Source organism: Pristiophorus japonicus, chromosome 11 (assembly GCF_044704955.1).
Source record: "Pristiophorus japonicus isolate sPriJap1 chromosome 11, sPriJap1.hap1, whole genome shotgun sequence".
Classification (NCBI taxonomy): Eukaryota; Metazoa; Chordata; class Chondrichthyes; family Pristiophoridae; genus Pristiophorus; species Pristiophorus japonicus.
Window position 1 is genome coordinate 216,291,774 of NC_091987.1, and position 72,089 is coordinate 216,363,862.

General features: G+C 47.0%; 1 protein-coding gene across 4 annotated transcripts; it reads left to right on the top strand.

The window, feature by feature from the left end:
* The first annotated feature begins 13,388 nt into the window (after positions 1-13,388).
* ten1 (TEN1 subunit of CST complex) lies at positions 13,389-46,397 on the top strand. Of its 4 annotated transcripts, XM_070893173.1 has the most exons (6): positions 18,695-18,838; positions 30,471-30,638; positions 30,956-31,280; positions 33,904-34,014; positions 35,452-35,609; positions 45,737-46,397. In XM_070893173.1, the coding sequence occupies exons 3-6, from the start codon at positions 31,180-31,182 to the stop codon at positions 45,892-45,894; spliced, it is 528 nt and encodes a 175-aa protein (XP_070749274.1). In that variant the 5' UTR covers positions 18,695-18,838; positions 30,471-30,638; positions 30,956-31,179; the 3' UTR covers positions 45,895-46,397. The 4 variants fall into 4 exon arrangements, with proteins under 4 accessions (XP_070749275.1, XP_070749274.1, XP_070749273.1 ...); XM_070893174.1 differs by lacking the exons at positions 18,695-18,838; positions 30,471-30,638 and adding an exon at positions 13,389-13,554; XM_070893172.1 differs by lacking the exon at positions 30,471-30,638.
* Positions 46,398-72,089: the final 25,692 nt, after the last annotated feature.

Genomic DNA, 72,089 nt, shown 5'->3' on the forward strand with positions numbered 1-72,089 from the left:
CTTAGGATAAGGGGTAGGCCATTTAGGACTGAGATGAGGAGAAACTTCTTCACCCAGAGAGTTGTGAACCTGTGGAATTTCCTGCCCCAGAGAGTTGTTGATGGCAGTTCATTGGATATATTCAAGAGGGAGTTAGATATGGCCCTTATGGCTAAAGGGATCAAGGGGTATGGAGAGAAAGCAGGAAAGGGGTACTGAGGGAATGATCAGCCATGATCTTATTGAATGGTGGTGCAGGCTCGAAGGGCCTACTCCTGCACCTATTTTCTATGTTTCGCACTTGGGTGAATCAAACTGCGGTACCATCATTGCCCACTTGAGGGCAGCTGCCCCCAAACTCGAATGTGGCTTGACTGTTAAAGCCAACAGCAGCCTACAGGAGGGGAATATGTCCCTTTGAGGTTCTAACGGACGATTTGTGTTGACACCGTTGAGTTCCATTACTGAGCCAGGCCAGCTCGTCAATAATGAGTGGCCCCTTTGTCGCATCAGAGAAGCCAGATAATATTCCCAGTCCGCTGCATCCAGCCTGAAGCTCAATTGGACCGCTCTCCTTCCCCAAGGTGCCTGCCTCCCCTCCTTCCCATCCAATCCCGGAGTCAACCTCACCTCTCCTCTCCCCTCCACCAGGAGTCCCCTCTCCCCAGGAATCCCATTCCCCTCTCCCCCCCCAGGAATTCCCCATCCCTTTGGAGAAATTGGATAAGTAAAAGGACTTGCATTTATATAGCCCCTTTCACGACCACCGAACGCCAATGAAGTACTTTTGGAGTGTAGTCACTGTTGTAACGTGGGGAACGCGGCAGCCAAATTGTGCACAGCAAGCTCCCACAAACAGCAGTGTGATAATGACCAGATAATCTGCTTTTGATATGTTGATTGGCCAGGACACCGGGGATAACTCCTCTGCTCGTCTTTGGAATAGTGCCATGGGATCTTTTACGTCCACCTGACAGCGTAGACTTGAAGGAGAAACAATTGCAGGGATCTGGGGAAAGAGCGGGTGGAGTGGGACTAACTGGATTGTCCTTCGAAAGAGCCGGCACAGACTCGATGGGCCAAATGGCCTGCTTCTGTGCCGTACTGTTCAATGATTCCCTCATCCTGTATTTATTTCTACTACATTTGCATAATTACTCACATTTGCCGGGTACGTGTGCTGCTTCTAAGTTCACTGCAATGAAGTTTCTTATCCGACTTAATTTGTCTTCAAACATCATGACTCCTCCATCTTACCCTGCACCTTGCTGTCAGCTGCGACTCGGGTCTGCGCTCGTGGCTCACAGCTGCCCTCAAGTGGGCAATGACGGAACAGCAATATAAAAGCAAAATACTGCGGATGCTGCAAACAGAGAATGCAGGAAATACTCAGCGGGTCGGGCAGCGTCTGTAGAGAGAGGAATAGAGTTAATGTTTCAGGTCGATGGCCTTCCGTTAAAACTGGGAAAAAAAATTCGAGATGTAACAGGTTTTAAGCAAGTGCAGGGGCAGGGAAAGGGGATGAAAGAACAAAAGGGAAGGTCTGTGATCGGGTGGAAGGCGGGAGAGATTAAATGACAAAAGGGATGGTGGTGCGAGGCAAAAGGAGATGGTAATGGGACAAGTAAAGAAACAAAAGATGAGTCTAGATAGGATGTAAATGTGAATGGCAGAACCATTAACATCTGCCATCTGAAAAAATATGGCCAGAGGTTATGCTCTGAAATTGTTGAACTCGATGTTGAGTCCAGAAGGCTGTAAACAAAAGATGAGGTGCTGTTCCTCGAGCTTACGTTGAGCTTCATTGGAACAGTGTAGGCGAGGTCAGAGAGTGGGAGTGGAGCGGGGAATTAAAGTGACAGGCGACTGGAAGCTCGGGGTCACACTTACGGACTGACTGGAGGTGTTCCACAAAGCGGTCACCCGATCTGCGTTTGGTCTCCCCGATGTAGAGGAGACTGCATCGTGAGCAGCGAATACAGTACATTGCATTGCAAGAAGTGCAAGTAAATTGCTATTTCACCTGGAAGGAGTATTTGGGGCCCTGGACAGTGGGAAGGGAGGGGGTAAAAGGGCAGGTGTTGCATCTCCTGCACTTGCACGGGAAGATGCCGTGGGAAGGGAGTGTTGGGGGGGAATTGATGAGTGGACCAGGGTGTCGTGGAGAAAGCCATCCCTTCGGAATGATGGTGCAGGCTTGATTCACCCAAGTGCGAGTCCTGCTTAACCATTTTAAAACCACTTACCATAAATTTCCCGAAATAGCCAACCGAGATGGTATTAAAAGCTAAAGACTACAAATGCTGGAAGTCTGCAGAAGAACCTGGCAGCAGGTCAGTCCCTAGCTGTGGGGTGAAGAGATCAGTTAGTCTCTCGGTTACAGACAGGACCAAACCTGAAGAGGTAGATGGCCATGTGCTAAATGAGCCAGAAGGTTGTGGGTTCAAGTCCCGCTCCAGAGACTTGAGCACAAAAACCAGGCTGACACTCCCAGTGCAGTGCTGAGGGAATGCCGCACTGTTGGAGGTGCCATCTTTCGGAGATGTTACACCGAGGCTCCTTCTGCTCTCTCAAGAGAGCCCACGGCACTTTTCGAAGAGCAGGGGAGTTCTACCCGGTAACCTGGGCCAATATTTATCATCAAACAACATTACTACAAAATATTATCTGTTTATTATCTCATTGCTGTGTGTGGGACCTTGCTGTGCACAAATTGGCTGCCGCGTTTCCCATGTTACAACAAATATTTCAAAAAGCACTTAATGGGCTATTACAGCACTTTGGGACGTTCTGAGGCTGTGAAAGGCGCTATATAAATGCAGGCCATTTCACTATAACCTGAGGCTCACAGTATCTGTACTTTTCTCAAATTACACTTTGTCCATCTGCACTAAGCATACTGACTCACTAGTTAGGAATAAGCAGTCTGTGATCATAAACTGCACTCATTTGAATAACATGTAGCTTTTGCACAATCTCAAAGGTCGAGTTGTGCCCGGCATTTCGATGTGACGCCTGTAACCACAGATACCTTCTCCCTGTTGCTCACCACATTTAGCAACTCCACTCATCAAAAAGGCACAAACCCTCACTGCCAACCAGTTTATCTCTTCAATAACCTTCTCCCTGAATCTCAATTCTAAGACAAAAACAAATAAAAATTTACAATTCTATAGCGTCTTTCACAACCTCAGGATGTCCTAAATTGTTCTATCCAAACTTATATTTTCTAATTTCCTCCTTCATAGAATCATAGAAATTTACGGCACAGAGGGAGGCCATTCAGCCCATTGTGTCCGCGCCGGGCGACAAAGAGCTACCCAGCCTAATCCCACTTTCCAGCTCTTTGTCCATAACCCTGCAGGTTACGGCACTTCAGGTGCACATCCAAATACTTTTTAAATGCGGTGAGGGTTTCTGCCTCTACCACCCTTTCAGGCAGTGAGTTCCAGACCCCCACCACCCTCTGGGTGAAATTTTTTCTGCTCAATTCCTCCTAATCCTTCTACTTTTACCCTAATCTGTGTCAGCACTCTCGCCTCTGAGTCAGAAGGTTGTGGGTTCAAGTCCCACTCCAGGGATTTGAGCACATAAATCTAGGCTGACACTCCAGGAGGTGCTGTCTTTCAGATGAGACGTTAAACCGAGGCCCTGTCTGCTGTCTCAGGTGGATGTAAAAGATCCCATGGAACTATTTTGAAGAAGAGCAGGGGAGTTATCCCCGGTGTCCTGGCCAATATTTATCCCTCAATCAACATAACGACAAAACAGATTATCTGGTTATTATCACATTGCTGTTGTGGGAGCTTGCTGTGTGCACATTGGCTGTTGCGGTTTCCACATTACAACAGTGACTACACTCCAAAAGTACCTCATTGACGGTAAAGCACTTTGAGACGTCCGGTGGTCATGAAAGGCACTCTGTAAATGCAAGTCTTTCTTTTACCAATGAGTTTAAATCTATGCCCCCTGGTTATTGACCCCTCTGCTAAGGGGAATAGGTCCTTCCTATCCACTCTATCTAGGCCCCTCATAATTTTCTACACCTCTATTAAGTTTCCCCTCAGCCTCCTCTGTTTCAAAGAAAACAACCAGTAAGCCAGTAAGTTTGGGAAAAGCTGTTTTTAGCATTGCTGCCTCACTAGTTGATAAGTCTTGTTCCCGTGCCCTTTTTAAAAGGGCTAGCAAGCACTTTTACAGACCCCCTATCCGACTCCCACTAGCTAGAGAACGCTTCCACTCACCACCTCCTCGAACAACTCCATCCCTATCTCACAGTTTCTCCGTCTCTGCTCCATGTGCTCGGACCAATCCTCTTGCTGCGATAGAGTTTCTAAAATGTCTTCCTTTATCCTCAGCTGAGATTGCTCACCACTGTTCTACTGCTTCATTTCCTCACTTGAGCCAAGGGTGGGGGAAGAGCTCGTCAGGCGCTACACGGTTGTCGAAGATCATAAATACATGACTCATAAATACATGCACGCGCACACTTCCAACAGGAGATACAGTGTTACAGTGTCCTGGGGCTGACCATTACATTGTCCTGGGGCTGTCTAGGGACTGACCATTACATTGCCCAGGGACTGACCATTACATTGCCCAGGGACTGACCACTACATTGCCCAGGGACTGACCATTACATTGCCCTGGGGCTGACCACTACATTGCCCAGGGACTGACCATTACATTGCCCTGGGGCTGACCACTACATTGCCCTGGGGCTGACCACTACATTGCCCAGGGGCTGACCACTACATTGCCCAGGGACTGACCATTACATTGCCCAGGGACTGACCATTACATTGCCCAGGGACTGACCATTACATTGCCCTGGGGCTGACCACTACATTGCCCAGGGACTGACCACTACATTGCCCAGGGACTGACCATTACATTGTCCAGGGGCTGCCTGGGGATTAACCATTACATTGTCCAGGGACTGACCATTACATTGTCCTGAGGCTGTCCAGGGACTGATCATTACATTGTCCCAGGGCTGCCCATTACATTGTCCAGGGACTGACCATTACATTGGTTGTGATTGTACCTGTGAGAGTTGGTCTTCTGTGGAATGCCGCAGACTCCCTCGACTTAATGAGCACTGGAAACAAAGTGAAGATTAAATAAATTCTACTTTAACTAAATATTCCTTAGCCTCCAGTCTTGGTAGCTTGCTAATGATGTTCAGCGTAGTCTGGCCGTGGTTGACTGCAGTTGTCTTGTTTGGGATTAACTGTCCATGATGGTGGTGCTCCAATCCTGGATAAATATTCTTCTCCAGTGCAAACAACAGCCGCTGAATCAAACCAGCCTCCCCTCCCCCGAGTTACTCTCTTTAAATCTCACTGCTGCTTCAAGACTTTAGTGCAGAGACTAGAGTCAGCTATCAAAGCAAAGAACCCCAAGAGTTTGCCAGTGTTAAAGTGAACCTCTGTGTTTAGAATTGTGTCCATCAGATATAATTACACACACTGTTCATCTTGCATCAAATGAGTACAACTGACCCCCCGCCACCCCCACCCCCACCCCCATCCCCAGCGCTGACCCTGGGACGCTGGCAGTGGGGCAGCCGCCATCGACCCTCTCCGCATCATCCTTCAGAACGGCCCTTCCCATCCCCGAGCTTATCGAGGATGATGGCATCGACATGATGGCCCTGACTAAAACCTGGCTGAGGAGCGATGACACCTTACCCTAAACGAAACCTTCCCGCCTGGCTACACCTTCCACCACTTGCCCTGCTCAGACCGCCGTGGCTCTCACCTCTCACCAAATCACACCTTGGTCTGTCCCCCTATTCCTCCAGCACTGTCTCCTCCTTTCAGCATCTCACCCTATTCCACCCCTTTCATTTAAAATTCTCGTTCTCTACTGCCCACGCAAATATCATCAAATTTTTATTACCGATATAGCTTCACTGCTTTCCACCCGCTGCCTCTGCACCGAACGACTTCTCAGCCTCAGGTGATTTCAACCTCCATCTCAATTCATCATGCTCTCTCTCCTGAGTTTACTACCCTCCTATCCTCCCTTAATCTCTTCCTCCATGTAAACTGCCCAACCCATATTCACGGCCACCTTGCCATCTCTCGTGGTCTCGCTATTCCCATCGTGTCAATCACAAATAAGGCCATCTCTGACCGCTTCCTCGTATCCCTCTCCACCCACATCCCATTTCCACCAACCCGCCCAGCCCTCCTCCCACAACCATAACTTCTTCTGTGTCTGGCCCTGGAAAAAAACTCTCTCACGACTCTCTTACAACTGCACTGTGATCTCGCAACTGTCCAGCTTTTGGCCCTCCATTCACCACGATATTTCTGTAGCTACCGATCTGTTCAATCACACCCTCACCACCACTTTTGATGCCCTAGTCCCTATTAAAACCAATATTCTCTCTTACCCTGGCTGTTGCCCCTGGTACGGCCCTGATCTTCGCTCCCTTAAGTCCAAGGGATGCAGACTTGAACTGATATGGCAGACAACTGGTTTAGCCATTCACCACCAGATCTGGCGGGACCACGAAAAGCACCATCAGGTCCTGCTCGTCTGCCAAAACTGCTCACTGTTCCAGAATCATTCTGGAATGCAAAGATAAATCCTGGCTTCCATTCTCCACTACTAACCATCTTCTTAAACCCCTCTCCCCTGTCTCCAGCCTCGCCGGCAACAATAAGTGTGAGGAGCTCATGTACTTCTTTGTCTCTAAGATTGAGACCATCCGTTCAGCTGTCTTCTCTAAGGATCCCCCCTGTCCTAGCCCTTGACCTCACATCTTTCTCTAGTTTCTCTCCAATCTCCCCTCATGACTTCTCCATGCTCATCTTGTCCACTTCCGGGGCTTCCTCAACCCTATTCCCACCATCATCATCATCACACGCAGTTCCTCAAATTCGAAGACTTGCTTCCACTCTAAAAGTGAGTTCTCAGGTGGCTGAACAGTCCAATACAGGAATTACAGTCTCTGTCACAGATGGGAGGAAAGGGTGGGTGGGGAGCCTGGTTTGCCGCACGCTCCTTCCGCTGCCTGCGTTTGTTTTCTGCATGCTCTCGGCGACGGGACTCAAGGTGCTCAGCGCCCTCCCGGATGCTCTTCCTCCACTTAGGGTGGTCTTGGGCCAGGGACTCCCAGGTGCCGATGGGGATGTTGCACCTTATCAGGGAGACTTTGAGGATGTCCCACCAAACTGCTGACCACCCAACTTCCTTTTGTTTCCCGTGTCAGCCGACATTGTTAACGGTTCTCTCCTAGGGTACTGTCCCCCTCTCCCACAAATCTGCCGTCATCACCTCTTTCCTCAAAAAAAAACCATTAACCCCTCCGTCCTTGCAAACTACCGCCCCATCTCCAACCTCCCTTTCCTCTCCAAAGTCCTTGAACGTGTCGTTGCCTCCCAAATCCATGCCCATCTTTCCCGCAACACCTTGTTTGAATCCCTCCAATCAGGTTTCCGCCCCTGCCACAGCACCGAAACGGATATCGTCAAAGTCACAAATGACATTCTTTATGCCTGTGACAAAGTCAAACTCTCCCTCCTCGTCCTTCTCGACCTGTCTGCAGCCTTTGACACGGTTGACCACTCCATCCTTCTCCAACACCTCTCCACCGTTGTCCAGCTGGGTGGGACTGCACTCACCTGGTTCCATTCTTATCCATCTAATCGTAGTCAGAGAATCACCTGCAACAGCTTCTCTTCCCGCCCCCCCCCCCACATCGTTACCTCTGGTGTCCCCCAAGGATCCATCCTTGGCCCCCTATTTCTCATTTACATGTTGCCCCGACATCATCCGAAAACAGAGTCAGTTTCCATAGAAACATAGAAAATAGGTGCAGGAGCAGGCCATTCGGCCCTTCGAGCCTGCACCGCCATTCAATGAGTTCATGGCTGAACATGCAACTTCAGTACCCCATTCCTGCTTTCTCGCCATACCCCTTGATCCCCCTAGTAGTAAGGACTACATCTAACTCCTTTTTGAATATACATGGACAAAAGCAAAATACTGCAGATGCTGGAATCTGAAATAAAAAGAGAGAATGCAGCATCTGTGGAGCGAAAAACAGAGTTAACATTTTGGGTCGATGACCCTTCGTCAGAACACATGTGCGCTGATGACACCCAGCTCTACCTCACCACCACTTCTCTCGACCCCTCCTCGGTCTCTAACTTGTCAGACTGCTTGTCCAACATCCAGTTCCAGATGAGCAGAAATTTTCTCCAATTAAATATTGGGAAAACCGAAGCCATTGTTTTCAGTCCCCGCCACAAACACCATTCCCTAGCCACCGACTCCAACCCTGACCCCAACCTCTGTCTGAGGTTAAACCAGACTGTTCGCAACCTTGGTGTCATATTTGACCCTGAAATGAGACTTCAACCACATATCCACAGTATAACTAAAGCCGCCTACTTCCACCTCCATAACATCGCCCGTCTCCGCCCCTGCCTCAGCTCATCCGCTGCTGAAGCCCTCATCCATGTCCTTGTTACCTCTAGGCTTGATTATTGCATCGTATTCCTGGTTGGCCTCCCACATTCTACCCTACGTAAACTACAGGTGATCCAAAACTCAGTTGCCCCGTGTCCTAACTAGCACCGAGTCCCGCTCACCCATCACCCATGTGCTCACTGACCTACACTGGCTCCCGGTTACGCAACGCTTCGATTTCAAAATTCTTATCCTTGTTTTCAAATCCCTCCATGGCCTCGTCCCTCCCTATCTCTGTAATATCCTCCAGCCCCACAACTCCCCCCTCCCCCACCCCACCCCCCTGAGATGTCTGCGCTCCTCTAATTCTGCCCTTTTCAGCATCCCTGATTATAATTGCTCAACCATTGGTGGCCATGCCTTCTGTTGCCTAGGCCCTAACTCTGAAATTCCCTGCCTAAACCTCTCTTTCCTCCTTTAAGACGCTCCTTAAACTTTCATCTTTGACCAAGCTGTTGGTCACCTGCCGTAATTTCTCCTTATGTGACTCAGTATCAAATTTTTTCTCTCATAATACTCCTGTGTAGCGCCTTGGGACTTTTACTACATTAAAGGCGCTATATAAATACAAGTTGTTGTTGTTATGAGGAATGACAGGTTGCCTGGTTTCTCATAGCAGTAACAAATGAGACGAGGAATGATTGCTGGAGACATCATTGTCACAGGCAGTCCCTCGGGGTCGAGGATGACTTGTTTCCACACTAAAAATGAGTACTCGGGTGACTCATTTTAAATGGTGGAAGATGCCCGTGCTTGAATTCTTTAAATGTGGGGTGGCCGTTGCACACCAGTCACCAAACGGGTTTGACGGAGCAAGGTCTTGGTCCAGTGGCAAGCTCCACTGCATGGGCCTAGTACATACACACATATACATGTATTTATACGGCGTCTTTAACGTAGTAAAACCTCCCAACGCGCTTCACGGGGGCGTTACAAAATGAAATTTGGCACCGGTATAAACCAAGCATATTCTCATAAGGAGGAAAGATGAAGCTCCCTGGACGACAAAGGATATGGAGGTTAAAATAAAACAGGAAAAGAAGGTTTATGACAAATGTCAGATACATAAGAATATAGGAAAAAGAGAGTAGCCAAGGGTCACAAGGGCTTATCGAAGCTGCCCTCCCCCAAAACAACAAATGCATAATTCCAATATCGACAGAGAATAACTTGCAGGTATACACATCTCTTAACTGGTGCTTCAGAAACAGTGAGATACTTTAAAGTACTGTAACTATTACAAATGAAAAGCGACAGCTGATTCCAGCAACATCCAATCACCCGCCACTGAACCGCAAATTATTTGGCTTAACAAAAACTATTTTATTTCTAGAGGAAGAGAAGTGAAAGGCAGAGAAGTTATGTTAACATTGTATAGAACCTTTTTGGTGAGACCACACTTGGATACTGTGCACAATTCTGGTCTCCATATTATAAGAAAATAGAGACACTGGAGAAGGTGCAAAAACGATTTACAAGGATGATACCAGAACTGAGAGGGTATAACTGTCAGGAAAGGATAAACAGGCTGGGTCTCTTTTCTCGTGAAAAAAGAATGCTGAGGGATGACCTAAGCGGTCTTTAAAATTATGAAGGGGATTGATATACGTAGAGATGATGTTTCAACTTGTGGGGGAGTCTAAAACTAGGGGTCAGAAATAGAAAACACTCACTAATAAATCGAATAAGGAATTCAAGAGAAACTTTACCCAGAGAGGGGTGAGAATGTGGAACTCGCTGACACAGGGAGGGGTTGAGGCAAATAGTATCGATGTATTTAAGGGGAAGCTGGATAAACACATGAGGGAGAAAGGAATAGAAGGTTATGTCGATGGAGTGAGATGAAGAGGGGTGGGAGGGGGCTGGTGTGGAGCATAAACCCCGGCACGGACCTGTTGGGCTGAATGGCCTGTTTCTGTGCTGTACACTCCACGTAAATTATCAGGAAAGGAAAAGTAGAAAATGGCAAGATATGATTTCCATTTTGCTAAAGTTCAGACAGATCTTTGCGGATAAGTTCAGAATCAGCCAATCAGTAACAGGCCAGGACCTGGCTGGGTGTGAATGATCTCCTTGCAGTTAATGATTGCGAGTGTTCAGTAAAATTCTGACTGCAACTGTTTTCTGTGCTTTTATTTCACAGGCGGTTGATCACCTGCGACGTTTCCTGGACGGTACACGGGAGGTCTCCGCGTGAGCCAGCTACTCCTGCAGGACAGCTCCTGCTGCATTCACTCAGGCCTGTGATGCGAGCGAGGTCGCAGGACTGTAGGAGAGGCGGGATAACCCGCACTGGGATCGACGATCATCTCCAATCAACGATCATTGATCCCAGATCTATACCAGCATTGATCTCTGCAACTTACGATCAATTTTATCAATGAAATATACCAGGATTGATCTTACTTTATATGGCGTTCCCCCCTTCCTGTCTGTAACCCCTTCCAGCCCCACAATTCAACCCTCGCCGCCACAGAGATGTCTGCACTCCTCTAATACGGCCTCTTGAGCATCCCTGATTATAAATCGCTCAACCATTGGTGGCCCTTCCTTTTGTTGCCCCAAGCTCTGGAACTCCCTGCCTAAACCTCTCTTTCCCCATTCAAGACGCTCCTTAAAACATACCTCTTTGACCAAGCTTTTGGTCGCCTGCGTTAATTTCTACTTATGCAGCTCGGTGTCAAATTTTTATCTCATAATACTCCTGTGAAGCACCTTTGGACATTTCACTGCGTTAAAGGCGCTATATAAATACAGGTTGTTGTTGTAGGTGTTCAGCAAGTTATTATTTAAATGGAGAAAGATTGCAAAGTGCTGCAGTACGGCGGGACCTGGGGGTCCTTGTACATGAAACACAAAAGGATAGTATGCAGGTACAGCAAGTGATCAGGAAGGCCAATGGTATCTTGGCCTTTATTGCAAAGGGGATGGAGTATAAAAGCAGGGAAGTCTTGCTACAGCTATACAAAGTATTGGTGAGGCCACACCTGGAATACTGCGTGCAGTTTTCGTTTCCATAATTTACAAAAGGATATACTTTCAGAGAAGGCTCACTCGGTTGATTCCAGGGATGAGGGGGTTGACTTATGAGGAAAGGTTGAGTAGGTTGGGCCTCTACTCATTGGAATTCAGAAGAATGAGAAGTGATCTTATCGAAGCGTATAAGATTATGAGGGCGCTTGACAAGGTGGATGCTGAGAGGATGTTTCCACTGATAGGGGAGGCTAGAACTAGAGGGCATAATCTTAGAATAAGGGGCCGCTCATTTAAAACTGAGATGAGGAGGAATTTCTTCTCTCAGAGGGTTGTAAATCTGTGGAAGCTGGGACATTGAATAAATTTAAGACAGAAAGACAATTTCTTAAACGATAAGGGGATAAGGAGCTATGGGGAGTGGGCAGGGAAGTGGAGCTGAGTCCATGATCAGATTAGCCATGATCTTATTGAATGGCAGAGTAGGCTCGAGTATGGCCTACTCTTGTTCCTATTTCTTATGTTCTTATGATAGGATTGATTATTGCATCGATCTCTCGAACTGAAATTTACACAGCACAATCTCATGTGTTCACAACCGTACAATGCTACTGCTTAAACTACACACCTCACCGCGTTACTTGTACATGGTGTAATTGTGACAAAAATGACAACTCTCTCTCCATTCATATACAATGTTTATGAAACACAATTATATCAACATGACGCATGGTTTAAAGGACACCTAACAGCAGTTAAAAAAACGTAACAATTGCAACAAATAAATCCTCATAAATCTGCTGCACTCTCAATATTGCATCACATTGCTTTTTTGATGTATATTATGGACCTGGACTTGGGTATACAGGGCATCATTTCAAAGTTTGCAGATGATGCAAAACTCGGAAATGTAGTGGACAATGAGGTGGATAGTAACAGACTTCACGAGGGCACAGACAGACTGGTTACCACATTTTAGGAAGGATGTCAAGGCCTTATACGGTTATGAACAAATGAGATCGTACTGTGTAAATTTCAGTTTGAGAGATTGATGCAATAATCAATTCTATCAATCAATGCTAATCATAGATCCTAGTGATCAATACAGAACACTAACAACTTGCAATTATTCAGCTTTAAAATGGTAAATGTCCCAAGGCGCTTCACAGGAGCATGATGAAGACTGAGCTATATAAAAATATATTAGGACAGGTAACCAAAGGCTTTGTCAAAGAGGTAGGTTTTAAGGAGGAGAGAGAAGCAGGAAGGTGTAGGGAGGGAATTCCAGATGATAGGGCCTCGGCAGCTGAAGATATGGCCGTCAATTGTGGAGTGATGAAAATCGGGGATGCAGAAGAGGCCAGAATTGGAGGAGCGCAGAGATCTCGGAAGGTTGTGGGAATGGAGGAGGTTACAGAGATAGAGAGGGGCAAGGCCATGGAGGGATTCGAAAATAAAGGTAAGAATTTTAAAATTGAGGTTTTGCCGGACCGAGAGCCAATGTATGTCAGCAAGCACGGGGTGATGGGTGACCGGGAATTGCGGTGAGTTTGGATATGGGCAGCAGAATTTTGGATGAGCTCAAGTTTATGGAGGGTGGAAGGTGGGAGTCCGGCCAGGAGTGGGTTTGAATAGTCGAGTCTAGAGGTAACAAAGGCGTAACTCCAACTACCCGCCTTGGTTTCGTAACCCTTCATCAGATCCTGGTCCTCTGTGCAAGAAGCTCCTGTGTTTTTGGTGCATTCTTGTTGACTGTGGATTGCATTGTTTTCTCGGAGTGTTTATATTGTGTTCAACTTGCATTAGTGCTGCTCTTATATTAAAGTTCTCCATGTAATAACATGGAGTGCCTGCCTTCATTAATCTCGGCCTCCGCAAGAAGCTATGCAATTTCACTTTACTCCCACTGGCTATGAACTCACGGTTTAGTAACTTTATCTTTACTGGATTTTACAGGACTCAATAAATCATTTACTCTCACACAGAAATCTTTCCAATTGGCACCAGGCAACGATGTCCAGCTCCAGTGCGGCTGATGAACACACAGAAAGCCCAGTTAATGAAACGGAACAATTTGTGTTCAAATCTGCAGAGCCTTTGTACAATAGACACCAGGTTTGTTTATCTCCATTCATTCACTTTTCTTTCTCACCATCTCTCGGATATGTCACACTGTTCGCCCTGTGTACACCAACAGTTGTTGTAAAACATGTATTTCCATTCCAGAATATTGTCCCAGTTAGATTATGCCAGTACTTGCCACAAAACCCTATGGTTACAGGGCAGAGTGCAGGTTATGTTGAGTATAAGGTATGGTAGCATGGTTATTTTACTGGATTGTAATCCAGAGGCCTTGTCTAAAAATCCAGAAAATGCAAGTTCAAATCACCATGGCAGTTTCAGAATTTGAATTAAATTTTCTTTTCAATCTGGAAATAAAAAGTTGGATCAGTAAAAGTGACCAAGAAGCTGTCATATTTTCATTAAAACAAACAATTGGTCCTTTGGTGAAGGAAATCTTCCGTCCTTACCTGGTCTGGCCTATATGAGCCCAGTCCCACACCAATGCGGCTGACTCTACTGCCCTCTGAAGTGGTCTCGAAAGCCAAACAGTTGTATTGGGAACATAGGAACAGGAGGAACAGGATTTAGCCCCTCGAGCCTGTTCTGCCATTCACTTGGATCATGGCCAATCTGTATCTTAACTCCATCTACCCATCTTGGTTCCGTAACCCTTAATATCATTGCTGAACAAAATTCCATCAAATTTTCCATAAATGCCAGCCTCGTCAGTGACACCCATATTCCGAGAATTTTTAAAAAATGTATTCGTTGGAAGGAGAGTATATTCAGATTGGGGAGAAGGCAGCATAATGAAAGTCACATTTTCCTTATCCCAAATCTCCCAGTGATTCTATAACCTGTTCACACTTCCAATCGCCTGCTTTTTCAAAGCATTATTTGGGTTGGCTCTATTGGAATTAATGGGAAGGGACCATCTCGACTGGGATAATAGGGAATAGCCAGATCAATGGGAATAGGGAGACCATCTCTACCCAGATTAATGGGACAGGGTTGGCTCAACTGTATTAAATGACTAATTGAACAGATAAGAGTGGGACAGGGCTGCTCTATGGGGATTAAAGGGCAGGGTCAGCTCAGTGGGACTAATGGGATGAAGATGGTTTTATTGGGATTAATAGTAAAATGGTGGGACGTGCACAGTAGTGAAATGGTTTATGGCATTAGAATAGCAGAACCTTGAGCTCAAATCCCACCGGGGCAAGTTGCGAAATGGTAATTTGTGGCTAGCTCCAGAGAATATTACCACAAAGATTGCCGGATTGGTGCAAGAATCCAAATAGTTCACGAAGGCCCTCAGGGAAACAAACTGCCCACCCCTACCTGGTCTGGCCTACACGTCATTCCAGCCTCACACGATGTCGTTGACTCTTAATGGGCCAAAAGTTGCGGTCGGAGGCCTCCCGCGGGCAGACTCCTCTGACCAAATTTGTTTTAACGAAAGTAACTGGAGGTCCTGGAGGAACGAACGCTAACGGTCCGAAGTCTCGATGTGCAGCCCAGTGCAGAGGCCCACGCATCTCAGGAACATAAGCGTTACCTTCACGGCCAGGGTTTTCAATATAAAAATATGTAATAACATTTATTTTTTCTATCTTTTAAAAGTCTTACGCTGGTAAAAGCAAGTCTAATGCCTGCTTTTACAAGGCATAAGAGTTTGAAGGGCATTTGCTGGGCAAGAGTTGGGCAAATAGCCCAAATCTCTGCCCGCGAAGGCCCTTCTCCCGGGGAGGCACACGAGCTGTCAAAAATCTTGACAGCTCGCAAGTGCTGGGTTTAGGCACATGCGTTTCACTCACCTAAACCCGGCACTTGTGGGGCCTCTTCGGGTGCGTGCGCACATTGTATGCACCTGGAAAGGCCGCAATTTACGGCCTAATGTCATGGTGCACCGAGGAATGGGCAATAATTACTGCCTTGTCAGCGTCACCCACATCCCAGACGCAAATATGTTAAAAAAAAAAAGGATTAATGGGAAAGGGTTGGCTCTTCTGCATGTCAGCTTTCGCCTCGGGGTTAGAAGGTTCAAGCCCCATTCCAGCAACTTGGGCACATAATCTCGACTGACGCTCCAATGTAGGACACTGGAGGATACTGCACCATTGGAGGTGCTGCACTTTCAGATGAGACGTTAAACTGTGGCTCCATTTGGATTGAAAAGATCCCACAGAACTATTCGAAGAAGAGCAGGGGAGGTCGCCAAGTAACCTCGCCAATATTTATCCTTTAACCAACATCAGTAAAAAAAATAGATATATGGTCATTAATCTCATTGATGTTTGCGTGACCTTGTCGAGAGAAAATTGGCTGCCACGTTTCCTACATTACAACAGTGACTACACTTCAAAAGCACCTCATTGGCTGTGTAGAGCTTTGGCGTCCTGAAGTTGTGAAAGGCGCAATGTAAAAACACAAGTCGTTCTTTCCTTCCTTCCTGGAATTAGTTGGACAGGATCAACTCAACAAGATTAATAACTCCATGAGCTGTTTTCACTGGGATTAATAAGGCCATGGCTATGTGAATGGCCTTAGTGAGAAAATATGGCTCTGAAATCTGGTATTACGGGTGAAGGCTGCCTGCTACATATAAAAAAATGTACAGCAGGTCAATGAACATCTGTAAAGAGAAAAAGTTTTTATATTTTGAGTGCACACTCATGCACTATTACGAATGAAATTTATTACATAGGATATACAGCACAAAAATAGGCTATTTGGCCCAACCAGGCCATGCCAATGTTTATGCTCCACTTCAGCCTCCTTCTGTCTTTCCTCATCTAATTCTATCAGCATATCCTTCTATTCCTTTCTCTCTCATGCAACTATCTAGCTTCCCCTTAAATGCATCTATGCTATTCGCTTCAACCACTCCCTGTGGAGCGAGTTCCACATTCTCACCACTCTCTGGATAAAGAAGTTTCTTATGAATTCCCCATGGGATTCTGCCCCATTAATCCCAGTGGAAACAACCCATAAAGTTATTATATAGATGATAAAATTGGAGAATGACAGATTGCAAACTAACTTCAACTTGGAAAACATGATCACCTCCAAACTCAGGCTTGGACAGACATTTCCATTCCCTCATGGTTGCCGGGCCAATCTGTGGGAGCACCATCAGCGCGGTGACTGCAGCGCTTCAAGGAGCAGGCTGCCGCCACCTTCTCAGGGTGAACAGGGATGGGTGATAAATGCAGCTTTAACAGTGTCGCCCACATCGTGAGCTGAAATTAAACGACGGTCGTGAACACTGACAACGCGGCGGGGCATCATCAATGGTGACGTCCCACCCTGGCGCTATTGACACCGCGCTATTTAGTTTAGGATAGACATTTATATAATCCCCTTTCACTGTCCCAGGATGTCCCAAAGTGCAATACAGCCAGTGAAGTACTATTGGAGTGTAGTCACTGTTGTAATGTGGGAAACGCGGGAGCCAATTTATGCACAGCAAGCTCCCACTCACAGCAATGTGATAGTGACCGGATAATCTGTTTATAATTATGTGGATTGATAGATAAATATTGGCCAGGACACCAGGGATAACTCCCCTGCTCTTCTTCAAAATAGTGCCATGGGATCTTTTACATCCACCTGACAGAGCAGACGGGGCCTCGGTTTAACGTCTCATCTGAAAGACAGCACCTCCAACAGTGCGGCACTCCCTCAGTACTGCCCCTCCGACAGTGCAGCACTCCCTCAGTACTGCCCCTCCGACAGTGCAGCACTCCCTCAGCACTGCCCCTCCGACAGTGCGGCACTCCCTCAGTACTGCCCCTCCGACAGTGCAGCACTCCCTCAGCACTGCCCCTCCGACAGTGCGGCACTCCCTCAGTACTGCCCCTCCGACAGTGCGGCACTCCCTCAGTACTGCCCCTCCAACAGTGCGGCACTCCCTCAGTACTGCCCCTCCGACAGTGCGTCTCCCTCAGTACTGCCCCTCCGACAGTACGTCTCCCTCAGTACTGCCCCTCCGGCAGTGCGGCTCTCCCTCAGTACTGTCCCTCCGACAGTGCGGCTCTCCCTCAGTACTACCCCTCCGGCAGTGCGGCACTCCCTCAGTACTGCCCCTCCGGCAGTACGTCTCCCTCAGTACTGCCCCTCCGACAGTACGTCTCCCTCAGTACTGCCCCTCCGACAGTGCGGCACTCCCTCAGTACTGCCCCTCCGACAGTGCAGCACTCCCTCAGTACTGCCCCTCCGACAGTGCAGCACTCCCTCAGCACTGCCCCTCCGACAGTGCGGCACTCCCTCAGTACTGCCCCTCCGACAGTGCAGCACTCCCTCAGCACTGCCCCTCCGACAGTGCGGCACTCCCTCAGTACTGCCCCTCCGACAGTGCGGCACTCCCTCAGTACTGCCCCTCCAACAGTGCGGCACTCCCTCAGTACTGCCCCTCCGACAGTGCGTCTCCCTCAGTACTGCCCCTCCGACAGTACGTCTCCCTCAGTACTGCCCCTCCGGCAGTGCGGCTCTCCCTCAGTACTGTCCCTCCGACAGTGCGGCTCTCCCTCAGTACTACCCCTCCGGCAGTGCGGCACTCCCTCAGTACTGCCCCTCCGGCAGTACGTCTCCCTCAGTACTGCCCCTCCGACAGTACGTCTCCCTCAGTACTGCCCCTCCGACAGTGCAGCACTCCCTCAGTACTGTCCCTCAGACAGTACGGCGCTCCCTCAGTACTGCCCCTCCGACAGTGCAGCGCTCTCTCAGTACTGCCCCTCCGACAGTGCAGCACTCCCTCAGTACTGCCCCTCCGACAGTGCGGGGCTCCCTCAGTACTGCCCCTCCGACAGTGCGGCGCTCCCTCAGTACTGCCCCTCCGACAGTGCAGCGCTCTCTCAGTACTGCCCCTCCGACAGTGCAGCACTCCCTCAGTACTGCCCCTCCGACAGTGCGGGGCTCCCTCAGTACTGCCCCTCCGACAGTGCGGCGCTCCCTCAGTACTGCCCCTCCGACAGTGCAGCACTCCCTCAGTACTGCCCCTCCGACAGTGCAGCACTCCCTCAGTACTGCCCCTCCGACAGTGCAGCACTCCCTCAGCACTGCCCCTCCGCGGGCACGGGCGGGTGGGCGGGGCGCGTGCTGCTGTGGGCCTCAGGACCGCCCCCGGTCGCCATGGTGACGGTCAGCTGACCCAGCGGCGCCAGTTCAAACCCCCAACCGTCAGTGGGCGGGGCCGGCACAGGCCGCAGGCTCGGCGCGTTCCAGCTCCAGCTCCGCTCTGTTGCCGCCAGGCTCCCACCCGCGGCTCGGTGAGGGGATCCCCGCCCGGCCCCGGCCCCGGCCCCGGCCCCGCCCCGGATACTGAGCGGGAGCTGTACGTTATTTTTAAAATTAAAATTTCGGTGGTTTCATTTGCCTGAGGGTGCGGAGACTGGTGGGGGCGTGGTTTAGGGAAGGAGGAGGGGCGTGGTTTAGGGTGAGGGGTGTGGTTTAGGGGAGGAGGAGGGGTGTGGGTTAGGGGTGTGGTTTAGGGGAGGAGGAGGGGCGTGGTTTAGGAGAGGAGAAGGGGTGTGGTTTAGGGTGAGGGGTGTGGTTTAGGGGAGGAGGAGGGGTGTGGTTTAGGGTGAGGGGTGTGGTTTAGGGGAGGAGGAGGGGTGTGGTTTAGGGTTAGGGGTGTGGTTTAGGGGAGGAGGAGGGGCGTGGTTTAGGGGAGGAGGAGGGGCGTGGTTTAGGGTGAGGGGTGTGGTTTAGGGGAGGAGGAGGGCGTGGTTTAGGATGAGGGATGGGGTTTGGGGAAGGAGAGGTTTGAGGTGAGGGGTGTGGTTTAGAATGAGGGATGGGGTTTGGGGAAGGAGGGGTTTGAGGTGAGGGGTGTGGTTTAGAATGAGGGATGAGGTTTGGGGAAGGAGGGGTTTGAAGGGCGGGGTGTGGTTTAGGATGGGGTTTGGGGAAGGAGGGGTTTGAGGTGAGGGGTGTGGTTTAGGATGAGGGATGGAGTTTGGGGAAGGAGGGGTTTGAGGTGAGGGGCGTGGTTTAGGATGGGGTTTGGGGAAGGAGGGGTTTGAGGTGAGGGGTGTGGTTTAGGGTGAGGTTTGGGGAAGGAGGGGTTTGAGGGGCGGGTGTGGTTTAGGATGGGGTTTGGGGAAGGAGGGGTTTGAGGTGAGGGGTGTGGTTTAGGATGAGGGATGGGGTTTGGGGAAGGAGGGGTTTGAAGGGCGGGGTGTGGTTTAGGATGGGGTTTGGGGAAGGAGGGGTTTGAGGTGAGGGGTGTGGTTTAGGATGAGGGATGGAGTTTGGGGATGGAGAGGTTTGAGGTGAGGGGTGTGGTATAGGGTGAGGGATGGGGTTTAGGGTGAGGGATGGGGTTTGGGGAAGGAGGTGTTTGAGGGGCGGGGTGTGGTTTAGGATGGGGTTTGGGGAAGGAGGGGTTTGAGGTGAGGGGTGTGGTTTTGGGTGAGGGATGGGGTTTGGGGAAGGAGAGGTTTGAGGTGAGGGGTGTGGTTTAGGGTGAGGGATGGGGTTTGGGGAAGGAGGGGTTTGAGGGGCGGGGTGTGGTTTAGGATGAGGGATGGGGTTTGGGGAAGGAGGGGTTTGAGGTGAGGGGTTTGGTTTAGGGTGAGGGATGGGGTTTGGGGAAGGAGGGGTTTGGGGAATGAGGGGTGTGGTTTAGGATGAGGGATGGGGTTTGGGGAAGGAGAGGTTTGAGGTGAGGGGTGTGGTTTAGGGTGAGGGGTGTGGTTTGGGAAAGGAGGGGTTTGAGGGGTGGGGTGTGGTTCAGAATGAGGGATGGGGTTTGGGGAAGGAGAGGTTTGAGGTGAGGGGTGTGGTTTAGGATGGGGTTTGGGGAAGGAGGGGTTTGAGGGGTGGGGTGTGGTTTAGGGTGAGGGGTGTGGTTTGGGGAAGATGGGGTTTGAGGGGTGGGGTGTGGTTCAGGATGAGGGATGGGGTTTGGGGAAGGAGAGGTTTGAGGTGAGGGGTGTGGTTTAGGGTGAGGGGTGTGGTTTGGGAAAGGAGGGGTTTGAGGGGTGGGGTGTGGTTTAGGGTGAGGAGTGTGGTTTGGGGAAGAAGGGGTTTGAGGGGTGGGGTGTGGTTTAGGTTGAGGGATGGGGTTTGGGGAAGGAGGGGTTTGAGGTGAGGGGTGTGGTTTAGGGTGAGGGATGGGGTTTGGGGAAGGAGGGGTTTGAGGTGAGGGGTGTGGTTTAGGATGAGGGGTGGGGTGTGGTTTAGGATGGGGTTTGGAGAAGGAGCGGTTTGAGGTGAGGGGTGTGGTTTGGGGATGGAGGGGTGGGGTTTGGGGAAGGAGGGGTTTGAGGTGAGGGGTGTGGTTTAGGATGAGGAATGGGGTTTGGGGAAGGAGGGGTTTGAGGGATGGGAGTTTTGAAATATTGGGACAGAAGGAGTGGGAGCACTCGGTGTGATTGAGTCTTGGTTTTAACCCAGTGCAGCGGCAGAGAGGGGCTAGAGTGAAATAGACTTGCATTTATAGAGCGCCTTTCATGACCACCAGATATCCCAACATGCTTTACAGCCAATGAAGTACTTTTTAAAATACTGTTGCAATGTGGGAAACTCAGCAGCCAACTTGTGCACAGCAAGCTCCTAAAATAGTAATGTGATGATGACCAAATAATGTTTTTTCATATGTTGCTTGAGTGATAAATATTGGCCAAGACACCTGGGAGTAACTCCCCTGTTCTTCTTCGAAAATAATGCCATGTGATCTTTTACCTGAGTGAGCAGATGGGGCCTCGGTTTAACGTCTCATCTGAAAGACAGCACCTCCGACAGTGCGGCGCTCCCTCAGCACTGCCCCTCCGACAGTGCGGCGCTCCCTCAGCACTGCCCCTCCGACAGTGCGGCGCTCCCTCAGCACTGCCCCTCCGACAGTGCGGCGCTCCCTCAGTACTGCCCCTCCGACAGTGCGGCGCTCCCTTAGTACTGCCCCTCCGACAGTGCGGCGCTCCCTCAGCACTGCCCCTCCGACAGTGCGGCGCTCCCTCAGTACTGCCCCTCCGACAGTGCGGCGCTCCCTCAGCACTGCCCCTCCGACAGTGCGGCGCTCCCTCAGCACTGCCCCTCCGACAGTGCGGCGCTCCCTCAGCACTGCCCCTCCGACAGTGCGGCGCTCCCTCAGCACTGCCCCTCCGACAGTGCGGCGCTCCCTCAGCACTGCCCCTCCGACAGTGCGGCGCTCCCTCAGCACTGCCCCTCCGACAGTGCGGCGCTCCCTCAGCACTGCCCCTCCGACAGTGAGGCGCTCCCTCAGCACTGCACTGGAGTGTCAGGCTAGATTTTTTGTGCTCAAGTCCCTGGAGTGGGACTTGAACCCACAACCTTCCAACTCAGATGCATGTGTGCTACCCACTGAGCCCCGGTTGACACTGCTGAACACGATGAGTTATGAGTTTCATTGGAATCCTGAGTAGAATAGTATTCTAGAGAGTTGGTAAAAATTGTGACTGTTGGGAGGATGGGAGTAAGGAATTTTGTTCCTGGATCTGAGGAATCTAAAAGCGTCGCCAGATGTGAATAATATTCAAGATCTGGGTACATGGCTAAATATAGAGAGAAGAGTTTTACTAAGACAGATTGCTGCATTTATTTAGAACCAAATAAGTTTACAGCACAGAGGGAGGCCAGTTGGTCCATTGTGTCTGCTGGCTCTGTGTTTGGACTAATCCCACTGGCCTGCTCTCTCTCCATAGTTGTGTATCTCCCTCAGCTTGAAATATTTACCCAACTGTCCTTTAAAAGATGCAGTACTCTCTGCCTCAACCACTCCCTCGACAAAGCATTTAATACTCTAATCAGCATCTTTCTTAGCCTTTCCCTTAATCTCTTTTCGTGATGATTTTAACTTGATTCTTTGTCACTAACTCCCTAATCGCAGGCAGTAAAAAAACATAGAAACATAGAAAATAGGTGCAGGAGTAGGCCATTCGGCCCTTCGACTGCACCACCATTCAATATGATCATGGCTGATCATTCAACTTCAGTACCCCATTCCTGCTTTCTCTCCATACCACTTGATCCCTTTAGCCGTAAGGGCCACATCTAATTCCCTTTTGAATATACCTAACGAACTGGCCTCAACAACTTTCTGTGGTAGAGAATTTCACAGGTTCACAATTCTCTGAGTGAAGAAGTTTTTCCTCATCTCGGTCCTAAATGGCTTACCCCTACTCTTAGACTCTGACCCCAACATCGGGAACATTCTTCCTGCATCTAACTTGTCTAATCCTATCAGAATTTTATATGTTTCTATGAGATCCCCCCTCATTCTTCTAAATTCCAGTGAATATAAGCCTAGTTGATCCAGTCTTTCTTCATATGTCAGCCCCGACCTCCCGGGAATCAGTCTGGTGAATCTTCGCTGCATTCCCTCAATAGCAAGAATGTCCTTCCTCAGATTAGGAGACCAAAACTGTACACAATATTCAAAGTGTGGTCTTACCAAGGCCCTGTACAACTGCAGTAAGACCTCCCTGCTCCTATACTCAAATCCTCTCGCTATGAAGGTCAACATGCCATTTGCTGCCTTCACCGCCTGCTGTACCTGCTTGCCAACTTTCAATGACACCCAGGTCTCGTCACCATTCAGATAATATTCTGCCTTCCTGTTTTTGCCACCAAAGTGGATATCCTCACATTTATCCACATTATACTGCATCTGCCATGCATTTGCCCACTCACCTAACCTGTCCAAGTCACCCTGCAGCCTCTTAGCATCCTCCTCACAGCTTACACTGCCACCCAGCTTAGTGTCATCTGCAAACTTGGAGACATTACATTCAATTCCTTCATCTAAATCATTAATGTATATTGTAAATAGCTGGGGTCCCAGCACTGAACCTTGCGGTACCCCACTAGTCACTGCCTACCATTCTGAAAAGGACCCGTTTATTCCTACTCTTTGCTTCCTGTCTGCCAACCAGTTCTCTATCCACATCAGTACATTACCTCCAATACCATGTGCTTTAATTTTACACACCAATCTCTTGTGCGGGACCTTGTCAAAAGCCTTTTGAAAGTCCAAATACACCACATCCACTGGTTCTCCCTTGTCCACTCTACTAGTTACATCCTCAAAAAATTCCAGAAGATTTGTCAAGCATGATTTCCCATTCATAAATCCATGCTGACTTGGACCGATCCTATCACTGCTTTCCAAATGCGCTGCTATTACATCTTTAATAATTGATTCCAACATTTTACCCACTACTGATGTCAGGCTGACCGGTCTATAATTACCCGTTTTCTCGCTCCCTCCTTTTTTAGAAAGTGGGGTTACATTAGCTACCCTCCAATCCATAGGAACTGATCCAGAGTCTATAGACTGTTGGAAAATTACCACCAATCCATCCACTATTTCTAGGGTCATTCCCTGAAGTACTCTGGGATGCAGACTATCAGGCCTGGGGATTATTCGGTTTTCAATCCCATCAATTTCCCGAACACAACTTCCTGACTTATATAGATTTCCTGCAGTTCCTCCTTCTCGCTAGATCCTCGGTCTCCTAGTATTTCCGGAAGGTTATTTGTGTCTTCCTTAGTGAACACAGAACGAAAGTATTTGTTCAATTGGTCTGCCATTTCTTTGTTCCCCATTATAAATTCACCTGATTCTGACTGCAAGGGACCTACGTTTGTCTTCACTAATCGTTTTCTCTTCACATACCTATAGAAACTTTTGCAGTCAGTTTTTATGTTCCCTGCAAGCTTCCTCTCATACTCTATTTCCCCCCCTCCTAATTAAACCCTTTGTCCTCCTCTGCTGAATTCTAAATTTCTCCCAGTCCTCAGGTTTGCTGCTTTTTCTGGCCAATTTATATGCCACTTCCTTGGATTTAACACTATCTCTAATTTTCCTTGTTAGCCACGGTTGAGCCAGCTTCCCCGTTTTAATTTTACGCCAGACAGGGATGTACAATTGTTGAAGTTCATCCATGTGATCTTTAAATGTCTGCCATTGCCTATCCACTGTCAACCCTTTAAATATCATTTGCCAGTCTATTCTAGCCAATTCACGACTCATACCATCGAAGTTACCTTTCCTTAAGTTCAGTACCCGAGTCTCTGAATTAACTGTGTCACTCTCCATCTTAATGAAGAATTCTACCATATTATGGTCACTCTTCCCCAAGGGGCCTCGCACAACAAGATTGCCAATTAATCCTCTCTCATTACACAAGACCCAGTTTAGAATGGCCTGCTCTCGAGTTGGTTCCTCGACATATTGGTCCAGAAAACCATCCCTTATACACTCTAGGAAATCCTCCTCCACCATATTGCTACCAGTTCGGTTAGCCCAATCTATATGTAGATTAAAGTCACCCATGATAACATAGAAACATAGAAAATAGGTGCAGGAGTAGGCCATTCGGCCCTTCGAGCCTGCACCGCCAATCAATAAGATCATGGCTGATCATTCCCTCAGTACCCCTTTCCTGTTTTCTCTCCATACCCCTTGATCACTTTAGCCGTAAGGGGCCATATCTAACTCCCTCTTGAATATATCCAATGAACTGGCATCAACAACTCTCTGCGGCAGGGAATTCCACAGGTTAACAATTCTCTGAGTGAAGAAGTTTCTCCTCATCTCAGTCCTAAATGGCCTACCCCTTATCCTAAGACTATGTCCCCTGGTTCTGGACTTCCCCAACATCGGGAACATTCTTCCTGCATCTAAACTGCCCAGTCCCGTCAGAATCTTATACATTTCTATGAGATCCCCTCTCATCCTTCTAAACTCCAGTGGATACAAGCCCAGTTGATCCAGTCTCTCCTCATATGTCAGTCCTGCCATCCCGGGAATCAATCTGGTGAACCTTCGCTGCACTCCCTCAATAGCAAGAGCGTCCTTCCTCAGATTAGGAGACCAAAACTGAACACAATATTCCAGGTGAGGCCTCACCAAGGCCCTGTACAACTGCATTAAGACCTCCCTGCTCCTATACTCAAATCCCCTCGCTATGAAGGCCAACATGCCATTTGCCTTCTTCACCGCATGCTGTACCTGCATGCCAGACTTCAATGACTCTGTGTCTTAACGCGAGGAGCATTCGTAATAAGGTGGATGAATTAACTGCGCAGATAGCTGTTAATGGATATGATGTAATTGGGATTACGGAGACATGGCTCCAGGGTGACCAAGGCTGGAAACTCAACATCCATGGGTATTCAATATTCAGGAAGGATAGACAGAAAAGGAAGTGGGGTAGCGTTGCTGGTTAAAGAGGAGATTAATCCAATAGTAAGGAAGGATATTAGCTTGGATGATGTGGAATCTGTATGGGTAGAGCTGCGGAACGCCAAAGGGCAGAAAACGCTAGTGGGAGTTGTGCACAGACCACCAAACAGTGGTAGTGAGGTTGGGGATGGCATCAAGCAGGAAATTAGGGATGCGTGCAATAAAGGTACAGCAGTTGCATTTATGAAAGGGAAATCATGCTCGACGAATCTTCTGGAATTTTTTGAGGATGTAACTAGCAGAGTGGACAAGGGAGAGCCAGTGGATGTGGAGTATTTGGACTTTCGAAAGGCTTTTGACAAGGTCCCGCACAAGAGATTGGTGTGCAAAATTAAAGCACATGGTATTGGGGGTAATGTACTGACATGGATAGAGAATGATCAGCCATGATATTGAATGGTGGTACAGGCTCGAAGGGCTGAATGACCTACTCCTGCACCTATTTTCTATGTTTCTATGTTGCACGCTGCATCTCAGGAGAGTGTGTCTCCAATCTGCTTCTCCTCTGCCTGGGTCTGCCTCGCGGCACTACTACACTGGGAGACGGTGGGACGCTGGGTGTTCCAGAGCGGGAGGCGCGGGCTGGGATGGTGCAGCCCTGGGTCTTGTATCCGGCACCACTCGAGTGTTTTCTGTCGCATCTTGCTGGAAGCGTGAGCTGATAACTGCATGGCACGGCAAAGGCAATGGGGCATCTGAAACCTTAGTCTGTCACTTTAACCAATGAGATTGAAGGATTGAGAAAGAAACAGAATGATGGAGAAGGAGGGTGAATTTGTTTCAAATCATTTACAGAAAGCAAAATAAAGAGCGAAAGAGAGTAAAAAGAGATAGAAAGGAAAAGCAAAAAATTGAATGTGATTTAAAAAAAAAAATCTCTAATAATTTACTATATACAGGAATGAGAATCAACAGTTTAAATTGTTCTCTTTCTGGGCCAGAGAGATTGATTGGTATTGCACTAACAATTATCACATCATAAAAAAGGTACTTGTGCTGTTAAGTTGCTGCCCTACCTTTCTGCGATAAGTTTAATGGGCAATGAGGGTGCAAATCCAGCAAGTTCTTTAAAATAGCAGGGTGACCAAGGGAGAAGTGCCATTTGTGCAAAGCAAGCGCCGGAGCAGAGTAAATCTAACAGCAAGTTCTGGGGATTTGCAACTCAAGTCATAGTTCTTAATACCCTGAACTTGTTAGCCGATTTGTGCATTAATAATGGCATGAGTTGTTAACACACTGTTACTTTTGCAGCAAGATTTGGCTATCAAGGGATAGTATTAAAGCCAAGGAAGTGGCATACAAATTGGCCAGAAATAGCAGTGAACCTGGGGACTGGGAGAAATTTAGAACTCAGCAGAGGAGGACAAAGGGTTTGATTAGGGCAAGGAAAATAGAGTACAAGAGGAAGCTTGCAGGGAACATTAAGACGGACTGCAAAAGTTTCTATAGATATGTAAAGAGAAAAAGGTTAGTAAAGACAAACGTAGGTCCCCTGCAGTCAGAATCAGGGGAAGTCATAACGGGGAACAAAGAAATGGCAGACCAATTGAACAAGTACTTTGGTTCAGTATTCACTAAGGAGGACACAAACAACCTTCCGGATATAAAAGGGGTCAGAGGGTCTAGTAAGAAGGAGGAACTGAGGGAAATCCTTATTAGTCGGGAAATTGTGTTGGGGAAATTGATGGGATTGAAGACCGCTAAATCCCCAGGGCCTGATGGACTGCATCCCAGAGTACTTAAGGAGGTGGCCTTGCAAATAGCGGATGCATTGACAGTCATTTTCCAACATTCCATAGACTCTGGATCAGTTCCTATGGAGTGGAGGGTAGCTAATGTTACCCCACTTTTTGAAAAAGGAGGGAGAGAGAAAACAGGGAATTATAGACCGGTCAGCCTGACATCAGTAGTGGGTAAAATGATGGAATCAATTATTAAGGATGTCATAGCAGCGCATTTGGAAAGAGGTGACATGATAGGTCCAAGTCAGCATGGATTTGTGAAAGGGAAATCATGCTTGACAAATCTTCTGGAATTTTTTGAGGATATTTCCAGTAGAGTGGACAAGGGAGAACCAGTTGATGTGGTATATTTGGACTTTCAGAAGGCTTTCGACAAGGTCCCACACAAGAGATTAATGTGCAAAGTTAAAGCACATGGGATTGGGGGTAGTGTGCTGACATGGATTGAGAACTGGTTGTCAGACAGGAAGCAAAGAGTAGGAGTAAATGGGGACTTTTCAGAATGGCAGGCAGTGACTAGTGGGGTACCGCAAGGTTCTGTGCTGGGGCCCCAGCTGTTTACATTGAACATTAATGATTTAGACGAGGGGATTAAAAGTAGTATCTCCAAATTTGCGGATGACAATAAGTTGGGTGGCAGTGTGAGCTGCGAGGCGGATGCTATGAGGCTGCAGAGTGACTTGGATAGGTTAGGTGAGTGGGCAAATGCATGGCAGATGAAGTATAATGTGGATAAATGTGAGGTTATCCACTTTGGTGGTAAAAACAGAGAGACAGACTATTATCTGAATGGTGACAGATTAGGAAAAGGGGAGGTGCAACGAGACCTGGGTGTCATGGTACATCAGTCATTGAAGGTTGGCATGCAGGTACAGCAGGCGGTTAAGAAAGCAAATGGCAGGTTGGTCTTCATAGCGAGGGGATTTGAGTACAGGGGCAGGGAGGTGTTGCTACAGTTGTACAGGGCCTTGGTGAGGCCACACCTGGAGTATTGTGTACAGTTTTAGTCTCCTAACTTGAGGAAGGACATTCTTGCTATTGAGGGAGTGCAGCGAAGGTTCACCAGACTGATTCCCGGGATGGCGGGACTGACATATCAAGAAAGATTGGATCAACTGGGCTTGTATACAATGGAGTTCAGAAGAATGAGAGGGGATCTCATAGAAACGTTTAAAATTCTGATGGGTTTAGACAGGTTAGATGCAGGAAGAATGTTCCCAATGTTGGGGAAGTCCAGAACCAGGGGTCACAGTCTAAGGATAAGGGGTAAGCCATTTAGGACCGAGATGAGGAGAAACTTCTTCACCCAGAGAGTGGTGAACCTGTGGAATTCTCTACCACAGAAAGTTGTTGAGGCCAATTCACTAAATATATTAAAAAAGGAGTTAGATATAGTCCTTACTACTAGGGGGATCAAGGGGTATGGCGAGAAAGCAGGAATGGGGTACTGAAGTTGCATGTTCAGCCATTAACTCATTGAATGGCAGTGCAGGCTAGAAGGGCCGAATGGCCTACTCCTGCACCTATTTTCTATGTTTCTATAATCTTCACAGATATGTTTTGGTTCTTCAAGTTATTTGCATAGTACTGAAAGTAATGAAGCATCCTATTAATGTTTTACATTAGAGTTATTGGCTCTGATCAAACTGTTGATATATGAAAAATCAAGTACACATGGGGGAATTCAAATAGATTTTACTGAATTTGAAAAGAACATGCACTTTGGCACTGTTTGATCTTGGATCAGCCTCAAAATTTTAAACAAAAAAATGTCCATCATAATCTTATACGTTTCGATAAGATCACCTCTCATTCTTCTGAATTCCAATGAATAGAGGCCCATCCTCATAAGTCAACCCCCTCATCCCTGGAATCAACCCAGTGAACCTTCTCTGAACAGCCTTCAAAGCAAGTATATCCTTTTGTAAATATGGAAACCAAAACTGAACGCAGTATTCCAGGTGTGGCCTCACCAATACCCTGTATAACTGTAGCAAGACTTCCCTGCTTTTATACTCCATCCCCTTTACAATATCCCTCAACAAAAATCTATTAATCTCAGATTTAAAATTAACAATTGCTCTAACATCAATTGTCATTTGCGGAAGAGAGTTCCAAACTTCTACTACCCTTTGTGTGTAGAAGTATTTCCTAATTTCACTCCTGAAAGGTCTGGCTCTAATTTTCAAGTCATGTCCCCTCGTCCGAGACTCCCCAACCAGGGGAAATAGTTTCTCTATCTACCCTATCTTGAAAACGTTGATCAGATCACCCTTTAACCTTCTAAATTCTAGGGAATACAACCTTAATTTGTGTAATCTCTCCTCATAACTTAACCCTTGGAGTCTGGGTATCAGTCTGGTGAACCCAAGCTGCACTCCCTCCAAGGCCAATATATCCTCCCTAAGGTGTGGGGCCCAGAACTGCTCCCAGTCTGGGCACCACATCTGAGGAAGGATCTATTTCCTCACCTTACTGCATAGAAATATTTCCAGGTGCTTCACATAGTGAATTTTTGACTAATATCCAAACAAATTCAGCAATCATTCTGTACCAGCAACACCACACAAATAAGAGAGCTAATATCTGATTATTACCTTCCAGTACTCACTAAGGAACATGACCTTCATAAATACCAGTAGTTCAAGTAGATGCAACAACTTGATGTAAATGAAGTGGCATTCTTCGGCAGGCTTAAAAGCAGTGGCATTTGTTTGAGGAAGCATGTTTTGGGTTCAGGAGTACTTTCAGAACCGAGTACCACAGGGATCCGTGACCGATTCGGAAGTTTAATACAAACTGGTCACAATTGCAGAGACTGTACCAGATTAGGAGGGAGAGTTGAATCTGAAGAGATTGTTTGGGAATTGCAAATTGAGTAGGTTAAATATGTAATGGATAGGTGAAATTTAATACAGACAAGTGTAATGTGTTGTGCCCAGGAAGAACAACAGGTGAGGCAGGTACTGCATGAATTGATAATTTCTGGATTCTTTTCCTTCAATCTGTTTCAGCGAATACACTGAGGCGAACACCAAAGGAGCTTGTAACAAAGCAGTCTTTAATATTATGTCTTACCGGCCGAGACTTATCAGACAGAAGGAATACTCTTGATAGAGTGTACCCACTTCCTACGGACAAGTGAAGTTACATTGTGAAGGCACACAGTTATACATTTTTTGGTACAAGATAACAAGATACAATTAGAGTGATATCCTAGTTCAGCCTATCCCTTTTGATCCCTCCTTCCCTTTGTCCACTCATGAGCCAACATCTATATGAGCTGTTTTTACTAAAGAACTTCCTCAGGCATTGCTTCTAAATGTTACAATTTTACTGGCGTGACTAGTAACTGAGACCTTGCAATTCTGCTAATTGTGCTGATGTTGTAATATTTGCAGTCTGACAATCTTTTAGTTATTTTCCATTGCTTATACATTTTCACATATCCAGTTCACTTCACTGTCTTTATTGCTTATATATTTTCACATATCCACAGAATGATCTTGAAATGGGTAAGGATGATTGTTAAAGAGCTCGATGGGTTTCAGTAGACATCCAATCACTGCAGAGCAGCAGTCAACAAATCAGGTAGAAAATCGAGTAACGGAAACAATCGAGCAAGATGGAAGGGTGTTGTACGCTAGCAGAGCAGCTGGAAGATGACCTCTCTCGTTTGGTCATCAGTCACATCATTGAAGCAAGCCGAGGCTCTCTGCCCTAATGAGCGATGCAAGGCAAATTGTGTGCAGGGCAATTTCCACCTTCACTGCCTGGGCGATAATATGGCGGGGCCGGATGGCCTACAATCAATGGAATAAAAGGTGGGCCACGTGATTTGCTCGTCAGATTACCCCTGTGGTGTAATGGTGCCTAAATAGTCAAAACACACTTACAGTTACTCTATGGACTTTTGCTCTGCTGATGGTGCAGTTGAATTTTTTTTTTTTAAAAGTACAGGACTGGCCCATTGAAACAAAAGTTTCCACGTTCAATACTCAGTCCTTGCTACGTTAGATGATGTTGGCCAGGACTTCAGGTAGATGCGCCAGTTGGTCACTGTACCCCTGTACAAAGGAAGGGGAAAATCCCACTTAGCACTATCCAATGTATGTGGTTTGTCTGACGACAGCACTGTGGTTGGCTGTGATAACTGTTTGATTGAACACTCGCGCGCATGGCAACTGGTTCAACATTCCCAATACTCTACATAACACTGTGTCCCATCTTTGAGTGTATTCAGCCAGTGAAACAGGACATACCTTGGGATGGAAAGCATGTTTTTTCTCTTTACATGTGTACTGAATCCAGCGTAGACAACGTCAAAGGATGAAACCATATAAGTGCAGTTAATGGGGGATCTGGGTAAATGGCTGAGATAGATCAGGCTGTTTAATGGCGAGTGCAGGTCAGCTTTCTCAACATGGGTCCCAATCTCCAGACACTGGTGGGAGGGCATTGCAGGGTTAATAGGCTGATGCCTGAGTCATTGCAGATATTTTGTTCTGTTTTGTACTATAGGTAGTTGGTTTATAACTGAATGGCTTGCTTAGCCTCTTTAGAGGTCATTCAGAATCAACCATGTATTGTGGGACTGAAGACTGGCCATTAGTGAACCTGTTGGGTTTTTCATTACAATTTTTCTGGTGCCAGCCCACACATAGCTAGGTTTATTGCATTCAGTTTCACAACTTGGTGGCTTTGAACTCAAGACCATTGGGTTGTTAGGCAACTTACTATTTGGTTACAATTGTTTTATTATATATGGAGGTCTTCGCCAAGGGTGCCATAGACAGTAACAACTTGCATTTATATAGCACCTTTAATGGCGTAAAATGTTTGAAGGTGCTTCACACCGAGCCAAAGGAGACATTAGGACAGGTGACCAAAAGCTTGGTCAAAGAGGTAGGTTTTAAGGAAGAGAGAGAGAGGTGGAGAGGTTTGGAGAAGGACTTCCAGAGCTTAGGGCCCAGGCAGTTGAAGGCACAGCCATCGATTGGGGGAGCGTTGGAAGTTGTGGATGCACAAAATGCCAGAATTGGAGGGGCGCAGATATCTCGGAGGTTTGTAGGGCTGGAGGAAGTTACAGAGATAGGGAGGAGGGACGAGGCCAAGGAAGGATTTGAACATGAGAAGGAGAATTTTAAATTCGAGGCGTTGGCGGACCAGGAGCCAATGTAGGTCAGCGAGCACAGGGGTGGTGTGTGAATGGGGCTTGGAGCCCTCTCCCAAGTATACATGCTGCACTCATGGATATTTGAATATCAAAATAAAACTCATTATAACATTGACGTTGTCTACGCTGAATTCAGTACCCATGCAAAGCGGGAAAAAAAACATTCTTCCCAAAGCAGATGCACACACTCTCGAGGGAGGGAGTGAGTGATTTCAGGCTGTGTGTGAGAACAATCTATGATACCGGTAAGGGCCTGTTGTGTACCTAATGGCAAATGAACTTCAATATAGTTATGTGCGAGGCAATAGATTTTGGTAGGAAGAATAAAGTGGCCACATGTTCCTTGGAGAGCAAGTTTCTAAATAGGGAGCGGAGCAGAGAAATCTGGAGATACAGATACATGGATCACTAAAAGTAGCGATGCAAGAAAAATATTCAACAGTAAATCCAAAAGGGAATTCAGGAGAGCCCAGAGAGGGGTGAGAATGTGGAACTCGCTGCCACAGGGAGTGGTTGAGGTAAATAGTATAGATGTATTTAAGGGGAATCTGGATAAACACATGAGGGAGAAAGGAATAGAAGGATATGGTGATGGGGTGAGATGGAGAGGGGTGGGAGGCTGATGTGGAGCATAAACCCCGGCACGGAGCGGTGGGGCATAAACCCCGGCACGGAGCGATGGGGCAGAAACCCCAACACGGAGCGGTGGGGCATAAACCCCGGCACGGAGCGGTGGGGCATAAACCCCGGCACGGAGCGGTGGGGCAGAAACCCCGACACGGAGCGGTGGGGCATAAACCCCGACACGGAGCGGTGGGGCATAAACCCCGGCACGGAGCGGTGGGGCATAAACCCCGGCACGGGGCGGTGGGGCATAAACCCCGGCACGGAGCGGTGGGGCATAAACCCCGGCACGGAGCGGTGGGCCGAATGACTTTTTCTGTGCCGTAAGTACTTGGTAAACTATTTTTTTGCTATTGTTATGGCAGTGATTTCTTCCTGAGCCACATTTAATCTGCTTCCTCCAGGAATTCCTGTCACAGTGAACTTGGAAGCATTACTGCCAGCTGTTTTCTCTGCTGAATACAAAGGATTCATGGTGATTCATGTTCTGTCAGCATATGATGAGTGATAACCAACTGGTGTTGTGTGCAGGATCTTTCAAAGCCTCCAATCTCCTTGTGTGGCGGTCTTGGGAATACAAATGATGAGGTGACTCCTGTTAAATAGTGAAACTAAAATTAATTTTGATTATTTTCTTTTATTCTTAGGCTGGGCCAAGGAAAGAGCAAAATGCTACCCCAGGCTGGAGTGTTTCACTTTCTGTGGGAGATTTGTTCGGGTGGAGTTGAGGAAGGAAGTGCATTGAGAACGTTTGGCAGGTACGCGCAGAAACTTGCATCTCTCTAGCGCCGTTCACAACCTCAGGACGTCCCAAAGCGCTTTACAGCCGATGGAAGTACTTTTGAAGTGTAGTCAGTTTTGTAATGTAGGAAAGGTGCTTGGTTAGTACGGGGTCTGTAATGGGGGGTGAATCCAAACATTGGTACCCAGCTGGTTTCTGTTTATAGGGAGAAAGATCACTGGGATAAATACACATTATTTGGCCCATCTAGTTCATTCTTCCATAGGAACCTAGAACCCTCTCAACGCCCCATCCTAATCACTATCTAACTGGCTCTTGAATACTCCAAGTATTGATTGCCAATACCTTACCCTACGCAATCTAGAGACCATCCACGCAGTCATCACTCTGTGAACAGGTGCTTCCCGAAATCAGTCCTGAAATGTTATTTGATTGTTTACCATCACCCATCACCCCCTGTGCTCGCTGACCTACATTGGCTCCCAGTTAAACAATGCCTCGATTTCAAAATCCTCATCCTTGTTTACAAATCACTCCATAGCCTCGCCCCCTCCCTATCTCTGTTATCTTTTTCAGTCTCACAACCCCGCAAGATGTCTGCGCTCCTTAAATTCTGCCTCTTGAGCATCCCTGATTATAATCGCTCAACCATTGGTGGCCGTGCCTGGGCCCCAAACTCTGGAACTCCCTCCCTAAACCTCCCCGCCTCTCTCTCCTCCTTTAAGACGCTCCTTAAAACCTACCTCTTTGAACAAGTTGCCTTAATTTCTTCTTGTATGACTCGGTGTCACATTTATCTGTTTTGCCTTATAACACTGCTGTAAAGCACCTTGGAACGTTTTTATTATGGTGAGGGCACTATATAAATACAAGTTGTTGTTGTTTCTGTCTCCTTGTCCTGAAGTTATGCTTAACCCGAAAAATGATTTCAGATTGAACGTTTTGCAATCTACTTGGGAGCTTGTATATCTATATATTAATTGATGCATTTAAGGGGAGACTTGGTGCAGACCTGAGGGAGCAGGGAATGTACGGGCGGGTGGGAAGCGGTGTTTAAAGTGGGAGGAGGGTGCTGTGAGGTATAAGCATGGGCGCTGGCTGTTTCTGTGTTGTAGCTTCTATGTATTTTTGTGTTGTAAGTTCTCTGTTTCGGTATTTCTTTCTCTAACTTGTTCATCGGAGCTGAGTTGCCCATTGGTCCCTCGGGGAAGTGTAGCATTTCTCAGTGCAGGAAAGATCAGCTGGTAAGAGGTCCTGCTTTTTCCACGATAAGCTGCTTTGCTCGACAAATGTGGATACAGGGCCACCTGGACGGGGAGTAAAATCTCTCGATTGGTAAATTCCTCCAACGGAGCGCAAAATAACGCAGCGGAATTTCAGACCTGCCTCTCTCGAATATCACACTGCTCTTCTAATCGTCGCCACCTCCATCTAAATGTTTTTCTTTATGTAGGTTAACTAATTACGATGCCGGGATCTCCGAGGCAATTCTCTCAGTGCATCACAACTCGATCGGTTACCAGCTTTGTGTCCGTACGTCACTGGTGGAACCGTTTGAAGCTCGCATTGGATCAGAGTATATGGTACTTGGAGAGATGGAAATCACAACAGGTGAGGCTTTGAGGGCTGAATGAATGATAACGTGTGCCCCAGCCCCATATCTCGCGCAACTCTCTGTCTGAATCCCTCCAGTCTGGTTCCGCATCTCCCACGGAATCAAAACGGACCTAGCCTTTAAGATGCTCCTTAAAACCTACCTCTTTGACCAAGCTTTAGGTCAACTGATTTAATGTCACCTTGTGTGGCTCGGTCTCAAATTTTGTTTGATAAATTGCTCCGATGAAGCGCCTCGGGACAGCTTACTACGTTAAAGGTGCGTATAAATACAAGTTACTGTTGTAGCCAATGCCAATGACCGCCAGTTCCACCCTTCCATTATCTCTCTCAACTTTTCCATGCCCTGAGAGTTCACTGACTGCTTATCCGATATCCATTTGGCTGCGTCTTAACTTTCTCCAGCGAAATAGCGAGAAGACGGGTGCCATCACCTTCTGTCCCCACCACACACTATGCTGCATTGTCCTCAATCTCAGATCTCAACATGCGTCAATCAAGATAATACCTCAGACAAGACTAAGTGTCTTGAATAAAAGTGTTGGGGATGATGGGAGAGGGAGAGAGAGGCATGGTTTGAGATAGATATCGAGGCAGCGGAGGGGGTGAGAAAAGATTCTCTAAGATGGAACTGGGAATGAAAGGCTTTAGTTCGGAGGACAGACTAGAGAAATGAGCACTCTTCAGTAAAACAGAAGGTTAAAGGAGATGCGTTACAGAACAGGTGTTTACAATTATGAAGGATTTTCATGAGATAAATAGGTAAAAACTAGTCCCACCAGTTGATAACTAGAGGATATGAATTTTAAGATCACCAAAAGAATGAAAGGAGAGGTCGGGAGACAATTATTTTACACAATGGTTGTTAGAACAGTGGGACAAGCAGACCACGTAGTAGCTTTTAAAAGGGAAGTAAAAAAACAAACTTTTTTGAAAAGGTGTGAAAGTGTGACAGTGGGCACAGTGGGCTGAATGGCATCCTCCTGTGCTGCAAAATTATATGGGGCCGCAATTTCCCTCCTTAAGCTCCAATACCGCTTCTGAGAGGCGGTAATGGAGCTGATAGGCCTCACCGACTGGGGGCAGACATATGGGCCGACTTGTTGTAAATTGCCCCGGGCCGGGAGTGGGGGGAACAGGTTTCCCCAGGAGCGGAGTGGCCACTGGTCGGTACCACTGACAGCTTTCCCCTGCGGGAAGCTGTGTGTACCTGGGCGGCACGTCCGGCCTTCAAGCGGAGGGCACGCTGCTGGCGCCACCATTTTATTTTAATTGTAGGCCGACTCCGAGGTCAGCGCGACAATGGTGGCCGTGGGCTGGCGGCCTGGCACCCTCTCTTGGGTTACCGGGCCATTGGCCCGGCCGAAACCCTCACTGGTGGCCCAGTGGGCCGAACTAAACTTATTGCAGAGCTCGCAGTGGTCTTGCCCTTTAACTGAAGGGGAGGGACGTTGTGACGTCAGCAGCGACTCGTTGGGCGGCCGACCCAATCCAAAGGGCACTTCCGCCCCTCAACACCGCCCCGACCGGAAATACAAAACACAGGTGAATATCGGCGCAAGATTCGCCCTGTAGATTGGGGCAGAGAAAAATCTTAATGATCGGCAAGTGCACCTACCCTTTAGTCGGGCCACTGTGCCCATTGTCCCACTTTCAAAAACGTTTGTTTTTTTCACTTCCCTTTCAAAAGCGAATTACTTGGTCTGCTTCTCCCACTGTGATTCTAAGTTATGTTTCAGCCAAGAAGAAGGAGTCGGAGCGAGCTGCCTGTACTGCAGGTGCGGGACCAGCAGAGGGCAGTGCTTGATCCACTTTCTCTCTTATGTATATGTGTGATTTGGACTTGGGGATAGAGAACACAATCTTGAAATTTGTTGACCACACAAAAGTAGGAGGTATGGAAAACAGTGAGGAGGACTGTAAAATATTTCAGGAACCCCCTCGGCAGGTCAGTGGGATGGGTAGACGGGTGGAAGATGCAATTTAATGCGGATTTGCACCCACCCAGGGAAGTGAAGCGTGTCCATCACGCTCCTGACTTGTACCCTGTCGATGATAGAGAGGCTTTGGGAAGTTGGGGGGGTGGGTGAGTCACTCGCCACAGAATACCCAGGCTCTGACCTGATCTCGGTGTTTATGTGGATGGTCTCATTCAGTTTCTGGTCAAAGGTGATGTTGATGGTGGGCGACTCGGTTATGGTAATGCTGTTGAATGTCAAGTAGAGGTGGTTAGACTCTCTCTTGTTGGAAATAGTCATTGCCTGACACTTGTGTGGGCGAATGTTTCTTGACACTTATCAGCCCAATCTTGGACGTTATCCAAGTCTTGCTGAACATGAGCACAGACTGCTTCATTAAAAAATAAATATATATCCATTTATTATAGGAATGCAAATTCAAGCATAGGAGGAATTTACAGCGATTAACCTTGACTCGTGCGCTGCAAATGATGTCCTCTGCTCCACATGTCCCAACGTGTATTCCAGGTTTCACCACAGAAGCGAGCAGATTACACTGGGCCACTAGCGACTGGTAAAAGCTTTGTGAATAGCACAGGCGGATAGCCCAGCATACAGCTGGGGAGCTTGAATTAGAAGAGACAGTAACAGTCACCCAAAGCAATGTCCACCTGGGGATGAGGAGGTGAGGATTCATAATCCCCTACTGATTTGGATACAAGATCACGCACAGATTAACCAAAAAGGGTCGAAGGAGTCAGAATGCATTTTATTATGGGAGCGGTAGTTCAAATATAGTCAAACACAACACATACGACCATGACAAGTAGCTGGTATTAGTCCCAATCACACAGACGACTGGTGGCACTAACAGCTCTTCTCTGCACTGTCTGCCCTGAAAAGCTCTTCAGACATCTCTTTTATTCTCTTCTTAGGGGTGGGCCTGGGGTAATTAATGGACAGGACCATTTAACCTATGATATGTCGAGTTCTTTGTCTCAACTCTTAGATGAAAAACCATCCCCTTCCCATGAGATTGCACCTTGCATAAGAACATAAGAATTAGGAACAGGAGTAGGCCATCTAGCCCCTCGAACCTGCTCCGCCATTCAGCAAGATCATGGCTGATCTGGCCGTGGACTCAGCTCCACTTACCCGCCCGCTCCCCGTAACCCTTAATTCCCTTATTGGTTAAAAATCTATCTATCTGTGATTTGAATACATTCAATGAGCTAGCCTCAACTGCTTCCTTGGGCAGAGAATTCCACAGATTCACAACCCTCTGGGAGAAGAAATTCCTTTTCAACTCGGTTTTAAATTGGCCCCCCCGTATTTTGAGGCTGTGCCCCCTAATTCTAGTCTCCCCGACCAGTGGAAACAACCTTTCTGCCTCTATCTTGTCTATCCCTTTCATTATTTTAAATGTTTCCATAAGATTACCCCTCATCCTTCTGAACTCCAACGAGTAAAGACCCAGTCTACTCAATCTATCATCACAAAGTAAACCCTCATTTCCGGAATCAGCCTAATGAATTGTCTCTCTACCCCTTCCAAAGCTAGTATATCCTTCCTTAAGTAAGGTGACCAAAACTGCACGCAGTACTCCAGATGCAGCCTCATCAATACCCTGTACAGTTGCAGCAGAACCTCCCTGCTTTTGTACTCCAACCCTCTCGCAATGAAGGCCAACATTCCATTCGCCTTCCTGATTACCTTCTGCACCTGCAAACTAACTTTTTGGGATTCATGCACAAGGACCCCCAGGTCCCTCTGCACCGCAGCATGTTGTAATTTTTCCCACTGATTTCCAACCCGAAAAGGACCCATTTATCCCGACACTCTGCTTTCTGTTAGCCAGCCAATTCTCTATCCATGCTAATACATTTCCTCTGACTCTGCGTACCTTTATCTTCTGCAGTAACCTTTTGTGTGGCACCTTATCTAAATACACCACATCCATCGGTACACCTCTATCCACCATGCTCGTTATATCCTCAAAGAATTCCAGTAAATTAGTTAAACATGATTTCCCCTTCATGAATCCATGCTGCGTCTGCTTGATTGCACTATTCCTATCTAGATGTCCCGCTATTTCTTCCTTAATGATAGCTTCAAGCATTTTCCCCACTACAGGTGTTAAACTAACTGGCCTATAGTTACCTGCCTTTTGTCTGCCCCCTTTTTTAAACAGAGGCATTACATTAGCTGATTTCCAATCCGATGGTACCTCCCCAGAGTCCAGAGAATTTTGGTAGATTATAACCAATGCATCTGCTATAACTTCCGCCATCTCTTTTAATACCCTGGGATGCATTTCATCAGGGGACTTGTCTACCTTGAGATCCATTAGCCTGTCCAGCACTACCCCCCTAGTGATAGTGATTGTCTCAAGGTTCTCCTTTCCCAATTCCCGTGACCAGCAATTTTTGGCATGGTTTTTGTGTCTTCCACTGTGAAGACCGAAGCAAAATAATTGTTTAAGGTCTCAGCCATTTCCACATTTCCCATTATTAAATCCCCCTTCTCATCTTCTAAGGGACCAACATTTACTTTAGTCACTCTTTTCCGTTTTATATATCGGTAAAAGCTTTTACTATCAGTTTTTATGTTTTGCGCAAGTTTACTTTCGTAATCTATCTTTCCTTTCTTTATTGCTTTCTTAGTCATTCTTTGCTGTCGTTTAAAATTTTCCCAATCTTCTAGTTTCCCACTAACTGTGGCCACCTTATACGCATTGGTTTTTAACTTGATACTCTCCTTTATTTCCTTAGTTATCCACGGCTGGTTATCCCTTCTCTTACCGCCCTTCTTTTTCACTGGAATATATTTTTGTTGAGCACTATGAAAGAGCTCCTTAAAAGTCCCTCCACTGTTCCTCAATTGTGCCACCGTTTAGTCTGTGTTCCCAGTCTACTTTAGCCAACTCTGCCCTCATCCCACTGTAGTCCCCTTTGTTTAAGCATAGTACGCTCGTTTGAGACACTACTTCCTCACCCTCAATCTGTATTACAAATTCAACCATACTGTGATCACTCATTCCGAGAGGATCTTTTACTAGGAGATCGCTTGTTATTTCTGTCTCATTACACAGAACCAGATCTAAGATAGCTAAGAAACAATCCCGTATGCCTTCTATGAATTCCTACTCAAGGCTACCCCGTGCGATTTGATTTGACCAATCGATACGTAGGTTAAAATCCCCCATGATTACTGCCGTTCCTTTTTCACATGCCTCCATTATTCCCTTGATTATTGCCCGCCCCATCGTGAAGTTATTATTTAGGGGCCTATAAACTACGCCCACCAGTGACTTTTTCCCCTTACTATTTCCGGACAGACAAGAAGGGAAAGGAGGTGGGGTAGCTCTGTTAATAAAGGATGATATCAGGGCAGTGATGAGAGACGATATTGGCTCTAATGAATAAAATGTTGAATCATTGTGGGTGGAGATTAGAGATAGTAAGGGGAAAAAGTCACTGGTGGGTGTAGTTTATAGGCTCCCAAATAATAACTTCACGGTGGGGCAAATTGTCAGATACCCCTATATGTTTAATTCCAAGTCTTGGCCACCCTGCAACCACGTTTCTGTAATGGCCACCAAATCATACCCATTTGTAATGATTTGTGCTGTCAACTCGTTTACTTTGTTTCGAATGCTGCGTGCGTTTAGGTAAAGTGTTTTAATACTAGTTTTTAAACCATGATTTTAGTTTTGACCCCTCTGCAGCCCCTTTATATTCATACATATTGTCCCTTCCTATCACCTTGTGGTTTACACTTACCCCAGTGCTACTCTGCTCTGTTGCCTCCTGCCTTTTGCATTCTTTCTTGGGGTCCTGTTTATCTGGGCTCTCACTCACTCTAACTAGCTCAGAGCCCTCTCCTGGGTTCCCATCCCCCTGCCAAGCTAGTTTAAAGCCCTCCCAACCGTACTAATCAAAACCACCTGCGAGAACATTGGTCCCATCTCTGTTGAGGTGTAACCTGTCCGACTTGCACAGGTCCCACCTTCCCCAGAAGCGGTCCCAATTGTTCAGGAAACTAAAGCCCTCCCTCCTACACCAATGCCCCAGCCACGTATTTATCTGACTAGCCTTCCTATTTCTACCCTCACTAGTACGTGGCATTGGCAGTAATCCCGAGATTACCACCTTTGAGGTCCTGGCTTTCAATCTTACTCCTAGCTCCCTAAACTCAGCTTTCAGGACCTCACCCCTCTTTCTACCTATGTCGTTGGTACCAATGTGGAGCACAACCACTGGCTGTTCCCCTTCCCTCCCCAGAGTGCCCTGCAGTCGCTCAGTGACATCATTGATCCTTGCACCAGGGAGGCAACACACCATCCTGATGTCACTTTTGCTGCCGCAGAAGCGCCTATCTGCTCCCCTAACTATTGAATCTCCTATCACTATAGCCCTTCCCGTCTTCTTCCTCCCCCCCTGTGCAGCTGAGCCACCCACAGTGCTGTGACTTGGCCCTGGCTGCACTCCCCAGAGGCATAACCGCCCTCGTCAGTAGTCAGAATAGAGTACCGGTTGGAGAGCGGGATAGCCTCAGGGGACTCCTGTACTACCTGCCTTGCCATCCTCTTGTGTGCGACGGTCACCCATTCCCTATCCTCCTGTACCCTTTTAATCTGTGGGGTGACCAACGCCTGAAACGAGCTATCCACGTACCTCTCGTTCTCTCGGATGCTCCTCAGTGCCTCCAGTCCTCGCTCAAGCTCTGAGACTCGGTGCTTGAGTTGGAGGAGCTGGAGACACTTCCTGCACACCTTCTCTTGGAACAGCTTTTCAATTTCAAGGTTCCTTGCTCGATCTCTTATCAAGGCCTGTTTTTGCGTTATGCCCTTGTACACCTCAGCTTTCTGTACAATGCCTTATCTGATGTGATTGGAATCCTTCAATGTCATCAACTTGGGCAAACTGCTGAGCGAGGGAACCCGTATAGGACTGTTCCTTACACCAGACATCAGCAGCCATCCAGTACCACAGCCAGCAAGCCATTTGTCTGTTCACCAAAACTGTGCATGTTGCAGTTGGGTCCCATTGGGGAGCGAGCAGGAGCATGGACACTGGGAGGTGCGGAGGTCGACTGCAGCACCCTATCGTTGCCCACTGCAGATTGGGCGTCGGTGCGGTTTAACGCTGCGACTATCTACGCACTAAGTCACGGGGAGTGGGGGAGGCAAGAGGGGCGAGGAACTGCTTGAAAAGACACTGTTGGATTCGCGTCAACCAGGGGAGTATGTGTGGGTCAAGGGCGAATAATGAGAGTTTCAGATCAGTGCCAATAAAACCTATGATGCTGGAGACTGCCTGCAGCAATTGCGTTTATCCCAGTCACATTATTGCAAATGGCCCTAAACACTGTGCAATCATCAGCAAACAACCCCACTTCTGACCTTGTGATAGAGGGAAGATCATTGATGAAGCAGCTGAAGATAGTTGGCCTTCATCCCGGGGACCATTCTGGTAAATCTCTTCTGCACCCTCTCCAAGGCCTTAACATCCTTCCTAAATTGGACGCAATACTCCAGCTGAGGCCTAACCAGTGATTTATAAAGATTTAGTAGAAGTTCCTTGCTTTTATACTCTATTTATAAAGCCAAGAATCCTGTGTGCCTTTTCAACAGCCTTCTCAACTTGGCCTGCCACTTCAAAGATTTGTGTACACAAACCCCCGGGTCTCTCTGTTTCTGCACCCTCTTTAAAATTGTACCATTTGGTTCACTCTCATTCTTTCTTCCAAAATGCATCACTTCACATTCCTCTGCGCTAAATTTCATCAGCCATGTGTCTGCCCATTTTACAGTCTGTGTCCTCCTGACCTCCGGTCCGATTATCCTCACATTTCGGAATTTTGTGTCATATGCAAATTTTGAAATTATGCCTTGATTTTTGCGAACGGGACATACCTGGACAATTATCCACCTTGTTGGATAGATGCCAGTGCTGTAGTACTGGAACAGCTTAGCTTAGGGTGTGGCTACATAAATGCAAGTCTTTGGGCCCATGTTTCCACAGGATAAAAAATGGGCGCCCCTCCGAGCTGGGCGCCCGTTTTTCGCGCCTAAAACGGCGCCAGAAAAAAAACGCACTATTCTCGAGCGCTTTGCAGCTCCTTGTCTGTTTGGCGCGGCGCCCAGGGGGGCGGAGCCTACACTCGCGCCGATTTTGTAAGTGAGAGGGGGCGGGTACTATTTAAATTAGTTTTTTTCCTGCCGGCAACGCTCCGCGTGCGCGTTGGAGCGTCCGCGCACGCGCAGTGTGAAGGAAACATTGGCACTCGGCCATTTTTGTAGTTCTTTGTAGCTGTTTAATTTTTGAACATTTTTTAATAAAAGCACATTGCCATCAGCACATCAGCACTGAGGCTTCCCTTCTCACTGTCTCCTTCCCCTCCCCACCCTCCGCGGCAACAAACGGTGGTTTCCTCCCCCTCCCTCCCCTCCACGGCGGCAACAAACCGCTGTCTCCTTCCCCTCCCTCCCCTCCACGGCGGCAACAAACCGCTGTCTCCTTCCCCACCCCCCGCGGGAACGAACGATGCCTGAAGCACTTTCACACAGGTAGGAAGATGGTTTATTTAATCTTTTCTTTGCTTATAAATGTTTATTCAGGTTGGATTTATTTGTATAATATTTGTAGAAGTATAAATAAGGATTTATTGTAAAATTTAATGACTTCCCTTCCCCCCCCCCCCCCCACCCCGTTCTGGACGCCTAATTTGTAACCTACTCTTGATTTTTTAATGTGTAGAACAGGTTTTTTCAGTTCTACAAAAATCTTCACTTGCTCCATTCTAAGTTAATTTGGAGTACGTTTTCACTATGGAAACTTTGAAATCAGGCGTCAGTGGCCGGACACGCCCCCTTTTTGAAGAAAAAATTCTGTTCCAAAGTAGAACTGTTCTACCTGACTAGAACTGCAGAAAAAAAAATGTGGAGAATTGCGATTTCTAAGATAGTCCGTTCTCCACCAGTTGCTCCTAAAAATCAGGCGCAAATCATGTGGAAACTTGGGCCCATAATCTTTAGTTAGCTTTGACCTCATTTCATCAGATGTATATAGTTCCTCTAAGTTCAGATACATGAAATGATGTTATCTCCTTCATTGGAGAGTGCACAATGCGAGAATATCCAGTCTCTTCATTACAATTTGTGGCGGCATTGGAAACCCTAGTAATCCCCAGAAGCTTATGAGTAAGGGGTGACGAAGATAAGATTTGCTTATGTGCAGATGAAATACCTCTGATGAGAATTCAGGATTATGGATGGATTGCTGGAAGAACCAAAAACCCTTCCATTAAAACCTTGGTCCTTGCACAAGTAGAGTTGTGGAATATTCTTGGGCATAATCATTGTTCTAAATCTATGTCGATAATTAGAGATTAACATGGCCAAGTTATTGTCTTTGGATTGAAAGTTCTCTTATGGGGTCAGTAAATTTGGGGAAGTTATGGCATGATGGGTTTTTTCTTCCTGTTTTGACAATTTCTTTATCCTTTCTGTTTGGGTTAATTAGAAAAGAGGATGTAGGGGTGTAATAGGGGCTCACTGGAATATTTGTACCTCGTTCTTTAATGTCTTGCATCTTGGGTTGAGTGTCAACTTATGTTCCTATTGTTGATGTGATTCATTGTAAAGTAAATTTAAAAATGTTATTCAGTCACTGGATAGGAACATGGTCACAGGAGGAGGCCATTCAGCCCTTTAAGCCTATTCTGCCATTCAATAAGATCATGGCTGATCTGTGATCTAGCTCCATACACCCGTCTTTGCCCCATATCCCTTTAATACCTTTTGGTTAACAAAATTAATTTGTTAATTAAAAGTTAACAAAATCAGATTTAAAATTAACAATTGGAAAAGAGAGTTCCAAACCCCTACCACCTTGTGCACGTAGAAGTGTTTCCGAACTTCACTCCTGAAAGGCCTGGCACTAATGTTTAGGCTATGTCCCATAGTTCTAGGCGTTCCAACCCTGGCTATTTTCTTTCCCGCTTGGGGGCGAGATGCCAGCTGTCGCACCCTGGCTGAGGTGAGCCAACTTGCCACAGGACTTCAAAATAACCATTCGCTTTTGCCTCATTTTGTCTGCTATGCACATGCTGCACTTGTGATTGGCTTGCTGTTAACTCGGTGGCACTGTGCTGTATTTTCAGACAATGTTCCCGTGATCCAGGCTCGGCTGCTACTGGACGCGGATGGAGTTAACTTTCCGTTACTGGAGCGGGCCGTACAGGAGCAGAGAAAGTACTTCCAACAAAGAGATGGAAGGAGTACCCTTGAAACAGAGGTCGCGAACAAAAGGGATGGGTGAACACGCACACTCAAACTCTCTGTCGCACTCGCCACGACCGATAGTGCCTCTCGGGTGTGTCGGCTGTTTGTAATTACTGTGAAGACTGATCTATCTGAATCTGCTCTGTTCTGGACGAATGCTGAACGTCCTTGTCTGCTCCCTCCACATCATCACCCGCCTCACCATTCGGAACTCCTCAACAATTTTGCCTTTCAAAAATGTTTGGTAAGTTCAGGTGAAAGTAACCTCCTGTTAGACTGTTGCTTTTGTGTTTAATTAGAGTTGCAATTTCTGGAATGCTTTATTGAATGATTGTGCACTTCAGTGCTCGATTGTGAGCTCTCGTTTATAACCCACATTGTTCAAGATTGTGCCCTGCATCAGTGAAGGGAGCCGGATCTGATGTGAATGTTGATCTTTTTGCAGTGTTACTCATTTTTTGTTTGTAATGTGCAAGATTTAAGCCTGCGGGATGTTCGTTTCATTGCTGTCTTTATGGAATAAATCCTCCAAATGTACAAGGCGGTGGTTGTGGGTCTGCATTATCCTCACTCTGCTTATTTAATTAGTTAATGCAGGGGAGTACCAAGCCATCGTACTTACATGAAAAATGGAACAGGTACTCGCAGAGATCGTGCTGAAACCAGGTCCCATTTATCTCCTTCACCCAGCAGCTCAGTAAAATGCTTTGTGATCACTCGAACAACCCTGTGGGTAACCTCTACACAATACCTGCTATATCCTTCACCCTGAGAGTAGCCTACACAGTGCCTGCTGCATTCTGTGCCCTGGGGTAACCTCTGAACAGCCCCTGCTGTATGCCGTGGACAATCTCCATAATGAGCCCTCACTGAATCCTGTGGGTAACACCACACAATACTGGCTGTACACGAGGTGTGTGCGTAATACTGCTGTTCTAGGGAGTTGCCAATCGATGCTCCTCTCTCACTGCTGCCGCTTTGATGTAAATAATCTGCGCCTCTCGCTGATCTTAGATAGGCAACATTGTTAGATACCAGAAAGTCAATACGGTGCGCTTGTTACTGCATCTGAGCAGTTTCAGTAATGCCAGTGATCCGGGGTCCTTTTCTCAGCTACTGCGGTTTCTTTACTGGAGAACCTCATTCAACCAGAAATGAGGATTACATCACATCTAGACACTTGTGTACATCCTTTCCTGGTTCTCGATGGGATTTGTTTCTCCGCTGCAGTGCTGAGGGAGTGCTGCATTGTCGGAGGTGCCGTCTTTTTCGGATAAGGCATTTAACCGAGGCCCCATCTGCTCTCTCAAGTGGACATAAAAGATCCCACGGCACTATTTCGAAGAGCAGGGGAGTTATCCCCGGTGAACAGGGCCAATATTTATCCCTCAATCAACGTAACAAAAACAAATTATCTGGTCATTATCACATTGCTGTTTGAAGGAGCTTGCTGTGGGCAAATTAGCTGCTGCGTTTCCCACATTGCAACACTTCAAAAGTACTTCACTGGCTGCAAAGTGTTTGAGATGTCTGGAGGGTGTGAAAGGCACGACAGAAATCCAAGTCTTTTTTTTGTTTTATACAGCGCCAGAGTTGCCCCTTAATCATTTGCCAACTGAGCTGCAATTTAATTTGTCATCCAGGCACACGCTCGCTGTGTTTGAAGATTGTTCTTTATGGTGAATGATTCTGAGGACTTTCAGGACCGTAGAGCTGTACGTTCAGTTAGAAGACGCCCCTGGGCTATGTTCGGAACCAACTAAGGCATCTGTCTTCGTCATTCACAGCAAATGTATAAATTCATGGTTGCACATAAGTGGGGGGGAGAAACGAGTCGTTTCTGCACGCAGCACTCCCCATTCACAGTACGGAAGTGGTATTCATGGTGTCCCTTCGTGGGGGCGGGGGGGGTGGGGTGATTCTACGTGCAATTTTGAAGCACAGATAAAGGAGGGGATTGGAACCAACAGCATCTCGAGAGCCCGTTTTCTATTTTAAATCGCTGCTGACCTCGAGACTGTTGGACCGAAGTCAAGGTTGGGTGCAAATCTGCTTGTATCCCGATTACTGTTCAGAGGTTTAAAGAAAATAAATGAGCCTTCTATTTCTGATAATGGAGGAAAAAAAGGGCATGAGCTGACCCGTTGCACAGGTTTGTTGAATTTGTATGGGCTACTAGTACTAGGAAAAGCTTGCCTGCAGCACACTTGGCTGGGGATTAAGACAATCTGGCGAGGGAGCAGTTCATAAAGGGCACTAGCCAGCTATGGCCTTGCCCCATCCCATCTCTGTGACCTTCTCCAGCCCTACAAGCCCTCGAGATCTCTGTGCTCCTCTAATTCTGGCCTCTTGCTCATTCCCGATTTTCATCGCCCCACCCTTGGCAGCCGTTTTCAGCTGCCTAGACCCTAAGCTCTGGAATTCCATCCCTAAACCTCTCGACCTCTCTCTCTCCTTTTAAGATGCTCCTTAAAACCTACCGCTTACCTGTGCTAATATCCCCTTCTGTGGCTGTGTCCAACGCTCCTGTGAAGCACCTTGGGACATTTTACTACCTTGCAGACACTGTATAAATGCAAGTTGTTACATTAAAGGTGGGGATATAGAAATGGATCAATTGATCACGTTGGACACTGAAGAGGGGAGCTGTAAAAGTGAGACCTTGTGTAGTAACGAGTGCAGACTGGTCATCTTGGGTGTTCATAGAATCTTGCAGCACGGAAAGCGACCATTCGGCCCACTGTGCCTGTGCTGGCTCTTTGAAAGAGCGATTCAATTAGTCCCAATCTCTTTGTCCGTTCCCCATAGCTCCACAATTTAAGTATTTATCCAATTCCCTTTTGAAAATTACTATTGAATCTGCTTCCACCGCCCTTTCAGCCAGTGGGTTCCAGATCGAAACAACTTGCTGCGTAAAAATGTCTCCTCATTTCCCCCCCTAGATTTTTTTTTGACAATTGTCTTAAATCTGTGTCCTCTGGTTACCAATCCTCCTGCCAGCGGAAACAGATTCTCCTTATTTACTCGACCCAAATGATTTTGAACACCTCTATCAAATCTTCCCTTAACCTTCCCTGCACTAAGGAAAACAATCCCAGCTTTGTAGTCTCTCCTCATAACTGAAGTTCCTCATTCCTGGCATCATTCTAGTAAATCTCCTCTGCACCCTCGCCAAGGCCTTGACATCCTTCCTGAAGGATGGCATCCAGAATTGGACACAAAGCTCCGGCTTGATATGTGTTGTTGTACTTGGTTCTGGTGACATAAGAACATAAGAAATAGGAACAGGAGTAGGCCATTCGGCCCCTCGAGCCTGCTCTGCCATTCAATAAGATCATGACTGATCTGATCATGGACTCAGCTCCACTTCTCCGCCCGCTCCCCATAACCCCTTATCCCCTTATCGTTTAAGAAACTGTCTATTTCTGTCAAATTCTGTCAAATTTATTCAATGTCCCAGCTTCCACAGCTCTCTGAGGCAGCGAATTCCACAGATTTACAACCCTCTGAGAGAAGAAATTTCTCCTCATCTCTGTTTTAAATGGGAGGCCCCTTATTCTAAGATCATACCCTCTAGTTCTAGTCTCCCCCATCAGTGGAAACATCCTCTCTGCATCCACCTTGTCAAACCCCCTCATAATCTTATATGTTTTGATAAGATCACCTCTCATTCTTCTGAATTCCAATGAGTAGAGGCCCAACCTCCTCAACCTTTCCTCATAAGTCAACCCCCTCATCCCTGGAATCAACCGAGTGAACCTTCTCTGAACTGCCTCCAAAGCAAGTATATCTTTTCGTAAATATGGAAACCAAAACTGCACGCACTATTCCAGGTGTGGCCTCACCAATACCTTTATATAGCTGTAGCAAGACTTCCCTGCTTTTATACTCCATCCCCTTTGCAATAAAGTCCAAGATATCATTGGCCTTCCTGATCACTTGCTGTACCTGCATACTATCCTTTTGTGTTTCATGCACAAGTACCCCCAGGTCCTGCTGTACTGCGGCACTTTGCAATCCTTCTCCATTTAAATAATAACTTGCTCTTTGGCAGAAAAAAATCGAAGTGCATGACCTCACACTTTCAGACATTATACTCCATCTGCCAAATTTTTGCCCACTCACTGAGCCTGTCTATGTCTTTTTGCAGATTCTTTTGTGACCTCCTCACACATTGCTTTTCCTCCCATCTTTGTATCATCAGCAAACTTGGCTACATTACACTCGGTCCCTTCTTCCAAATTATTAATATAGATTGTAAATAGTTGGGGTCCCAGCACAGATCCCTGCGGCACCCCACTAGCTACTGGTTGCCAACCAGAGAATGAACCATTTATCCCGACTCTCTGTTCTCTGTTCGTTAGCCAATTCTCTATCCATGCTAATATATTACCCCCAACCCCATGAACTTTTATCTTGTGCAGTAACCTTTTATGTGGCACCTTGTGAAATGCCTTCTGGAAATCCAAATACACCACATCCACTGGTTCCCCTTTATCCACCCTGTTCGTTACATCCTCGAAGAACTCCAGCACATTTGTTAAACATGACTTCCCCTTCATAAATCCATGCTGACTCTACCTGACCAAATTTTGCTTTTCCTAATGTCCTGCTACTGCTTCTTTAATAATGGACTCCCAACGTTTTCCCCCTCATGAACTTGTTAATCTGAAGCATTTTAAAAAAAAATTTTCTTGAGATGTGGGCGTTGCTGGCAAGGCTTCCATTTATTTCCCATTCCTAGTTACCCTGAGAGTGGCGATGAGCCCTCTCCTGGAACCGCTGGCATCTTTGTGGAGCTGGTGATCAGTCGGGAATTCTGGAATTGTGTAACCTCTCGCATCTGTTTACAGAGAGAATAAACATCAGTTCGCCAGACACATTAAGGACAGTACTCTCTCCAATCATTCTGAAGGTTAACCGGAATACATCCCCTGCCTAACAATCTGTCGATAATGATGTTTTAATAAAAACCTGAGGCCATTATCTCGGCACAAGTGTATTAAGGAACAGCTGCATTGCGATCCCACTGTGCATGAGCAGAGAATGTTTGTGGCTAATTCAGTTTCTCCGAATGCTTCTGAGGGGCTGAGTGTCAAGTTAATAAATGCGCTCTCTTCATAAATCAATTAAAATAGTTTCTTGTTTTTAGTAAAACACATTTATATTTATTCTTGCCCCCAAGGCAGGTAAACATTTCAATTCCAAGCAGGCCCGTTTACCAGGTTACGGGAGCAGGGGGAAGGGCTGCTTGTTTCTCTCACAATCTCTAGATTTTAAACTAGTTTCTCAGCCTCAAATCGGGCAGGAACAAGATGGAGTGTGTGTCACCCAGAGACGAGAAAGAAAGACAAATAGGGCTTTATTTTCCCTTTCCAGAAAAGCTGTTGATTATTTTATACCAAGTGAAATCATTGGGAGTGCATGGCTTTGAAATGTGAACTCAAAAGTCAGTCAGGATATTCTGCTTTTTACAACCTGCTGAACTCAACATCGAGTTCAACAATTTCAGATCATAACCACTGCCCTCATTCTTTCTGACAGCAGATGCTGGTAATGGTTCTTTTGTTGCCACTTGCAGCTCCTCTAGATCCATCTTTTGTTTATTTTTCCTAATCCCTCCCCTTTTTGCCAATGCACAATCATCCATTTTGTCATTTAATCTCTCCTGCCTTCCACCCCATTACAGACCTTCCATTTTGTTCTTTCCTCCTGTTCCCTTTAGCCTTTTCCCAAACACTGTACTTAAATTCTGTTAAATCACTAACTTCTACCAGTTCTGACGAAAGGTCTTTGACCTGAAACGTTGACTCCAGCATTTCTTCTCTTATTTCAGCTGCAGCTTTTGTATCCATGTTCTTTCGAGGCTGCTTGTGCAGCTAACAACGCACTCACCCAGTATAAATGTGTGTTAATCCAGTTGCAGAGTGCACAGGGTGTGCGGCTAAAATGGCTAAATAACAACTGAGAAAATTCACCCAGCATTTCCAGAAATGTATCTGCTATTTTGTAAAAGGAGTCAAATGAGCCGGGGTAAGAAGATAAGAAATAGGAGCAGGAGTAGGCCATACGGCCCCTAGAGCCTGATCTGCCATTCTGTGAGATCATGGCCACCTATTTGACTGAAAGGTCTGTTTCTTTTTGTCGTTGTACCAAATGCCGATTTATGGGCATGCAAACAAGTCGGCTGTTCAATATCTCACTTCCTGAGGTTCTCTTCACCGTGATTTAACTCTTAATGTGAGTAGAATAATGAGTAGAATGTTCTTGCAGATGTCACTGTGGTCGTTTCTGTCTCTAAATGACAGTCTCCTATACTCTGGCTCCTCAAATCCAGAGGATCACAGATGTTACTTACAGCAGCGGCATTATCTGCTGACAAGGTCAGACCTTAATGAACAACTTTGAGGAACCGCTTGAGGGCCAAGCCCACCGTTACCAGGATTGTGACTCTTTTGAGTGGTCACATTCTATTACACGGTACCGTACGATCCAGAACGATGCCATTTTACCTTCTCTCACTCGCGCTGTGCACAGGACATTTCTCAGGGTCGTGTCCAAATTTATGACTGGCTAAATCAAAAATTAAAGTAATTTATGTTTTTAAAAAAAAAATATATATATAACTGCATAGACCAGTTGGGCCGAATGGCCTGCTCCTGTGCTGTATATTCTATGCAGTAATTCGCCTGAAGATTGGGAAGAGAGTATGGAGATTGTAAGTGGGTTGCCAGTCATGCATGGAGTATGGAAGGAGCAGTCCTGGTGGGCTGAATAACTTTTCTCACTTTAAGACTTTTTTATATTGGGCGATCCCCCCATATCAGGCGGCGCATACAGTCAAATACTAGAATTCTGTGTTCGATCCATTACTGGCACTGCCACTGCCCAGTGTGACATAGTTGTCACTTTTCCAGAGTACAGCCCGTGCCCTATCGTTCCATGCCTTGTCTGGGTGTCTTGCATCCAGTGACATCAACAATCTATAAAGCATCAGAACGCACGTGGTCACAAAAAGACTGTTATAAATGCAGACTATAGATATACTCTCTGTATAGTCACTATATAGTTGCATAAGATGGAGACTTGTTACCTGATGTACTATCAATAAGGTTTACACTGTGTATATACTATGCTGGCACCACTAGAGGGTGCAACTGGTGGAGACCGGGGTTTCCTGCCCCTGTGGCAGAGGCTATCCACCAGAGGGCACTGCAGTGGGAGACCTGAGGGTCATCTGCATAGGTGTGCAGGGCCCAGTGTAAAAGGCTGCCCACTATGCTTGTGCCTCACTCTGGAGTTACGAATAAAGGACCAAGGTCACTACAGTTTGAGTACAACACATTACCTCATGGAGTCATTCATAAGTGCATTACAGACATAACAAAGACCATTAACAACAGCTGGAAGGGATGAACCATAGAATCATGCAGCACTGAAAGCGGCCATTCGGCCCATCATACCTGTGCCGGCTCTTTGAAAGAACGATCCAATTAGTCCCACTCCCCTGCACTTTCCCCGTAGTCCTGCAATTTTCTCTCCTTCAAGTGTTCATTTAATTCCCTCTTGAAAGTCACTATTGAATCTGCTCCCACCGCCCTTTCAGGCAGTGCGTTCCCGATCACAACAACTCGCTGTGTAAAAAAAATTAAAAACTTCTCATTCCTCCACCCTGGATTTTTTGCCAATTACCTTAAATCTGTGTCCTCTGGTTATCGACCCTCCTGCCACTGGAAACAGCTTCTGCTTATCTACTCTATCAAAACCCCTCATGATTTTGAAGACCTCCATTAAATCTTCCCTTAACCTTCACTGGTCCAAGAAGAACAATCCCAGCTTCTCTAGTTCCTTCACGTAACTGAAGTTCCTCATCCCTGGGACCTTTCCAGTAAATCTCCCTCTGCACCCTCTCCAAGGCCGTGACATCCTTCCTGACGTGCGGTGCCCTGAATTGGACACAATACTCCAGCGGGGGCCTAACCAGTGATTTATAAAGGTTTAGCGTGTTGGGGAGTGAGTGTTGTTGGGCTTGCTTCTGGTGACTCCCCTCAGGAACTTCTTTAATCTGAAGCATTTAAAAAATTTGTTGTTGGGATGTGGGCGTCGCTGGCAAGGCCGGCATTTATTGCCCATCCCTCGTTGCCCAGGGAATGGTGGTGAACCGCTGCAGTCCGTGTGGAGGTGGTGATCAGTAGGGGATTTGTTATAGAATATAAGAACATAAGAAATAGGAGCAGGAGTAGGCCATACGGCCCCTCGAGCCTGCTCCGCCATTCAATAAAGATTATGGCTGATCTGATCATGGACTCAGCTCCACTTCCCTGCCCGTTCCCCATAACCCCTTATCGTTATCGAAACTGTCTATTTCTGTCTTAAATTTATTTAATGTCCCAACTTCCACAGCTCTCTGAGGCAGTGACTTCCACAGATTGACAACTCTCTGAGAGAAGCAATTCTTCCTCATCTCTGTTTTAAATGGGTGGCCCCTTATTCTAAGATCATGCCCTCTAGTTCTAGTCTCCCCTATCAATGGAAACATCCTCTCTGCATCCACCTTGTCAAGCCCCGTCATAATCTTATACGTTTCGATAAGACACCTCTCATTCTTCTGAATTCCAATGCGTATAGGCCCAACCTCCTCAACCTTTCTCATAAGTCAACCCCTTCATCCCCGGAATCAACCGAGTGAACCTTCTCTGAACTGCCTCCAAAGCAAGTATATCCTTTCATAAATATGGAAACCAAAACTGCACGCAGTATTCCAGGTGTGGCCTCACCAATACCCTGTATAACTGTAGCAAGACTTCCCTGCTTGGATACTCCATCCCCTTTGCAATAAAGGCCAAGATACCATTGGCCTTCCTGATCACTTGCTGTACCTCCATTCTATCCTTTTGTGTTTCATGCACAAGTACTCCCAGGTCCCGCTGTACTGCGGCACTTTGCAATCTTTCTCCATTTAAATAATAACTTGCTCTTTGATTTTTTTTCTGCCAAAGTGCATGACCTCACACTTTCCAACATTATACTCCATCTGCCAAATTTTTTGCCCACTCACTTAGCCTGTCTATGACCTTTTGCAGATTTTGTGTCCTCACACGTTGCTTTTCCTCCCATCTTTGTATCGTCAGCAAACTTGGCTACGTTACACTCAATCCCTTCTTCCAAGTCGTTAATATAGATTGTAAATAGTTGGAGTCCCAGCACTGAATAGTATAACCCCTCTCATCTGTTTCGAGAAAAAAACATCTGCCCCTCTCCAAGGCCTTGACCTCCTTCCTGAAGTGAAGGTTTAGCGTAACTGACTTGCTTTTGTATCGCTGTTTACAGCCTTCCGATCTCAACATTGATTTCAGCAACTTTAGTTCATAACCACCGCTCCCATTTTCTTGGACAGCGGGTGCAACAGTTTCTGCCTGAAGGGATTAACAAAAGACTTATGAAACTGCGTTCCCCTGAATGCCAAGCGCCACATCACCATTATAAGTGCTTATGCACCCACCCTTCCAAGCCCCGATGAAATGAAAGAGAGGTTCTATGAAGATCTAGACAGACTGGTCAGGTCCACACCTGCTGGGGACAAGTTGATCATCCTGGGTGATTTCAACGCACGAGTTGGAAAAGACAGCAAGCGCTGGAAGGGAGTCATTGGACAGTACGGCACAGGAAAATGAAACAGTAATGGCCTCCTCCTCTTGAGTATGTGCGCGGAGAACGACTTGACTATCACAAATACTCTATTCGGGCAGGCCGACAAGTACAAAACAACTTGGATGCACCCCAGGTCTAAGCAATGGCACATGATAGACCATGTCATTGTAAGAAGGCGAGACATCAAGGATGTAAAAATCACAAGAGCCATGCGGGGAGCAGAATGCTGGACAGATCACCGTCTAGTCAGACCCACTCTCCAGCTGTACACTGCTCCACTTCAGCGCAAGCATCCAAAACGGAGCAGAAGTGCGTTTAACACAGCTAGGCTGAAACATCAGTGCTACCGTGAGCAGTTCCAGGGTGACCTCGATAACAGGCTGATGTCTCACGGACCGCTCACTGACAACACCACACAGAAGTGGACAAAGCTCAAACAGATGGTGACAGACTCAGCAAAGACAATTCTTGGACTTAAAAAGAAGGTACACCAAGACTGGTTCAATGAAAACAACGTTGAGATCTGCAAGTCGCTGGATGAAAAGAAAAAAGCATACCTATGACCCTTCCTCAATTTCCAAGAGGGATCGCTACAGACACATGCAGAGCAAAGCACAAAGAGACCTTCGTCAGATGCAAGATAAATGGTGGCAGACAAAAGCAGAGGAAGTGGAACATTATGCTGAAACTCACAATATAAAGATGTTCTTCAGCGCTATCAAGTCAGGCTATGGGTGCCGGTAATGGTCCTGCTCTAACCATTTACACCTCTGAACCATCTTACGTTTCTTTACTTTTCCCCATACCGGGCCTGCATTTGCTGAAAAACTGTTAAAATCTGTAACTTCTTCCATCATCATCGAGCAAGACTTACTTCCACTCTTAGAATGAGTCTTTAGGTGGCTGAACAGTCCAACACGAGAGCCACAGTCCCTGTCACAGGTGGGGCAGATAGTCATTGAAGGTAAGGGAGGGTGGGACAGATTTGCCGCACGCTCCTTCCGCTGCCTGCGTTTGATTTCTGCATGCTCTCGGCGATGAGACTCGAGGTGTTCAGCGCCCTCCTGGATGCACTTCCACCACTTAGAGTGGTCTTTGGCCAGGGACTCCCAGGTGTCGGTGGGAATGTTGCACTTTATCAGGGAGGCTTTGAGGGTGTCCTTTGGCTCGTTTGCCTTGCAGGAGTTCCGAGTAGAGCGCTTGCTTTGGGAGTCTCGTGTCTGGCACGCGGACAATGTGGCCTGCTCAGCAGAGCTGATCAAATGTGGTCAGTGCTGCAATGCTGGGGATGTTGGCCTGGTCGAGGACGCTAATGTTGGTGCGTCTGTCCTCCCAGGGGATTTGTAGGATCTTGGGAGACATCGCTGGTGGTATTTCTCCAGTGACTTGAGATGTCTACTGTATGTGGTCCATGTCTCTGAGCCATACAGGAGGGCGGGTATTACTACAGCCCTGTAGACCATGAGCTTGGTGGTAGGTTTGAGGGCTTGGTCTTCGAACACTCTTTTCCTCAGGCGGCCGAAGGCTGCACTGGTGCACTGGAGGCGGTGTTGAATCTCATCATCAATGTCTGCTCTTGGGAAATGGTCCACATTGTCCAGGGCCGCACCATGAATCTTGATGACTGGGGGGGTAGTGCTGTGTGGCGAGGACAGGCTGGTGGAGGACCTTTGTTTTTGGATGTTTAGCGTAAGGCCCATGCTTTCGTACGCCTCAGTAAATACGTCGACTATGTCCTGGAGTTCATCCTCTGTATGTGCGCAGACGCAGGCGTCGCCCGTGTACTGTAGCTCGACGACCGAGGTTGGGGTGATCTTGGACCTGGCCCGGAGATGGCAAAGGTTGAACAGCTTCCCACTGGTTCTGTAGTTTAGTTCCACTCCAGCGGGGAGCTTGTTGACTGTGAGGTGGAGCATGGAAGTGAGGAAGATTGAGAAGAGGGTTGGGGCGATGACGCAGCCCTGTCTCACCCCGGTCCGGATGTGGATTGGATCTTCCGGTTCTGATTGAAAGGTCATCGACCTAAACGTTAACACTGTTTCTCTCTCCACAGATGCTGCCTGACCTGCTGAGTGTTTAAAAAGAGGCAGCTCGTGCAGAGCACGGAGTGCAACAGCATAGAGTGGCATTTGTGAGTTTGGTAAGTGGGTGAGTTCGGGCAAGCGGGGGTGGCAGGTGCTGTTTTGTCTTGTTTTTCCTACCAGTGCTGACACTAGAGCAGCTGATAAGGAGTGCGAGAGTAGGAGAAGGAGGCCCAGAGACCAGTCCAATCAGTTGCAGACAAAGATAAGAGGGGAGCGAAATCGAGAGGTGACGTCACAGCCAAGCTGGTAAGTGGTTGGCTGTTCGACTGGTAAGTATAACTCTCTTTTAGACTGACTTTTAGATTGGTTTAATTGGCAGCGAACTACTAAGTAGCTATTTGGTGTTGAAGTAAATTTTAGTAAGTAAATTAATTAAGGGTTAAGTCATGGCAGGAGAGCTCGGACCCGTGTCATGCTCCTCCTGTGCTATGTGGGAAGTCAGTGTCCCTGACTACTATGTGTGCGGGAAGTGTGTCCAGCTGCAGCTCCTGACAGACCGCATGACGGCATTGGAGCTGCGGATGGACTCACTCTGGAGCATGCGCGATGCTGAGAATGTTGTGGATAGCACATTTAGTGAGTTGGTCACACCGCAGGTAAGGGTTAGGACAGATAGTGAATAGGTGACCAAGAGACAAGGCAAGAGCAGGAAGGTAGTGCAAGAGTCCCCTACGGTCATCTCCCTCCAAAACAGATATACCGTTTTGGATACTGTTGGGGGAGATGACTTACCAGGGGAAGGCACCAGCAGCCAGGTTCATGGCACCATGGGTGGCTCTGCTGCATAGAAGGGCGGGAAAAAGCGTGGGAGAGCTATAGTGATAGGGGGCTCTATTGTAAGGGAAATAAATAGGAGTTTCTGCGACCGCAACCGAGACTCCAGGATGGTATGTTCCCTCCCTGGTGCAAGGGTCAAGGATGTCTCGGAGCGGCTGCAGAGCATTCTGGAGAGGGAGGGTGAACAGCCAGTTGTCGTGGTACATGTAGGTACCAACAATATAGGTAAGAAGTGGGAAGAGGTCCTACAAGCTGAATTTAGGGAGCTAGGAGTTAAATTAAAAAGTAGGACCTCAAAGGTAGTAATCTCTGGATTGCTACCAGTGCCACGTGTTAATCAAAGTAGAGGGAGCAGGATAGTTAGAATAAATAAGTGGCTTGAGCAGTTGTGCAAGAGGGAGGGATTCAAATTCCTGAGACATTGGAACCAGTTCTGGGGGAAGTGGGACCTGTACAAAAGGGACGGTCTGCTCTTGGGCAGGACTAGAACTGATGTCCTGGGGGTAACATTTGCTAATGCAGTTTGGGAGTGTTTAAACTAATATGGCAGGGAGATGGGAACCTATGCAGCGAGATAGGGCGAAGTAATATGGAGTCAGAAACAGATGGTAGAAAGGTAAAAAGCAATAGTGGAAGGCCGAGTAAACAAAGGCAAGAAATAAAACGGGCCACACTACAACATAATTCTAAAAGGACAAAGGGTGTTAAAAAAACAAGCCTGAAGGCTTTGTGTCTTAATGCAAGGAGTATCCATAATAAGGTGGCTGAATTAACTGTGCAAATAGATGTTAACAGATGTGATGTGATTGGGATTACAGAGACGTGGCTCCAGGATGATCAGGGCTGGGAACTCAACATCCATTGGTATTCAACATTCAGGAAGGATAGAATAAAAGGAAAAGGAGGTGGGGTAGCATTGCTGGTTAAAGAGGAGATTAATGCAATAGTTAGGAAGGACATTAGCTTGGATGATGTGGAATCTATATGGGTAGAGCTGCAGAACGCCAAAGGGCAAAAACGTTAGTGGGAGTTGTGTACAGACCTCCAAACAGTTGTTGTGATGTTGGGGAGGGCATCAAACAGGAAATTAGTGGTGCATGCAATAAAGATGCAGCAGTTATCATGGGTGACTTTAATATGCATATAGATTGGGCTAACCAAACTGGAAGCAATACGGTGGAGGAGGATTTCCTGGAGTGCAGATGGTTTTCTAGACCAATATGTCGAGGAACCAACTAGGGGGGAGGCTATCTTAGACTGGGTGTTGTGTAATGGGAGAGGATTAATTAGCAATCTCGTTGTGCGAGGCCCCTTGGGGAAGAGTGACCATAATATGGTGGAATTCTGCATTAGGATGGAGAATGAAACAGTTAATTCAGAGACCATGGTCCAGAACTTAAAGAAGGGTAACTTTGAAGATATGAGGCGTGAATTGGCTAGGATAGATTGGCGAATGATACTTAAGGGGTTGACTGTGGATGGGCAATGGCAGACATTTAGAGACCGCATGGATGAACTACAACAATTGTACATTCCTGTCTGGCGTAAAAATAAAAAAGGGAAGGTGTCTCAACCGTGCCTATCAAGGGAAATCAGGGATAGTATTAAAGCCAAGGAAGTGGCAGATAAATTGGCCAGAAATAGCAGTGAACCCGGGGACTGGGAGAAATTTAGAACTCAGCAGAGGAGGACAAAGGGTTTGATTAGGGCAGGGAAAATAGAGTATGAGAGGAAGTTTGCAGGGAACATTAAGACGGACTGCAAAAGTTTCTATAGATATGTAAAGAGAAAAAGGTTAGTAAAGACAAACGTAGGTCCTCTGCAGTCAGAATCAGGGGAAGTCATAACTGGGAACAAAGAAATGGCAAACCAATTGAATAAGTACTTTGGTTCGGTATTCACTAAGGAGGACACGAACAACCTTCCGGATATAAAAGGGGTCAGAGGGTCTAGTAAGAAGGAGGAACTGAGGGAAATCCTTATTAGTCGGGAAATTGTGTTGGGGAAATTGATGGGATTGAAGGCCGATAAATCCCCAGGGCCTGATGGACTGCATCCCAGAGTACTTAAGGAGGTGGCCTTGGAAATAGCGGATGCATTGACAGTCATTTTCCAACATTCCATAGACTCTGGATCAGTTCCTATGGAGTGGAGGGTAACCAATGTAACCCCACTTTTTAAAAAAGGAGGGAGAGAGAAAACAGGGAATTAGAGACCGGTCAGCCTGACATCGGTTGTGGGTAAAATGATGGAATCAATTATTAAGGATGTCATAGCAAAGGAAAATCATGCTTGACAAATCTTCTGGAATTTTTTGAGGATGTTTCCAGTAGAGTGGGACAAGGGAGAACCACTTGATGTGCTGTATTTGGACTTTCAGAAGGCTTTCGACAAGGTCCCACAAGAGATTAATGTGCAAAGTTAAAGCACATGGGATTGGGGGTAGTTTGCTGACGTGGATTGAGAACTGGTTGTCAGACAGGAAGCAAAGAGTAGGAGTAAATGGGTACTTTTCAGAATGGCAGGCAGTGACTAGTGAACCAGGTTCTGTGCTGGGGCCCCAGCTGTTTACATTGTACATTAATGATTTAGACGAGGGGATTAAATGTAGTATCTCCAAATTTGCGGATGACACTAAGTTGGGTGGCAGTGTGAGCTGCGAGGAGGATGCTATGAGGCTGCAGAGTGACTTGGATAGATTAGGTGAGTGGGCAAATGCATGGCAGATGAAGTATTATGTGGATAAATGTGAGGTTATCCACTTTGGTGGTAAAAACAGAGAGACAGACTATTATCTGAATGGTGACAGATTAGGAAAAGGGGAGGTGCAATGAGACCTGGGTATCATGGTACATCAGTCATTGAAGGTTGGCATGCAGGTACAGCAGGCGGTTAAGAAAGCAGATAGCATGTTGGGGATTTGAGTACAGGGGCAGGGAGGTGTTACTACAGTTATACAAGGCCTTGGTGAGGCTACACCTGGAGTATTGTGTACAGTTTTGGTCTCCTAACTTGAGGAAGGACATTCTTGCTATTGAGGGAGTGCAGCGAAGGTTCACCAGACTGATTCCCGGGATGGCGTGACTGACATATCAAGAAAGACTGGATCAACTGGGCTTGTATTCACTGGAGTTCAGAAGAATGAGAGGTGATCTCATAGAAACGTTTAAATTCTGATGGGTTTAGACAGGTTAGATGCAGGAAGAATGTTCCCAATGTTGGGGAAGTCCAGAACCAGGGATCACAGTCTAAGGATAAGGGGTAAGCCATTTAGGACCGAGATGAGGAGAAACTTCTTCACCCAGAGAGTGGTGAACCTGTGGAATTCTCTACCACAGAAAGTTGTTGAGGCTAAATATATTCAAAAAGGCTAAATTCACTAAATATATTCAAAAAGGAGTTAGATGTAGTCCTTACTACTAGGGGTATCAAGGGGTATGGCGAGAAAGCAGGAATGGGGTACTCAAGTTGCATGTTCAGCCATGAACTCATTGAATGGCGGTGTAGGCTCGAAGGGCCGAATGGCCTACTCCTGCACCTATTTTCTGTGTTTCTATATTTCTATGTTTCCAGCATTTTCTGTTTTTATTTCAGATTTCCAGCATCCACAGTATCTTGCTTCTGCTTGAATATAAGATTCTTGGCCCATTTGCAGCAGTGATCATCACTGTCGCTGAGGGAATAGCTACAGCAGATTTAAAACGTGTAATGTGTGTTCAGATGGTTTATCTATAAAATAACTGGTACACGACCAAGGTTGGGGCCAGAATCTAATCGGGGGGTTTGGAATGTGATATCCAGGAGTGAGATCGGATAGTTTTATTTTGAATAGTTTACGTGTTGAATAAGGGATACCCGGGCGTGAGTTACAGGCTGGAATGTAATTGAAGGGGATGGATGGAATAACAAAAAAATAATTTGACCTGGAGTTACACAGCGAATCTATCAGGAAGATGAGTGAGTGTTGTATCTGCCACCTGGTGGTGTCTGCTTTTGTGTTCTAAAGATCTCGAGGGACATATGAACATAATAGTCCAGAAATGAGTTGGCAGTGTCACTGAACAAATGCTCAATGTATTGTAATCGCAATCCTCTGCCTGCTACTTTTTAGCAGAGGTATTAACCTAAGACGAGAGGATATTGGAATGCATCAAAACCTTGGCGCAGACATCAGTGATTTCTAGATTTTTTTTTTAGGAATCGCAAAGATGATGAGGCCAAATAAATATGTATTTTTTCGTAGATTAACAGCAGTCTGATAACCAAATGTTCCCTTACTTCAAACTGGCTTTTTATTCCATTCTAGTAGTTATTGTAGTACATCCAATATTGACATTCCTCCTTGTGGGATTGTTCATCTGCTATTTAACAAAAGATTCTTCAAGGCCTAAGTCCTGCTCTCTGTGTGGAATCGCCTAACTTCAGATCTCCCGTCCCCTCACCTCTGGCAGTGGGATTGACAACTGTTAGCTGCTTTTGAAGCCACTCTGCGATCAGGAGTTTACTGTACAGGAGCCGTAGCTGGGATCCCGTGCTGTGCTGTGCCAATGCGTCACCGACAATTTGTGGTTTCCTGTTTTCTCAGCACTCTGTGCTCAGCTCCTTTCTGCCTCTCTCCGACTTGTTAGCGAATCTTGGCGAGGTTTTGATGGCTAAAGATGTGCCTCTCCACTTTTTGGTGGGAATAGGAACAGAAGGGGGCCATTCAGCCCCTCGAGCCTGTTCCGCCATGCAATGATATCATGGCAGATCTGTATCTTAACTCCTTCCACCCGCCTTGGTTCCGTAACCCTTAATACCCTCACCCAACACAAACCTTTCAATCTCAGTTTTGAAATTTTCAATTGACCCCCAGCCTATTTGCGGGGGGAGGGAAGAGTTCCAGATTCCCAATCCCTTTTGTGTGAAGAACTGCTTCCTGACATCACCCCTGAACGGCCTGGCTCTAACTTTAAGGTTATGCCCCCTTGTTCTGGATTCCCCTCCAGAGGAGATAGTTTATCTCTCTCTGCCTGTCCTGATATCTCCTTATGTGACTCCGTGTCAAATGTTGTTTCATAATTGCTCCTGTGAAGCACCTTGGGACTGTCTTTTACTATGTTACAGACACTGTATAAATACATGTTGTTGTGATGTCAGAGCCATTATTACATTCCAACGCCGCTGTAATTTAGCAGTTGTGTCAGTGAGTGCCTGAGTTACTGGGGTTAGGCCCAGTGTATATTAAGCACACTGACACTGTCTCAGGCAGGCTGACAATAGTGTCTACAACTGACCTCATTTTACATACAACCACCGTTGAATGCTGCTTCTTGCTGCACCGATTTACAAAATGACTATTTGATTCCTGTCACCAGCGAAGTCTGTTTACACAAAGCTCGTGTTGGAGAATTTATTGCGCAGAGAATGACAACCCATAATTTATCCCAAATATATGGAGATGACACTGCTTTTACAAGGGGTAAAAATAATTTTTAATGGTGGCTTTCTCATTGAATAATTAGCTGACTGTAGATTAAAAACACACCACTTCCACTTTTATTGACCCCCATAAGTTCAGCAATAAGATAATTAAATCAAATTCACATTTTCTGCTTTATTGTCTGATTTTAGAGTGGAGGTTTTGGTAATGATAGGGTATAGAGAAGGCAGACAGATCACGAAGATGCCAATTTGATTACCGGTCTCTGCTGATTTTTCGTTTTTTTTTTGCTAGGGTGTTGGCCGTGGCTCGGTGGGTAACACTCTCGCCTTGCAGTCAGAAGGTCGTGGGTTCAAGTCCCACTCCAGAGACTTGAACACATGATCCAGGCTGACACTCCAATGCAGTGCTGAAGGAGTGCTGCATTGTCCGAGGTGCTTTCGGATGAGCTGCATTGTCCGAGGTCCCATCTGCCCCCTCAGATGGACTTTAAGGATCCCATGGTACTATTCTGAAGAAGAGCAGGGGAGTTATCCCCAGTGTCCTGGCCAATATTTATCCCACAATCAAAATCACAAAAAAACCCCATCGATTATCTGGTCAGTATCTCGTTGCTGTTTGTGGGAGTTTGCTGTGCGCAAATTGGCTGCCGCGTTTCCTACATTACAACAGTGACTACACTCCAAAACTACTCCATTGATTGTAAAGTGCTTTGGGATGTACTAAGGATATGAAAGGCGCTATAGAAATGAAACTTTAAAAAAAAAGAGTTGCTTTAATTGGCTTCAATGTCCTTGGCTGGGGAGGAGGTGGTGGGCAGGAGAAATCAGCCGGGGTGCCTGCCAGTCCTGGAATGTGCCTATGTGCAGATGGCGACTGAAGATAGGATTGGACTCGACTTCGAGCAGCTTGCACGTGAGACATGGCCACTTGGGTGAAGCATCGGAGACGGATTAACATATGGGAAACCGTACCCCAGCAAGAAACAGCGTCTTCAAGACAGCAAGGAGGGGGGAAATACAGACTTCCCTCCCAAATCTAAATCCTTGACTCAGTATTGGAAGTTGCCAGTTTAGTTCATTTGCATGTCGCTCCCACACTGAGTGCTCAGCAGTTGTGGAATTCCCAGCGGTTAAGTTCCTACCTGAAATAATGGTCAGAGAAGATGTCCGTAGTAATACCCGCCCTCCTGTATGGATCAGAGGCATGGACGACGTACAGAAGACACCTCAAGTCGCTGGAGATATATCACCAACGATGTCTCCACAAGATCCTGCAAATCCCCTGGGAGGACAGGCGCACCAACATCAGTGTCCTCGACCAGGCTAACATCCCCAGCATTGAAGCACTGACCACACTCGATCAGCCACATAGTTGGAATGCCAGACACGAGGCTCCCTAAGCAATTGCTCTATGCGGAGCTCCTTCACGGCAAACGAGCCAACGGTGGGCAGTGGAAACGTTACAAGGACACCCTCAAAACATCCCTGGTAAAGTGCGACATTACCACAGACACCTGGGAGTCCCTGGCTGAAGACTGCCCTTGGTGGAGAAAGTGCATCCGGGAGAACGTTGAGCTCTTTGAATCACAATGCCGCGAGCGTGAAGAGGTCAGGCGCAGGCAGCGGTAGGAGCGCGCGACAAATCAGTCCCACCCCTCCCTTCCCCCCGACGAATGTCTGTCCCACCTGTGACAGGGTCTGTGGCTCTCGCATTGGACTGTTCAGCCACCAAAGGACTCATTTTAGGAGTGGAAGCAAGTCTTTGATTCCGAGGGACTGCCTATGATGATAATGATGAGCAGTTGCCAATGTACTAACACACGTTGTTAGGGAGCATCTAGGCAGTACACACAAATCAGCTCTGGGTTAAGCTCCGAGTCAGTCAGCAACTCACCATTGGGCCCCAATGGTGAGTTGCTGATAAAAAAAATCCACGCACAGGCATCTTCCACCCTTCGGGATGTAGTTCAGGATCTGGAATATTAGGTCCTTCATTGAAACACCTGTGAACTCATCCCTTTTTGGCGTGGAAGTAAGTCATCCTCGCTTCGAGGGACCGCCTAAGAAGAGAAGATTGGGAGAATGGTGCCGCCAATGTTCCCTGTAAGCTGTGCTTTGTTGGACGCAGCCTATTGCTTTCAGTGCGCGGTCCCTTTACATTTCTGTGCATACACGGTATTTCCTCTGCAATAGACAGAGAGCGTCCTGCATGGAGCCTCGCGGCGGAAACATTGCTTGGCACGTGCCTGTCACTCGCTTGAGGGGGTGGGTGGAGTGTGTCCGTGTGTATGGGGGCAGTGCCACCCGAATATGTCTCTGACCCAGGAATAAACTTCCCCGTGTCACTTATACACTCCCAATTCTACAGCCTTCTACTCTCTATTCGCAGCGATACTTCTGCACTCAACCCCCATCTTTGCTCCCTCAAGTTCAAGGAGTCCTTGTTTGTGGGGGGGGGGAGGGGGGGGTGTTGTAATGTGAATGTGTGTTGGGGGGGTCTGTGTGAATGTGTGTTGGGGTGAGGGGGCTGTGAATGCGTGTTTGGGGGGTGCTGTGAATGTGTGTTGTGGGGGGGCTGTGTGAAATGATGCGTTGTGGGGGGGAGCTGTGTGAATGGGGGCGTGGGGGGGGCTGTGTGTTGGGGGGGGGGCTGTGGATGTGTGTTGGGGGGTGCTGTGTGAATGTGTGTTGGGGGGAGGGGGCTGTGAATGTGTGTTGGGGGGGGGTGCTGTGTGAATGCGTATTGTGGGGGGGGGCTGTGTGAAATGGTGTGTTGGCGTGGGGTGGGAGGGGTCTGTGTGAATGTGTGTTGGGGGGTGGGGGCTGTGAATGTGTGTTGTGGGACGGCTGTGTGAAATGGTGTGTTGGGGGGGCTGTGTGAAATTCTGTGTTGGGGGGGCGGGGGAGCTGTGTGAATGGGTGTGTTGGGGGCGTGGGGTGGGGGGGCTGTGTGAATGTGTGTTGGGGGGAGGGGGCTGTGAATGTGTGTTGTGGGGGGCTGTGTGAAATGGTGTGTTGTGGGGGGGGGCTGTGTGAATGTGTGTTGAGGGGGGTGCTGTGAATGTGTGTTGTGGGGTGGGGGGGGCTGTGTGAATGTGTGTTGTGGGGAGGGGGCTGTGAATGTGTGTTGGGGGGGACTGTGTGAAATGGTGTGTTGGGGGGGAGCTGTGTGAATGGGTGTGTTGGGGGGGAGCTGTGTGAATGGGTGTGTTGGCGGGGAGCTGTGTGAATGGGTGTGTTGGGGGCTGTGTGTTGGGGGGGCTGTGTGAAATGGTGTGTTGGGGGTGAGCTGTGTGAATGGGTGTGTTGGTGGCATGGGGTGGGGGGGCTGTGTGTTGGGGGGGGCTGTGTGAATATGTGTTGGGGGGAGGGGGCTGTGAATGCGTGATGTGGGGGGGCTGTGTGAAATGGTGTGTTGGGGGGGAGCTGTGTGAATGGGTGTGTTGTGGGAGGGTGGGGCTGTATGTTCATGTGTTTATTATTGACACACACATTTTGAGCTGTTTCTTTGTCTAATGCTCGGCATTGATTGCTCAAATGTAAAATCAGGTTCTGTGCTTTTTACGACACAGCCGTTAAAATCTTTTTCTTACAGAAAGAAATGCACATTTGTCGCCTTGCTTTAGCTCCTGCCAGACCTCCAGTAATTGGGCCAGGGTCTGTGGCAATCCTCATTGCCCTGTTAGTGCAAAGCATCATTCTGTTAAAATATTTAGCAGCGAACCGAGGAGCCATTAACCCTCCAAATCCCGCGCTGACTTCATTCAATTAAAAGTAACGATGTAAATCCCCCGTTGAACACTGACCGCATGTTCTCAGCTGGGAGCTGGCTATGTGTCTCCAGTGCGTGTAGCGAATGGCGAGGGATGATTATTAGAAGTGCTGCAAAGGCCCAAGGACTTTTCTGTTCAGAGAATCCTATTTGTGTGGCGGAGCACAGAGAGTTATATCACTTACACTCTCCTCTGCGACCACTTGTGCTGAGGTCGCTGACTCAATGGCTTTAGACTTCATTTCTGCTGCGAACAATCTGATTAAAGTGTTTTCTCGGCTTCCCAGCTCTTGGGAGTCGGGGCATTTGTTAACCAAATATAAAACTGCGGCTGGTTTGAGACGCGCCTGAATGTTGTGATGAATGAATGTGTGTGATGAAAGAGCCTCGGTGCCAGGCATTGGCCATCCATTCACTTCTCTGTGGAAACAGACTTTCGGTCATGGTTCCTTTGTTCACTGAGTCAAGGACAGTCAGCACGAATTTTTTAAGGGAAGGTCGTGTCTGACTAACTTGATTGAATTTTTCAAGGAGGTAACCAGGAGGGTCGATGAAGGCAAAAGCGTATGATGTAGTGTACATGGATTTTAGCAAAGCTTTTGATAAGGTCCCACATGGCAGACTGGTCACAAAAGTAAAAGCCCGTGGGATCCAGGGCAAAGTGGCAAGTTGGATCCAAAATTGGCTCGGAGGCAGGAAGCAAAGGGTAACGGTTGATGGGTGTTTCTGTGACTGGAAGGATGTTTCCAGTGGGGTTCCACAGGGCCCAGTACTGGGTCCCTTGCTTTTTGTGATATACATCAATGATCTAGACTTGAATATAGGAGGTATGATTAAGAAGTTTGCAGATGATACTAAAATCGGTTGTGTGGTTGATAATGAAGAAGAAAGCTGCAGACTGCAGGAAGATATCAATCAACTGGTCAGGTGGGTAGAACAGTGGCAAATGGAATTTAATCCGGAGAAGTGTGAGGTAATGCATGTGGGGAGGGCTAACAAGACAAGGGAATACACATTAAATGGTAGGACACTGAGAAGTGTAGATGAACAAAGGGACCTAGGAGTGCAGGTCCACAGATCCCTGAAAGTAGCAGGCCAGGTCGATAAGGTGGTTAAGAAGGCACTCAGAATGTTTGCCTTTATTGGCTGAGGCATAGACTACAAAAACAGGGAGGTTATGCTTGAACTATATAAAACACTGGTTTGGGCCACAGCTAGAGTGCTGTGTGCAGTTCTGGTCACCACATTACAGGAAGGACGTGATTGCAGTGCAGAGGAGATTTACGAGGATGTTGCTGGGAGTGGAGAATCTAACCTATGAGGACAGATTAGATAGACTGGGTTTGTTTTCATTGGAACAGAGAAGGCTGAGGGGAGACCTCATTGAGGTGTATAAAATTATGAGGGGCCAAGATAGAGTGGATAGAAAGGGCCTATTTCCCTTAGCAGAGAGGTCAACAACCAGGAGGCATAAAATGAAAGTAATTGGCAGAAGGTTTAAAGGGGATTTGAGGGGAAATTTCTTCACCCAGAGGGTGGTGGGGGTCTGGAACTCACTGCCTGAAGGGGCAGTAGAGGCAGAAACCCTCACCACATTTAAAAAGTATTTGGATGTGCACCTGAAGTGCCGTAACCTGCAGGGCCAAGGACCGAGGGTTGGAAAGTGGGATTCGGCTAGATAGCCTCTTGTCGGCCGGTGCGGACACAATGGGCCGAATGGCCTCCCTCTGTGCTGTAAATTTCTCTGATTCTATGAACACATTGAAAAACAGATATTACAGGAGTGGCAAGGGGCACAGGCAGAGCTTGCACCTGACCCAGTGGGTGGGTGACACTACGGTCTTAGTGTGTGTGGCAAGGGGCACAGTTGACCGAGAAGGGCCCAGATTTGCTTCCGAGTGTGCTGAGTCATGTTGGTCTCTCCTTGATTGGCCTCAGTGTCGGACCTTGTCTGTAAAGCCCTCCGTGTTGGAATAGGCTACTGACAGTCTCACACTACGATCACACAACAAGTTGCATTTATATAGCGCCTTTAACGTAGTGTAACATCTCAAGGCGCTTCACACGAGCGATTACCAAGCAAAATTTGACTCCGAGCCTAATGAGCTATTCGGACAGGTGGACAAACGCTTGGTCAAAGAATTGGATTTTAAGGGGCACCTTAGAGGAGAGAGGGAGACAGAGGTTTAGGGAGGGAATTCCAGAGCTCCGGGCCAAGAGAGTTGAAGGCACGGCCACCAATGGTGGAGCGATTTAAAATCGGGGATGCACAAGAGACCAGAACTGGAGAGACCTTGAAGTTGTGGGGCTGGAGACGGTTACAGAGATAGGGAGGGCAAGGCCATAGTGGGATTTGAGCACGAGGATGAACATTTTAAAGCATCTTAAAGGATGATAGAGAGGCTGAAGTTTAGGGAGGGAGTTCCAGAGCTTGGGAAGCCATGATTACATGATCATTAGCCAAAGTGGCGCTCAAAACCAACATGAAGCAACTTTTTAAAACCAGTATATTGATTTAAACTTAATTTACAACTTGGAGAAACCTTCAGCAGACCCCATTATAGGAAGGCTATTAGAGCCACGGTTCAGTAGAATCAAATCACCAACAACAACAACTTGTATTTATATAGCACCTTTAATGAAGTGAAACGACCCAAGGCACCTCACGCGAGCGCTATGCGATAAAGATTCCGAGCCACATAAGTAGAAATTAGCGCAGATGACCAAGAGGTATGTTTTAAGGAGCGTCTTGAAAGAGGAAAGAGAGGCGGAGCGGTCTAGGCAGTTCTACCGGAGAAATTGTAGAAAATTGGAGGCCTGTTTTCCCTTGTAAAGAGGAGCTTAGGGCGATCTAATAGTAGACTGCAGTCCCAGTTGAAGAGCTAGCCAAATGGCTGCCTTATGTGCTGCAATTTCGACGATTTTATATTCCTTTCCATTTCCAAAACCATTCCTCAAATTATTTATAAAGATTACGATCAGCAGAGGCCCCTGTCTGTTCCCGGGGTCTCGAATGCACACAGCATTTTAATTAAAACTATTGCTATTGATAATGAGTCTTTTTTTTTGCCATTATTTACCCAATTCATTATCCAATTAAAAAAAATTCTGCTTTATCCCCAAGAGCTCTCACTTGAGCCAGAAAAATCTCGTGTGGGATTTTAGGCCATGCATCTTAAAGTTAAAATATGGAACATCGACAATATTACCATCACCCAGCAGCTCTGTTATGTCCGCCAAGAGTTGCAGTAAATTTGTTCGACATGATCTGACTTTCATGAATCAGTATTTGCTTGGAATTACTGCTTTTCCCCTCATTGGATGCTCTTGAATTGCTTCCACTAATGTTTACAATGTTCCCCCATTAGGAATCATGGTAACAGGATCCATAATCTCCTGCATCTCTGACCTTTTTTAGAGATTTGAAACGTTTAGTATTTTCCCGTCATCTGGTACTACCCCTGTGTTCAATGAGGTGTGAATGGTTTAAATTGCCAATCCCTAAATTCTACCATCATTTCCCTAAGTACTCTTCGATGCGTTCCATCTGGTCTTGGTGCTTAATGAATATTTAAATCTCTCAGCTTTTTAAATGACCATTTCACTGCCAGACATGAACACCGATTCAGCAACTGGAAAGATGTGCCGGTTGTGAGAGAATGAGACAGATTTTGGTGGAGCGAGGCACCTCACAGCGTGCCCCATTATCCCTCGCCCTTCAGCTCGAAACATATCTGCGCCGTAGCTTGCTGAGAGTGTGCGGTGGGGGGCAACAGGGCATCTGGGACCTCGGTGACCAACGGGACCTCGATGAACAGTCTAGTCTCCTGAACCAATGAGATTTAAGGATTGAGAAAGAAACAGAGAAGTAAATGGGATGAATTAGTGTCAAATTGGATACAGAAATAGAGATAAAGAGAGGGAAAGATTGAATTAGGAGAGAAAGAAAGACTTGGCTTTATATAGCTCCTTTCACAACCACCGGATGTCTCAAAGCACTTTACAGCCAATGAAGTACTTTTGGAATGTAGTCACTGTTGAAATGTAGGAAAAGAGACAGATTTTAAAAAAATCTCTTAACAACAATTTACTACATACAGAAAAGAGAGCACTGTTTGAATTGCTATCTTTCTGGGCCGGAGAGATTGATTGGCATTGCATTAACAATTATCACGTAGTTGAATGGGTACCTACACTATTAATTATTGAACATAAGAATTAGGAGCGGGAGTAGACAATTTGGCCCCTCGAGCTTGCTCCTTCATTCAATGAGATCGTGGCTGATCTCCTGCAGATCCATTGGCAGGATAGACGCACGAACGTCAGTGTTCTTGCTCAGACCAACATCCCCAGCATCGAAGCACTGACCACGCTCAATCAGCTCCGTTGGGTGGGCCACATCGTCCGCATGCCCGACACGAAACTCCCAAAGCAAGCGCGCTATGTGGAGCTTCGACACGGCAGACGAGCCCCAGGTGGGCAAAGGAAACATTTCAAGCACACCCTCCAAGCCTCCTTGATAAA

Bases quoted from the DNA above. Each gene is read 5' to 3' on its own strand.
- ten1 (XM_070893174.1), top strand. From the start codon at position 31,180: ATGAGCGATGCAAGGCAAATTGTGTGCAGGGCAATTTCCACCTTCACT. The intron at 31,281-33,903 runs GTGGGCCACGTG...TTTTATTCTTAG, and splicing joins TACAATCAATGGAATAAAAG to GCTGGGCCAAGGAAAGAGCA. The intron at 34,015-35,451 runs GTACGCGCAGAA...TTCTTTATGTAG, and splicing joins GCATTGAGAACGTTTGGCAG to GTTAACTAATTACGATGCCG.